The sequence below is a fragment of the Tasmannia lanceolata genome, unplaced genomic scaffold (genome assembly GCF_043159265.1).
Source record: "Tasmannia lanceolata isolate RefF3 unplaced genomic scaffold, GAP_Taslan_0.1 ptg000012l, whole genome shotgun sequence".
Classification (NCBI taxonomy): Eukaryota; Viridiplantae; Streptophyta; class Magnoliopsida; order Canellales; family Winteraceae; genus Tasmannia; species Tasmannia lanceolata.
The window spans coordinates 19,649,688-19,721,776 of record NW_027518689.1 but is presented as its reverse complement, the minus strand read 5'-3'; the positions used below and the strand labels follow the sequence as shown (position 1 = coordinate 19,721,776).

The 72,089-nt window shown below is 40.4% G+C and overlaps 1 long non-coding RNA gene and 1 pseudogene across 2 annotated transcripts; both read left to right on the top strand.

Moving 5' to 3' along the window:
• Positions 1-28,859: 28,859 nt before the first annotated feature.
• LOC143887098 (uncharacterized) lies at positions 28,860-67,091 on the top strand. 2 transcript variants are annotated; one of them, XR_013254034.1, is made up of 2 exons: positions 28,860-29,355; positions 66,796-67,091. It is a non-coding gene; the product is annotated as an uncharacterized LOC143887098 (long non-coding RNA). The 2 variants fall into 2 exon arrangements; XR_013254033.1 differs by having other exon boundaries at positions 66,792-67,091.
• LOC143887885 (putative E3 ubiquitin-protein ligase RF298) lies at positions 30,801-32,355 on the top strand (annotated as a pseudogene).
• Positions 67,092-72,089: the final 4,998 nt, after the last annotated feature.

Sequence of the window (72,089 nt, the reverse complement as noted above, 5' to 3'; positions counted from 1 at the left end):
AGATTCCTCTACTTCTTTCAGAAGTCCCTCTCTTACTTTCATCCATCTCTTTCTTCGTTCTCTCCCCTTACATGCCACAATTGGCCCGATCGCATCCCCCACTGTAGGCACAATTGCCCCAATCGAATCCCCCACTGAATCCTCTACAACACCAACAAAGTCGTCCTCAACCTGGGCGAGCAGTAGGGCTTCCTTTCTCACCATAGTTTGAACCATCAGAACCACCTGAAATAAATGTCATATTTTTTTATTACAAATACGAATGTAAGAAAACAACACGCAAGACATACATACAACGACCAATTAACATTAATCTCTCACCTCTGTTGGTTTTACCATCCCATCACCAACACAGTCAATCAACTTTCTATGCTCCGTCTTCTTTGTATCCTCACCGATCCACTTAAATAGACGTGGATAAGCATCAGGGTAATCAGGTACCCAGAACGTGGTATGCTCAAATAGCCATACCTGAAATCACGCTACATTATTTACGCACTCCTATAATTTAGAAACAAGTAACTATAAGGCATGAATGGAAAATTACCTGTAAAATGATAGAGCAACCCAATATATGCCCCTTCCCACCAACTCCAGCATGTGAATTTAAGGACAGGACCAAGAATTCATGAACGAGATAAGCCCACGCAACATCTCCTATAGTCCCCAAATCAATATAAGGGAAAAGGCAAGAACATGCCTTGTGATCCCTCTGTGCGAACAAGACAGTACTGCAGAATAACAAGATCATATGTTTCACTGTCGACTTTATCGACTCTTCTTCATTTGAATCCATTTCCGCATGAATAACATTTACGACCTCTTCGAAGGTGGCCGTTGGAAGCCCAAACCTCCAACCATCCACCGTTGTGATGCTATCCCAATCTAGTTGCACCCTCTCCCCTCTCATAGTTAAGCCTAATATTTTCGCTACATCACTAACTAGAAAAGGAACTACAATGCTCCCCAATCTAAATGCTTTCCGCTTCGAATTCCACTTTCTCACCAATGTCGTCAAAATCCTCTTGCGCAACTCGACATCCTCGAGGTTCCTGTGTAGTAGCAAATCTCTGAATGGGGTCTCATTTATCAAATTCTTATGCGCATCATGTAACCGAAACGTTTTGAAGGACTCCTGGAAGCGGGAAGGACAACATCTAGATAAGACATATTTGGCCTGCAAAAAAAGCTATTAGGAAATAGTTGAGGTAGAAACTTAAGGAGATGCAAATGGAAATGTAGAAGTTAATCACCATGACGAAGCCGCAACGAAGGAAATGGGAACCTTTGTATCCTTAAGTTAAACACAATCTGCAGAAAGCACCGACAACCACTTGAAACACAGTGTTAGTCCCATGCACAGGTAAAGAGAATCAAAATTATCCATAAAGGCCTCACAAATATCCCCAACTCACTTTAGAGTTGTACCAGTCATTGGATTAGTAGGACCATTGCTATTCATAACAACCATGAAAACATACCATCCATCCAAGACAGAGAAATAGAACAACCATAATAACATATCATCCATCCATCCATCCATAATAACATATCAAACCCAAATATAACATACCATCCATCCATCCATAATATCAACCATAGTAACATATCACTTCATAACAACCATAATAATATACCATCCATATACATGCCAGAAACACTAAACCAAAAAGTAAATAACTGCATAGGGATCATGTACAGCTCTCATCGGCAGCAACAACCTAATGATCTGGGGGCAGCAGGCGGCGGACGAACTCGCTCAGTGAGGGAGGTGAATGACGTCCCATACTCCTGTCGAAGGGTGGAGACCTCGATGCTTTGGGCGCTCACAGCCTGCTGTGTCGCGACATGGTCCTTATGATGAGATGCAAGGAGCTGAGAAAGTGCAGTAAACTTCTTGTCAAAGTACTGACGATGTGCAACGAGCTCCTCTGCCGATACACGCTGAGCCTACGGACGAGGTGGTGGAGCGGGCCTCTGCTCATCAAGTCGCATTGCCTTTATAGTTGTACGATTCATTGGATTAGAAGGACGAACGCATTCTTCACTACCTTGGATGAGCTTCTCATGTTGGAAGATACGTGTCAGAAGCATCCCAAATGGTAGACTAGCCAAGGCCTTTGTCCTCGTGTCCTCCATGAAGCTAAGTATGATATAGCCAAGGTGAAGGGGCTGGCCCTTTAGAAGTCGATACATAATAAATGCCTCAAAAGGCCGGACCATGTCACTATTACCTCCGCGAGGCGTGATATTGTTGATCAGAATCTTGTGTAGGACTTTGCACCTACGGCTAAGGGAATTGTAGGACACGTTGGTTGACCCGTCATTAGGTGGGGGTCTGCAACCAAGGTCCCCATAAGCAGTGACAGGATCAACCATATAACGATCAAAGTCATTCATGGTACCAGGCCAGAAGAATCTCGTCGCCTGTGGTGGGAAGAGAGGCGACTTCACAAAACTTCTCCATGGTCATGCGAAAGGTTATTGATTGTGGAGTGGAAGAACTTATAATCTTCGTCGACTCTATAATTGGCATAGAATTGTTTGACAAGAGTCGGGTATGAATCACAGTATACTCCGAGAAAATTGACCCATCCAAAGGCCACAAAAAGGGATCGAACATCATATGCGGCAAGATCTTCAAAGACGATTTTCCTACCTCGCAATATGCCCTTCCTTTCTATACGACGGACGGAGGATGCCGCCTTTACGGAGCCGACCTCGACATCCTCCTGTCCTTCGCCCATATACTCGGAGGGAGGTGTGGGAGGGGAGGGCTCACGGATAGCCTTCCCATTCCGTTTGCGGTTGGAAGACCCTTCGGGCACAGTGGCAGTCTTCTTCGCGTTCTTCTTGCGCGGCATGATCTCTATATGGGGTTTTGGCTTAGGTTTTTAGGGGGTTGCAAATACGAAAAAGGGAACCACTTCCGCTTCTTCTCTGCAGAAACCAGGACAAAATACTTGAGCGAAAAGAAACTTCAAACACACTATTATTCCATTCACAAAACTACGATGCAGTATAACATACTTTAAACCACATTTAATTACTATTAGACACATGGAACACTAAATAGATACTTGAATTTAAAAACATTTACAGACTTCAAACAAAACCACTCTTTACAGACTCCGAACCACTTCAAACCACTGTCACAGGATCCTCGGAACCACTAAAACAACATTTGGAATCACATATTACGAAATTGGAATTAGTATTTACTGCAGAGAGGATCCATTCATACCATTGAAACCACTCAAAACCATTGAAACCCCAAGTGAAAGCCTTCAACGCATTGAATGAAACCCTTTCACACCGAAAATGAAAAATGCTGAAATACCAAGTCAAATGAAACCCTTTGGAACAACAATTTCGACAGTTGGAACCACATATTAGACTGTTGGAACAGATTACTGATTAGAGAATCCAGGGAACCTTAAATTACACAGTTGGAACCAATATTACTAGATAGAGGATCCATCGAATACTGGTTCCAACTTTCTAATATTTGGTTCCATGGATCCAACTTCCATGGAATACTGGTTCCAATTTTCTAAGCCCTAAATAAAATCCTTTCAAACCCTAACAAACCAATGCAACCATTGAAACCCTAAATGAATCCTTGAAACCATTAAATCCATTCAAACCCTATATGAAACACTAAATGAAACCATAAATGCAACCATAAACCATTGAAACCTTTTGAAACCTTAAATGAAACCCTATGAACTAGAGTGAAATCCAACATGAAATATGCCGAAACCATTGAAATCCTAACTGAAACCCCTTAAACCATTGCAACCATTGAAACCCTAAATGAAAGAATTGCATGTTTTGTATGTATTTGGAATATATTATTAGAAAATACCATTTTCTAATCCAAAAAAAAAAAAACGTGGGCTGCTTGTGAAAGGAAACGTGGAACCCACTAGTATGGCAAAAATTAGAAACTATAATATATGGAATTGGCAAGATGCCGAAATAGTTGGTGGTCAATAGGTCGGTTCCCAAATTTCTTCCTTGCTTCACAGTTTCCACTTCACTCCACCATCATTCCAGGCTGCTGTTTTGCATGTATACTAAAATCCCACACGTCGACCCCACATTGCATGCATATGCATGAGCATAAATTAGAAACTATGAGGTTTCTCCATGGTAAAAACGTGTAAACTGGAATAGAAAGAATTGTTGTTGTACGTTTTTTCTTTTCTCTTGGCAAGTTTCCATATCCCACTTTCCATTTTTTCTAACGAAGTAACCTAGAAATTAGGGCTGCAACTCGAGCCGGGTTTTACCCGACCCGCATCGACCCGACCCGAAAATAGCCTGGGTTGGGTTCAGGTTTCATGGGTTTCAGGTCGAGCTGGGTTGAGCATTCAAAATCCCGCATGAATCTCGGGTCGAGCCGGGTTTGAAGGGGCTCGACCCGACCCGACCCGACCCGAGTTACATAAGTTATAGTATGTACATTTTTTTCTGTTAGTTAAAAGTTAAAAGTGAAAACCCACGCACCCACTGTTACTGTATGTGAGTGTAATTTCTGCTTCTATGAGTTGAGTTGATTCAAGTGTTTGATTCAGCATTGTTTGATTGTAATTACAACATTATTTGATTACAGCATTGTTTGATTCAAGTGTAATGTGAGTGTAATTACATCATTGTTTGATTCAAGTGTAATGTGAGCGTAATTTCTGCTTCTATGAGTTGAGTTACCTTGCCAAACAAGAATTTTCCTTAAAAAATTGCGTCAACGTGAAAAAACCCGACCCGACCCGAACCGACCCGAGATTTATCATGGGTAGGGCCGGGTTTGGGAATCGTGGGTTTTCCGGAAAAAAAACCCGACCCGACCCGAGATATTTCTCGGGTAGGGTTGGCTTCTCCAAAACCCGACCCGCCTGACCCGAGTTGCAGCCGTACTAGAAATTGCTCTCTTTTTTTTTTACTTCCAAACCCAAAACGTGGCTGCTTGCCAAAAGTGGTGAAAATTTCCACAACAGTGCTCTTTACTCCTCAAGTAAACGATTTTTATTGTGGCCCCCTAATAGCAACCGAACTACATATTGGGCTGATCCAAATCGTCCATTAAATGGGCCAATATGTGAAGTACTCATGGGCCCAAAAATCAACCCCATAAGACGATCCTAACTGTCCAATTGATTGATCTAATCCGCTCATTTTGTTGGGACATAATGATAATTAACCACGCCCTCTAAATTGTTTCCATAAGATGATCCGAGCCATCCAATTGACAACCAAATTATTTCCATGGATTGATTCAAACCGTACCATTGATGGGCAAAATTGTGAATTGGTCATAGCCCCTAAATCATTTTCATGGGCTGATCTTAACCATCAGTTAGATTGGGCCACAATATAAATGATCCACCCCAAACTATTTCTATGTGGTGATCTAAACCGTTCAAATGGTGGGCTACAATGTAAATTGGATTGTCCCTCTAATCTATTCCCCATAAACTTATCTGAGCCGTACAAATGATGAGCCACAATTGTAGTTGACTCAAAGTTGTTCTCACACTTGAATTTTTCTTTGAAATTTCATCTTTTTAGCTCCATTTTCCGTGAAAATATGAAAGTAGCCCTGAAACACCAAAAACAAATAAAATACCTTAGTAGCACCGCTTTAAAATGAGAAAAATGCATACTTTTCCTACCTACAATTCACACATAAATGTGCTCATCAGAGCTAAAGGACTAGAAGGTTCTGAAGGAGCAGGAATTGAAGGACTAGGTAGTTCCAAGGTTCTTTCTAAACGAGCTTGGGTACGGGCCCAGGCTTTTGACTTCTTTGATGCAATCGTTTCAAGCGTACAAAATTTCTACCTGCAGATGGGAAGATATACTAGTTTTACTTTTTATCCATGCAAGGTGAAAGAGTTGTGCAAACATTTGGGCATGTACAAACAAAGTTTTTATTTATTTATATGTCTGACCAATATTTTTCAACTTTTTGTACAACAAGGCCTATGCTAGCCTGACCTCTAACAAGACTTTTTGCAAAACAAGAAAGATAACTTGTTAGTTTCTATATAAGAGTAGTCCATAGCCTGGTAGTCTTGAGCTGAGTGGATAGTAGCAGGGAGCTAATCGGCTTCTGTAGGCTTTTCATATGGCGGGATTTGTGCAAGGAGTGCAGAGTAGTAATCTGGATGTACCCTCTCTCCACGAGGAATATAAATGTCACACAGGGGGACTACTATACCGTTCTGCCATGCTGAGTAGAGAGTTCTGCCCAGATTTGAACTGATTTCCTTCGGCGGATAGAAACAGGTGAGTGACTCCCAAGGTTGTTGCTTTCCTCCGAACTGACGCATGATCCGGTGAGGAATGTGGAAGGATGTGTATTCTAGGCCAAGGAGACAAATGTACTCGGTTCTGGCAGTCTTCAAAGAGAAAGAGTTAGAACCAGGGGCCCTCCAGGAGATATCATAACTGTCGCGGGTTTCTAACCAGTCACGGCACTCAGGTTCACTACCGAAATGAACTTGTGTTTTTCAAGACCTAAAGTTCGAGATGCAAGGAGTTGTACTGGGACGGAGAATAACTATGTGGAGTTTTAGACAAACCAAATATACAGTGAGGTCGGCCATCCTGAGAAGGGAAGGTGGAGATATTTGGAGACGTGGTCTAAACCTCTGAAGGTTTCAGCAAGTATGGTGGGTATGGGATTACCATCCCATGGCAACTGATCCACCATGCTGAGAAAGGCAAGGGTAACTATGTTATCCTCCTGACACATAAGGAATTTGGCGTATACACAAAGTGTATATGCCTGATAATGACGTTGCTGAAATGTCAGGTCCTCTAAGTCTCCTTCCGGGGCATAGGTGTCAATGACCCTATCTAGGTAAAGGCCATATGAAGACATAAAGTCTTCTGGGTCTTGACCTGGCATACACAGTAGCCCTTGACATGCAATCTTGTTCATTCTGTACCTAATTTCAGGACGAATGATGAGTCTGTTTTGAGGGTACTGCAAAAGAGTGAAAGATTCTTCAAAAGTGGGACACACTTCCTGAAGACCGAAACAGAAAACATGGTACTGGGGGTCCCAAAATGTAGCGGCTGCCCTAAGGAAATCCATATCTACCAAAATGGTGGGTAGGAGGGGGACAAAGTTTTCATTGGGGTCTATCATCCATCCGACATGCTCCAGACTCTCGGGAGAGTAAAATCGCTGCATCTAATCGACCAGATCGTCTGGGTCCATGATCTACTTATATGGAAGACAGAGAACAAAAACATGATAAAACAACTTGGTACAAAATTTGTTTTTGTATTTTTGTAATTTTTACAAATTTAGGACAGATCATGAACAAGCGAGGGATTGAGAGCGAAGTCTGCCCCTGAGATCTGGGAACTGGGAGGATACCCCTAGAAGGATTAACTTTGATGCAGGTTCGGACATCCCTGACTTTAAGATGACAAGAGGTTCAATACTTAGGTTATGACAAAGGTTTGGCTGGATATACCTTCTTATGAGAAGGTATACTCGTTTGAACAGTGTCCTGACGCTTTGGACATAACAAGGTAAACCAAGAAAGGGATATCTTTTCAGAAGAAGATGAAGGTAAATTTGACAAAGTTTTGCCCTTGTTTTGACCAGAACGTGTCGGTCGGAATGAGTCTAACCCTTCGGAAAGACTGACTTAGGTTTGAGCAGAGCTCGGGTACTATGACCATAACAATGGTTATGACAATGTTATCTTCGTACCAGAGATGGGTTTATTCGGGCAGAACTTTGCCACCACTGACTATAACAGGGGTTAGAATGAGTCTAACCTTTCGGAAAGACTGATTTGAATTGAGCAGAGCTCGGGTACTGTGACCATAACAACGGTTATGACAAAGTTATCTTCATACCAGAAGATGGGTTTATTTGGGCAGAGCTTCGCTCCACAGACCATAACAGATGGTTTGGAATGAGTCTAACTTTTCGGAAAGACTAATGGGAATTGAGCATAGCTCGAGTATCGTGACCATAACAATGGTCAGGACAAGATTATCTTCGTATCAGAAGATGGATTAATTTGGGTAGAGCTTTGCCGCCACAGACCATAACAGATGGTTTGGAATGAGTCTAACCTTTCGGAAAGACTGATGGGAATTGAGCGGAGCTCGGGTATTGTGATCATAACAATGGTTAGGACAGGATTATCTTCGTATCAGAAGATGGGTTAATTTGGACAGAGTTTTGCCGCTCTCGACCATAAAGGAGGTCAAGGAAGGTTTATCTCTGTGTGGAGAGATATCCTTTGAAAAGGGAACTTGATCGTAGTGGCCAGAACGGGTCTAGAGGTAGGCTTATTCGAACAGGGCTTCGCCGTCTTGACTATAATGATAGTCAGGATGGATCGAAGCATGAAAATCAGTAGAGCCTGAAGTGGCTGAGACCAAGTCGGTCTAGTAAAGAAGATGATTGGGGGATTGCAGCAATCATTGAATGATGGGACCATAATGAGGGTCTTTTGGTTAAGCATATTAACCACAAGACGAACATCCTTCCAAGGTACCATGGTTACTTATCTAAAGAATATGATGATATGGGTTTGCAAACATGACTCTTGGACAAAACTAAAGGTTAGAAGTAGCCTCTAATCTTGGGTAAAATAAGTTGCGGCCGTTTGCGCATCGGGCTAGAGTAATGACATCCCTAGCAAGAATTGAGGCAACCTGGGGACACCTTTCTAGACTCACTCGACATGCCCTGTGCGGACATGGTAACATCTACATGCATATGTTGGGATTATGCAGGGGATGAAGGCTTGAAGGTTCCTTTCGCCAATGTAATTAAACGATCCCTTGCCAAGTATTTCCGGACGCGGCGGGAAGTTAATACAACATCGTTTTAACGCCACCACAAGGGTGACGTGCAAAGAGGTGGTGCTTTTCACAACAAATGGAGGCGAGACCAGCAGATTCGGGTGATGAAATCCCAAATACCACCGAATCTGTTCCAAGTGCTAGTCACTCCCGGGTAAATAGGTATGCAAGCAGGTGTTGAAATCCCATATGGTGTGTGCGTGAAAATTAAAAAAAAGGGGTAAGCCTAGGTGCCTCCCGGGGCATTTTCGCACAATTTGGCCACAATTTTGAGCATTGGCTCTTAGCAATCCATGCAGAAGAAGTGTGGCAACTGTATGGTACTGGAAAGTAAGTCTAACACTTATTTTATTTCGCTCGTTAGGAGCGTTCACAACTTGTGGAATGTTCGCAACTTGCGAATACCCCTAACGGCTATATCGGGTTAAGGATAACCCTAATAACGGAGAAAAAGTCAAATTATTTTATTTGAATTCTTCAAAAATACCAAGTTAGTTATACAGAATTATAACTTTTTTTATTTTGATAAGCAGATCTGCTGAGAGGATTTATCATGTTTTCAATACAATTCTCCCCAGCAGAGTCGCCAGTCTGTGGGAGCTGGTTTTTTCCTGTGCTGCGTAGGACGGCAGGGGATCACCACATCGGGTTCTTATGGGAGCGTTATTTGGTCTGCGCTACTTACGAACTCGGAATCGTGATCCTGACTTCGCAAGTTAGAGAAACTCAGAGTCACCACTTAGGTTAGGGCCAAGGACCCGTGCTTGTTCTTCCAATGAAATGAGTAATGACTCAAATTTCATTGGAAGAACAGTATCTGAAGAGGTTCTTTTGCTCTGGGCCTTTGACCTTTTAATTTTGCTCTGTTTTTAAGGTGTGGTCCTTACAGATATTTGGGTAAGGGTTACGGTGATAATCGGGGAATGGGTTAGGCACCCCTCTTGCTCGGACGAATCCGGTCTCTTAACTTAAATTGGCATTTTTCGAAGAATTTGAATCAGGATAATTTATCTTTTTATCCTTTATTTTGGTTATGCTTAATTCTAGAATGTAAATAAAGATGAATTTACAAAAAAAATTGAAAATAAGCGATATGGCTCCATCCTGTTTGAAATCATATGTTACAATCCCAAAGGGATCTTGCAACTGGTCCCAAGTAGGCTACCAAATCAAACGGAAAAAGACAGTGCGGAAAGTAAAAGAAAGGTAGAGGCGTTTATATAATAAGTTCTGATGGCAACGTGAGGCATAGAACTTATTTCACCAACTCATACCTTACATTGTAAAGGAAATTACAGAAAGCTGTAAAAGAAAGGCAAAGGGGTTTATATAAGTTATGAGGGCAACGTGCGCCGGAGAACTTATGTCACCACCTCGTACCTTACTTTGTAAAGAAAATTACATTAAGCTTGTAAAGAAATGTAATTTTACCAATGGTGGGTTGGGCAGCGTAACCGCCTTGTATTTGATGATGAGACTTCAAGTTTGCTGAGATTTTGGCAGAACAAGGGCGCTATTTAGACAATAGGGCGTTGGATTCTCCAAAATTCGGCAGCGCAATGGCATTGTGTTGGCGAAAGAGGCTCCAGAGCAGCGGAGAAATTGACGGCGTAACGGCGCTATATGGCTAAAAAAACTCCAAAGTTGTCGAGATTTCGGCAGAACAATGGCACTGCTATCGAAAAGCAACTCGTAGTTCTACAAAATTTGGCAGAACAACGATGTAAAAAGTAAAAGATGATGCTCCAAACCTTCCAAATTTCGGCGGAGTGCCGACGCCCAGTTCGAGCTACCTAGTGTTTCTCTACTTTCTCTCTTCTAAAAAGCAAATAAACTAGGGTTTTTTCTGAATTTCTGCAGGGGTTCGGGTGTCCCGAAAGAGGGGGTGGAAAATACCACAAAAAGGGGGGTGTATAAACCCAAAGAAAGGGGGGAGAGAGAGAAGGTGTAAAAAACCTTTACCCCCCTCTATTTATAAGTAGAGGGGGGTAATTTTTGGTAATTTTGACCAAAATTCGCCCTGGGCGAATTCCAATTTTGCCCAGGATGAATTTTGATGACATCATCTGATCCCCGGTTTGCGCGATGTTTTGTCTCTTCTCCGATTTTTCAAAAAAATGTGATTTTTCGTCTTTTATCGGTTTAGTTTCGAATGTTCGTAACTTTTCCGATTGAATTCTGATTCGCACGCGGTTAGATCCGTTGGATTCCTTGTTCCAGGGGCTTTCCAATTAATCTAATATCGTACGTCTTCGGGAAATGAAGTGTCCTTTGGGTGCAAACAGAAGTTTCTGATCCAATGTTAACTTACTGATTGGAATGCTGTGTGCAAACGGGCTTACCAGTTTATGCCGGAAAAGGCAGGTGCTGTATAAATCAGGCTTTTAGGTTACTGAAAAAGGCGGGCGTTGTGTTAAAACAGGCTTTCCGGTTGTTAAAACGGGTTTTAGAAATCACTTTCTTTCGAAAATACCCTAAAGAGAGATTGAGAGAAACACAATTGGTGCTCTGGGACTCGTCATAAGGTTCTTCCTCGCGACACCTATCATTAGTATTGCCTTGTGTAAGCCCAAGGGTTCATACATTCACCTTTTCCTTGTTGTTTTGATGCTAGCAAACCTAAATTGATTAGTCTTTATGGACTAATGTGTTGTCTTTGAGTGTTGTGTCTTAGACAGGAACTTGACATGTCATATCGCCATTACAACAACACATGGCTTGAGGATCAACATGCACAATGGACCAAAGAGCTTGCACATACATTGGAGACATCATCCGTAGAAAATGTTCAAGTCAAAGGGCTCAAGTCGAAGATCCCACAAGTTGCTTAGCAAAGTGCAAGTAGAAGCTTGGACTTGAACAAGCATTGGTGACACCTCATGTACCACTCAACATGATTTGAAGAATGGAGGATGTCACAAGAGCAAAATCAAGTCAAAGAGTTCACTCACAAGTTCAACATGTCCAAAAAAGTGCGGAGGAGCCAAGAAATCCAAGAAGACTCAAGGTTATATCATTTTTAGATTGTATTTGGAGTCATCTTGTTTTAAATGTATTTGTACTTTCAAAGGTTTTCAAAATGGTTTCTTAAAACAAATTTGATATCTTTAGAAACCATCCACACTCCCCAAAAGGTGTTTGAAAACTTTGGACAAAAGCCCAAAGAACATGGCCCAAGTCCCTGAAATTTTTATTATTAAAACTGAATTTCCAAACAAGGCTGGTCGATCGGGGTTCTCCAGGCTACCGCAGTAAGGTGGATAGAAGTCCAGCACCTATCAAAATTTAGCGGGTCGGTCGACCGGGACCTCTCGGGTGATCGCGGATACGTTTCTGTCAATCAGAAACAAATCCATCATGGTCGGGCCAGTCGACCGCCATAGGGCCAGGCGACCGCGGATAGGGATCTGGACAAAAAATAAAAAGTCCAGATTGCTCTTGAAGGGCGACCGCGACATACCCGATCGACTGCGGCGATAAGAATTTCAAAAATAAAAAGAGAGCGCCCGATAGAGCGGGCGACCGTGACACCTTGGTCGACCGTGACGGTCTCAAAAACTAGCCGTTAGGGCTTGCGGGGCTTGACTTTTTCAACCCAGTTTTTTACGGTTTTACCCCCAAACGGTCATATTTTAGAATGGGCTATTTATACCCTATCCTAGACCAACTGAACAACCTTTTGCAAGATTATTTCACATCTATTTGAGCCAAACTTTCAAAGCCAAGGTTTTTAGTTAATCCTCTTCTATGCTTTGATTTTTGCATCTACATTCAACAAGAGGATCTCCAGAGGGCTTTGATTTGCTTATCTTTTGGAGAGTTTGTGAGAGCTATCATTTTTGTAATCCGCCTATCAAGAGGCTTTGAGTGTTTTTCTTTTTGTTCTTCATTTGTATTGAGGGTCTTCGATTCGGCCTAGTAAGAAAGGTGAATCTTGGAGTTGTGAGAGGAGTTTTCGCTTCGGCCTTAAGGAGAAGCTTGATTGTAAGAGCGTCTCCGATTCGGCCCGTTAAGAAAGGAGAATCCAGAGCGTAGAGAGTTTGTCCCCTCGGAGGCGGAGAAGGTTTGTGTACGGATTGGAGATTTGGCCATTGTGGAGAATCTCATCTTTAGTGGAGTACCCAAGGAGCAAAACTTGGAAGAGTGGAGTAGGTCTTGTTGATAGACTGAACCACTATAAATCTCTTGTCCATTGTGGTGTGGTTCTCTTCTCCCCTTTCTCTTTGGTGATTGGTAACTTCTTTCCCTTTATATTTATTTTTATCTATATTAACAAGGGTTAGATTTAAATTGTTTAAATTGATAAATTGATTTTAATACCTCATTTAATTAAGACAAAAATTTTAATCGACCAATTCACCCCCCTCTTGGGTTGCCTACTCGTAGTTCATTTGGTATCAGAGCAAAGGCTCTTAAAGATATTTTTGATTCAAAAACCTACAAGAGAAAGATCCAAGGCAACCTAATGGCATCTAGACAACCTTGCTTTGATGAAACCGATTATGGATCTTGGTCGATCCGTATGAAGTCCTGTCTTAAATGTCTAGATGGGGATCTCTTGAAAGTAACTGAAAATGGTTTTACACTACCGAAGAGATTAAGTGATTATGACAAGAAAATATTTTCACAAAATTGCAAAGCCATGATTGCATTATCTTGTGCGTTACCTAGTTGTGTGTTTGAAAACTGAAATCCCGATAGGCAATCCAAGAGGGGGGTGAATTGGCCTAATTAAAAATTTAGGGAATTAATCCCAATTTAAAAACTAATTAATTAATTAATCCAATTAATAAGTTAAATCAAACAAATCACCCGCACTTGTTACTTTGCAAATAGATGTGGAATTAAAATAAAATACAAAGTAAAGATCTTACCAACTAAGAGAAGGAGAGAGAAGATGGGAGTGCACAAGATGTAAAGTGGATCGAGCGATCCCCTACTCCACTCTTCCCAAGTTTGGTCTCCTTGGGGAAATCTACTAAGGATGATCCTCCACTCTTAACGGGCCGGATAGTGAGCCCTCTTACAATGGCTTCTCCTTTCTTAACGGGCCGAAGCGTAGACCCTCAATGCTTCACCTTTCTTGGATGGGCCGAAGCGTAGACCCACGTACAATGGATTCTCCTTCTTTAGACGTCCTGAATCAGAAGCGCGTGATCGTTGCGGAAGCTTTGAAGCGCACAATGAATAGCCTCTTGTAGGCTTAATTACAACAATGATAAGCTCTCAAATGATCTCTCAAAAGATGTACTAAGATAAGCCTAGGTCTAATCCCTTTAGATATTCCCAAATTGAGGCACAAGGGTGTTTTCCACTCTCTAATATGTTTACAACAAGTTTAGGAATAAGAGAGATGAGTTCACATGCTTAGGGGAACCCATATATATATAGAGAAAACCCAAAACTAGCCGTTACAAGGGCGTTTCTGTAATTCTGGGCAACTTCCCAACAGATCTATTTCAGGGCATTTTTGGCATTTTCCAGATTTCAGACCTGGTTTTGTAAAATTCATATCTCACTTGTTTCTTGTCGTTCTTATACTTGATTGGAATAGAAACGATGAGATCTTTTTGTTAAAAATATTTTCAAAAATATTTAAAAATTGTTAGGATCAGTTATGATAAGATTTATGCCTTGATCTCAAAATTCAAGTGCTAAGTGTGCTGATTTGAATCTTTTGCAATTCTAAGCTATCTATGGCACTAGGGCTTTGGTCCATGGGTCTTTTTCTTATATTCTAATATTGTTTTGGACCTTATTAGTGACTTGATTATGCCTTAACATGGGATACCTAAGGGGGATTAAATTATACAATCTAACACAAGACTCATTACTCACATCTTCAAATTTAAAGCTCATCTTCAAGTCTTGGTCTCTTGCATGGATAACTCCTTCAAGTTGGTTCAAGCTCCTTGACAAATTGTTGATCCACAAGCTATGGCCTTCATTGATCTTCTTTTGTTTATTCAATGCTTTGAGATGACTAATGTTGAGCTTCTCCTTGGTTAATCCTCTAAGGCATGACCCATAATACAAAATAGATTAGCAAGTTAAAGCTTATATTTTACTTATCATGAAAGAAAACAAGTAAGTTTTAAGTTTAGCATGATAAGCCCTCAATTTTTTGAATTCCTATTAGAATCTTATTATGAGGTGATGTGTAGTTATAGACTCATCATGATAAGCAAGAATAGATATTTTTCAAGTTAAAAATATTCTCTTACATTGTCGTGCATAGAAATGAACATTTGATCCTAATATGGCATGACAGTGAACTCTATCATGGATATATGGATAGCCAAGTGAGAATACAAATGATAAGCACTAAAATTCATAGAAATTAAGATAAGCAAGTTTGATTTATTTCTATGAATGTGTATCTAGAAGGATGTGAAAGTTTTAGCTCTTGTTATAAAATATTAAAAAGATAGATCATTTAAGTTTTGTTTTTTTTTGTTAAGATATGCAACATAAAGCACAGTTGGTGGGAAAATATTATAGTGGACAATGTGAGCATCTCACAATGATCCATATAAACACAGAGATAGTAAGAATTAGCTCTCCCCTTAGTATTTATCATTGGCCTTAGGTAAACGTAAGATTTAAGGCATGGCATGACACAATAGGCCAAAGATGTGAAAGTGAATACATGGCCAATAAAGCTTATCATGGATATATAGAGTGACTCACATTATAAGCACATGATAAGGAGATATTTTCATAGGAAATGGGATAATCATCTATAAGAGAGGTCCTATGAAAGAAATTCTAGAGACTATGCAGCATAGAGCTCTAGAATGAGAATACTTATGCTTGGAATATATGATAACATGTTTGATCATACAAGATAAGTCAAAGGCCTAAAGAGTATAACACTAAGGTCTAGGCTATGTGCTTTTTGTCTATACAAAAAGAAAATGATACCAAAATAAGAACATAAGACAAGCCCAAAACAACACACATGGAGCAACCATGCTCCAAATGAGTGTACTTATCATATGAGGAATGATATACACATTTGGAATCATATGATAAGACATAAAGGACAAGATTAACTTTCAAGCTCCCCCTTTAAAAAAGGATCATGCAATGCATGAATCCAAAGGGTTGTCCTCGCATAGACTCCAAGGGATCTTTAAATGAACAATTTTAGATCAATCCTTGGGCTGCAATGACACTCAACTCTCTATGTGTCGGTTTATCATGAATAAAATTATAGACATAATCTAGCTCTACATGATAAACAAGCATGACAAAAAAAGATTTTCAAAGTTTGGCTCATGCTCCCCCTAAATGTGATATCATATTTTTCAAATTCAAGCTTTACTTCCCTAAATATGTAACATACATAATTAGCTAGGGGGGTCACATATAAATGTATACATATTCATGTTTGAGATGTTGGCACAAGGCCACATGGTTAAGTATTGTAATTATGATGATGGTACCATTCCCTTAAGAGGGTATAAGCACCGATTGAATGGCTTTTAACTTAAGGTTTGACATCTCATAAATATAGATACTATCAAACAGGGAGTGATAACTATAGAATATATATAAACAAATTTGAGCTCAATTCTATAGGACTAAGACATAGTAAGAATGGTCAATAAAGTATCATATCTTAGAGAGACATCCATGGCTCATAAAAGTGAGAGTATACCTCATGAGAAAGATATGATCCATATCAAACATCAATGGATAGTCTACCATGTTTTGACATAAGAACATGACAAATGAAGTACATGGTCCGAACATCTACATCCTACATCTACAACCACTTATGTAATGACAAGGCATTAAGCACAAAGTGCATAATCCCATGGAAACCGAAGTATTTGGGAGACAAGTGTTCCCATCACAAAGTATAGTGTACCAACCACCATAGTGTGTAGATGCCCAAATAAGGTACTAGATTCAAATAAAATTTTTAATTTTTACTCAAGTGAGTTGTACATGTTGAATCTAGACTCATTGTCAACTTTCCCTACATAATATAATCTTATATGACTTTAAGGGAAGAATCCAATGACTCTAAGGATGTACCTATCAAGTGATAACACCTTAGACACATGTATTCCAAAGAGAACTACCATGACTAAATACATATAATATCATCTAGCTTTCAAGGTTCATACTAGTCATGAGAGTATATCCAATTAAAGCTTTCGGGAATACAAACGCTTTAAACCTATCAAAGATTTCATATTGCTTTTAATGATAACTATTAAGCACATAATAAGAAAGACTTGTTTGGGGATTAGAGGGACAACTAGGTGCTAAGCAATAAGTAACTATATTTACTCACCTAGAGCATAAAAGATGTCTAAGAGGTGATCATTTTTCTAGACATAATATTTAATTTCTTAGTTTTGCTAGAAATAATATATAAATCACTTTAAATACCAAATAATCTGGCAAAAACCAATTTTGTCCTAACTAGAGTTCAAATATGAAAGATATATACTTATGGGTTTAACTTGAACTCATGGGCAATGAAAATGTTGATATTCATGTAAGATCAATCATGGTTTTCACATTAAGTGGATGAGTACTAAGTGCAAAGTAATACAAGTCACAATATGTACACTTAGCCAAATACATATAGATACATAATAATCAAGGAAGATAGATCTAGTGTATATATAATTTATTTTTATTTTCAAAAGAGATGTGATCATGAGGCTAGATGCATGAAAATCAATCTATTTTGAGCATACACCATCTAGCATGCAAAACTATAAAAGATATAGCATTAAACTCAACCTAGATATATAAAAAAGAGTTTGTGATGTGCACATGTACCTAGAAATCATAGTTGTCATAAAATTTAACAATTTTAGCACAACTATAGACTGGATATCAAAATGGGATATCTAGGGAACCTTTTCCAATAGATATAACAATTAAGTATAAGGATATAGATCTATGATTGTTAAACAAATAAGTACATGGTATCTATTCCATCAAAATTTCTAAAAGATATTTACATTTTAAGCTCAAAGTATTAAAGTCTTATTGTAAAACAAGTTTAAGCATATAGACTTTGAAATTTCAAAAATATATTTATCAATAAGGCACAAGTGTATATAGATACATAGGAATCAACCTAAGCATATGGTATCTATACAACCAAAATTTCAAAAGATTTAACATTTTAAGCACATCCCCTAAATCTATTAAGTACATGAAATGACTCAAGTAGGGGGTTTAGGAACCCAACCATTTTTTGGTCCAACCAATTTTATTCTATGTCATGTGTCTTTTATTTTTCATACAAATTTGGTTGATTTTACAAATCTAAACATGCATTTAGACTTGTAATGTCCAAGTCTACCAAAATAATCACAACAAATAGAAGCATGTGTAGATGGATTAGATGAACAACAAGAATGTTTACAATCACAAACATGTTTAACACATTTTTCTTGAAGGGTCTTATATTCCAACTCAAGTTTTTATTTTTCTAATTTCATCTCCTCAAGTTTATCTTCCACGCGATCAATTTCATAAGATGAATTGGCTCTTAATTCCTCTTCATCTTCTTTCAAAAAATTAAATTTTTCAATAAGCTCGAAGTTTTCATTTTTCTAAACTTTACATTTTTTAACTAAGTCAACATTTTTGTTTACCAAAATTTGGTTAAGTTGACATAATTTTTCATTTTTGCTCAAACAATCATCAACTTCCATTTTAAAGTTTTCAATTTGATTTTGCAACTCGGAAATTGAAGTTTTGAAATTGTTCTCGTTTGCAAAAAACTTTTGAGAAATTTTCTTTTGTCCAAAGGTAGTATTTTTCCCAATAGAAGCACTAAGACAAATATTTTTCTCATATAAATTTTCAAGAGTGGTCCATATTTCTTTTGCATTTTTACATGAAGAGATTTTCACAAAAATATCACTAGATATTCCACAACACAATGCAATCATAGCTTTTGAGTGTAAAGAAAACATATTCAAAGCAAGCTTGTTGTATTTTTTAGGTACGGTGAAGCCTTTATCAATTATGTCCATTATATCATAATCTATAGATTTTAGAAAGAACCTCATTTTGACTTTCCACGATCCATAGTTCGTTCCATCAAAGAATGGAGGAACAAGATAGGATCGTCATTTCTCAAAATCCATAGGGGTTGCCATTTTAGATCTTTTCTATTATAGAAATTTGAAATAATCAAAGATCTATAGAAGAGCCTTTAGGTCTGATACCAAATGAAATCCCACTAGGCAATCCAAGAGGGGGGTGAATTGGCCTAATTAAAAATTTAGGGAATTAATCCCAATTTAAAAACTAATTAATTAATTAATCCAATTAATAAGTTAAATCAAACAAATCACCCACACTTGTTACTTTGCAAATAGATGTGGAATTAAAATAAAATGCAAAGTAAAGATCTTACCAAGTAAGAGAAGGAGAGAGAAGATGGGAGTGCACAAGTTGTAAAGTGGTTCGGGAGATCCCCTACTCCACTCTTTCCAAGTTTGGTCTCCTTGGGGAAATTCACTAAGGATGATCCTCCACTCTTAACGGGCCGGATTGTGAGCCCTCTTACAATGGCTTCTCCTTTCTTAATGGGCCGAACCGTAGACCCTCAATGCTTCACCTTTCTTGGATGGGCTGAAGCATAGACCCACGTACAATGGATTCTCCTTCTTTAGACGCACCGAATCGGAAGCGCGTGATTGTTTCTAAAGCTTTGAAGTGCACAATGAATAGCCTCTTGTAGGCTTGAGTACAACAATGATAAGCTCTCAAATGATCTCTCAAAATATGTACAAAGATAAGCCTAGTTCTAATCCCTTTAGACATTCCCAAATTGAGGCACAAGGGTGTTTTTCACTCTCTATTATGTTTACAACAAGTTTAGGAATGAGAGAGATGAGTTCACATGCTTAGGGAACCCATATATAGAGAAAACTCAGAACTAGCCATTACAAGGGCATTTCTGTAATTCTGGGCAACTTCCTAACGGATCTATTTAAGGGCATTTTTGGCATTTTCCAAATTTCAGACCCGATTTTGTAAAATTCATATCTCACTCGTTTCTCATCGGATTTCGACGTTCTTATACTTGATTGGAACGTAAACGATGAGATCTTTCTGTTAAAAATATTTTAAAAAATATTTAGAAATGTTTAGGATCAGTTGATAGGATTTATGTCCTGATCTCAAAATTCAAGTACTAAGTGTGCTGATTTGAATCTTTTGCAATTCTAAGCTATCTATGGCACTAAGGCTTTGGTCCATGGGTCTTTTTCTTATATTCTAATATTGTTTGGACCCTTATTAGTGACTTGAATATGCCTTAACATGGGATACCTAAGTGGGATTAAATTATACAATCTAACACAAGACTCATTACTCACATCTTCAACTTTAAAGCTCATTTTCAAGTCTTGGTCTCTTGCATGGATCACTCCTTCAAGTTGGTTCAAGCTCCTTGAAAAATTGTTGATCCACAAGCTTTGGCCTTCATTGATCTTCCTTTGTTTGTTCAATGCTTTGAGATGACTAATGTTGAGCTTCTCCTTGGTTGATCTTCCAAGGTATGATTGATCCAAGTATGCTTTACCTCCTTTGCATTGAGTTTGGTCTATCTTCAAGCATAGGCCATCAATGGTGTGTTGGTGCTATCATGGATTAACCTGTGAATTTCCTGTCCATAGCACAACACTCAAGGCAAACAATTAGTCAATAAACGACTAATCAATTTGGTTTTGTTAATCATCAAAACAAGGTGATTGAATGAACCCATGGGGAACCCTTGGGCTAACAAAAATATTTGTTCTTGTAAAAATGCTAAAGACATTTGGATTTCTATTGAAAAATCTTATAAATCACATTCTTGTCTTTTAGCATCAATTCAAGAGGAAACTTCCTCTAAAAATATAATGTCATATGATGAGCTAAAAATGGGATATAATGACATCTTTAATGAGTTAAAGGATAGAAACAAAAAAGAGTTAGTCATTGTAAAAATATTTGATTCATTGACAAAGAAAATGAAAATCCGCCAACATGAACTCAATGAAGCCTCAAGCAAAGAAAAGATGTTGCTTGAAGAAAATAAAACTTTAGAAACTACAAATATTGAGTTCATGAAAAAATAGAAACTATTATGTAAAGATGAAGAACAATTAAGAGCTAATTCATCTCAACAAATAGATCATCTTGAGGATCAAGAAAAAAGAGATGAAATTAGTAAATGAAAAACTTATTTTGGATTACAAGAACCTACAAGAAGAAAATGATAAACATGTTTGTAAACATTCTTGTAATTCATCTTGTTGTCCATCTACCTATTCATTTGCATCTTGTAAATATTGTGGTAGAAATGGACATTACAAATCTAAGTGTTGGCTTATATTTATAAAAAGTTCCAAGTTTGTTTGAATAAGAAAAGATACACTCCCGAAAATAAACTTGAGTGGAACGAAAGTAATTTGGGTTCCAAAGTCCCCCACTCAAGCTGTTCATTGAATATGTTAGTTTTAGGAGGTTGTGCTTCTTAAATTGTAATATCATTTGAATATTAAGATATAAGATACATGCATTTAAAATTGATCATCACCTTGTATCTCATATGCACTTGATTGTCATATTTATTGGAAAAGGTTCCCTAGATGTCCCATGTTGATATTTAGTTTATATTTGTGCTTCAATGTCTAGATCATCTCAAAATATGATTGCTAGATACCTTGCACTTAGTTTTTGAATAAAACTACTATATCTAGCTGCTTGTGCTTAAATGTTACATCATTTTATCTCCCATTCTAGATACTATATGTATCTAGTCGGAATGTGCCCAAAATGTCATATCATTTTAAAATAAACTATAGATACACATATACTTATTTTGCTTCATCTATATGTATCTATATTTAGTTGTTCATACCATTAATAACATGATATATTGTGCTGATATCTATAAACTCATGTTATTGTGCACAATAGATTACACACTCTATAATGGTATGATCATTTAGTATGGTCTAAGTGTTTGACATATCACTTGAAATTTGTTCATTCACTTAGTACCCCCATTGACCCATAGGAATAGCTTAGGTTAGTTCAAGCAAAATTCCTAAATATTCTTTGCTATTGCTAGAGTTTAGTTCTTTAGAATTGTTGATCATGTCATTGTAGCAACCATTAAACAAATAGAACAAAAATTGAAAATAAAAGAAATGATAGAAAATTAAGAAAAATACATGAATAGTAGGTCTAAGCATCATTAGACTTCTTTAAACAAACAAGGTTGGGTCAAAATACGAAACTTAGTGAACTTCCAAAACTAGTTAATATCATGAGAAGTTCATAAGTCAACTCATTAGGCCAAGGTGTATCACTCTTTAGATACCCTTGAGGATCCTTGGCTTTTGAAAATTATTCCCTTGGAACTCAAAATCTTAGAATATTTAAGGGAAATTGAAACTTGGTTGAATGAGAGAAATCCATATGAGTTATATGAACCTATCATTGAACTAATCATGTCTTTGAGCTCAATATGATCATCTATTTATGACATGTATATCACTTGTTTTGAAATAAGTCTAAGATTAACACATAAGTCTAAAATAATCAAACAAGTGAAATTTGATTTGAATGAGTGAAGTGTTAATAAACCTTGTTTAGCTTAATCCTTTCACACCAAACTTATGTGCACTAGAAAAATGAGAATCTAGTTAAAATCTACATAAGTATGCACATTGGAACACATAGTCATCATGGAGTGATTTGAGTCTAAGCATCATCCATATGATATTGATAAGTTCACAAAGTGATTAAAACTTGAAACAATCTAAATATGTGAACTTCAAACTAAAGCGGAACCTTTAAATGAAATGATCATCAAAATCCACTAAATTAGAGGCATGTGATTTAAAGTGATAAATACACACACATTTGCCCATTATATCTATGTATAACATAGTGAAAGATTCCAAAGATAGATCACTATAGAGTTTGAGTGAGTTGATGGTATGGGAAATCCAAAAAATACTCAAACTTATATCTCATGAGTTCATCGATTATTAACATCTTAAAAAATATGAGATTATACCTATAAAGTCAAAGTGTTAAAAATTGTGATATGTATAATTGTCTATTTGTATAACACTATATATGTGATATTTCCTTGTATGGTATTAGCTGCATTGTAAAGATGTGAAACCTTGAAGTTAAAAGCTAATCAATTGGTACTTTTAGCCTTCTTACTTGTTAAGAACGAGACTGTACCCTCACTTTTAATTAAAACATCTAACTTCTTTGGTTTCTAGCCAGCATCTTAACCATGATAAGTCATATGTGCCTTGAATTGTTATTTATATATGTATTATATGCACATAGTTAGGGGGAGCATGTGTTGTTAGGATTTCTCACTACCTCACTTGATATCAATTGAGTATCCTTAGCAAACATGTAAATGTAGCCCAAGGGTTGTTTTTCAACTATTCACTTAACAAACCCTTTGTGACTATATTGGACAGCCATTTGGATTCATACTGTGTATGAGTCTCTAACAAGGGGGGAGCAATATACGTAAATATATGTCCTTCTCTATCTTATCATATGTTGTTTGATATAGATATTACATTACATATGATAAGTGCAGTCATTTGGAGCCCCATTGCTCCATTTGTGTTGCAGTCGGATCTTGTCTTATGCTTTCATTTTGAGACTGTTTCTCACTTATGACAAGTTCCCTTAGCCTGAGCCTCAATGTCACATCATTTCAAGCTTTAGACTTATCTTGGATGAACTCATATAATATCATCTCTTCTAATGATAAGTATTTTGTTCTAAAGTTCAAACTATGAAAACTCTCTAGAACTCTCCTTCATAGGTGAGTGCTCCATTTGATAATCTCATTTCCTATGAAGTCATACACTTATCATATGGGTTATAAGTCATTTGCACTCAATTTTCATGATAAGTTTATTTGGCTATGCTCTTACTGTCATATCTATAGCCATTTTGTATTGTCATGCCTTGCCTTATAGGTTTTACCAAAGGCCAATGACAAATACTTAAGGGGAGAGCTTAATTGTCTTACTCTCATCTTTATATGGACTATTGTGATGTGCTCACAATGTTCATTGCTCCATCAGATGTGGTAAAATGTAAATCTTATAGATTAGAAATATAAAAAAATCTGCTTATCATGCACTGTCCTCAATATTTCTTGAAAAATCTCTATGATAAGCATTAGTGGAGCTTAAATGTTATATCCTTATTAGTTTCATGGATCATAGAGGTAGTTTGTAGTATACACCATTTACCTATGCCCATTCAAATACTAAACATAGGACTGTTTCATACTATCACATTGTATCTCTATGTTTGAGTATTCTTATCATGTATGTTTCACTTTTGTCATCTCATATCCATGGTAAGTAGATAGAGGGAGTAATTTTAGCACTATAGTTTGTACCTTCATTGTTAAAATCCTTCATTTTTGCTGCTGCCAAAAGGGAGAGAATTTTAGAATTGATTAGGCAGTCCATAACTTATATAGATCACTTGCTCTACATTTATATATTACACTTGTGCATATAGTGAGGGGGAGCTATGCTCTATTATTATATCAATTGATGTTTATTTGTCTATCTTTTGATATCTCCTACCTCCCTAATCAATTTGGTTTGCCATCATAAAAAAGAAGGAGAATGAAAGCCCAAGGGATCATACATTCACCTTTTCCTTGTTGTTTTGATGCTAGCAAACCTAAATTGATTAGTCTTTATGGACTAATGTGTTGTCTTTGAGTGTTGTGTCTTAGACAGGAACTTGACATGTCAAATCGCCATTACACAACTCAACACAACGCATGGTTTGAGGATCAACATGCACAATGGACCAAAGAGCTTGCACATACATTGGAGACATCATCCGTAGAAGATGTTCAAGTCAAAGAGCTCAAGTCAAAGATCCCACCAGTTGCCTAGTAAAGTGTCAGTAGAAGCCTGGAGTTGAATAAGCATTGGTGACACCTCATGCACCACTCAACATGATTTGAAGAATGAAGGATGTCACAAGAGCAAAATCAAGTCTAAGAGTTCACTCGCAAATTCAAGATGTCCAAGAAAGTACGGAGGAGCCAAGCAATCCAAGAAGACTCAAAGTTATATCATTTTTAGATTGTATTTGGAGTCCTCTTATTTTAAATGTATTTACACTCTCAAAGGTTATTAAAAAGGTTTCTTAAAACAAATTTGATATCTTTAGAAACCATCCACACTCCCCAAAAGGTGTTTGAAAATCTTAAACAAAAGCCCAAAGACCATGGCCCAAGTTCCTGAAATTTTTATAATTAAAACTGAATTTTCAAACAGGGTCGATCGACTGGGGTTCCCCGGGCGACCGTGGTAAGGTGGCTGGAAGTCCAGCACCTACCGAAATTTAGCGGGTCGGTCGACTGCGACCTCCCGGGCGACCGCGGATATGTTTCTGTCGATTAGAAACAAATCCAACATGGTCGGGCCTGTCGACCGCCATAGGGCCGGGCGACCGCGGATAGGGATCTGGACAAAAAATAAAAATTTCAGATTGCTCTCGGAGGGCGATCGCGACATACCCGGTCGACCGCGGCGATAAGAATTTCAAAAATAAAAAGAGAGCGCCCGATAGGGCAGGCGACGGCGATACGTCGGTCAACCGCGACGGTCTCAAAAACTTGTCGTTGGGGCTTGCGGGGCTTGACTTTTTCAACCAAGTTTTTTATGGTTTTACGCTTAAACAGTCATATTTTCAAATGGGCTATTTATACCCTATCCAAGCCCAACTAAAGAACCTTTTGCAAGATTATTTCACATCTATTTAAGCCAAACTTTCAAATCCAAGGTTTTAAGTTAATCCTTTTCTATGCTTTAAGTTTTGCATCTACATTCAACAAGAGGATCTCCGTAGGGCTTTGATTTGCTTATCTTTTGGAGAGTTTGTGGGAGCTATCATTTTTGTAATCCGCCTATCAAGAGGCTTTGAGTGCTTTCTTTTTGTTCTTCATTTGTATTGAGGGTCTCCGATTCAGCCCGGTAAGAAAGGTGAATCTTGGAGTTTTGAGAGGGGTTTTCGCTTCGGCCTTAAGGAGAAGCTTGATTGTAAGAGGGTCTTCGATTCGGCCGGTTAAGAAAGGAGAATCCGGAGCGTAGACGGTTTGTCCCCTCGGAGGAGGAGAAGGTTTGTGTACAGCTTGGAGATTCGGCCATTGTGGAGAATCTCATCTTTAGTGAAGTACCCAAGGAGCAAAACTTGAAAGAGTGGAGTAGGTCTTGTTGATAGACCAAACCACTATAAATCTCTTGTCCATTGTGGTGTGCTTCTCTTCTCCCCTTTCTCTTTGGTGATTGGTAACTTCTTTCCCTTTGTATTTATTTTTAATCTATATTAACAAAGGTTAGATTTGAATTGCTTAAATTGATAAATTAATTTTAATACCTCATTTAATTAAGACAAGATTATTAATTGACCAATTCACCCCCCCTCTTGGGTTGCCTACTTGTATTTTACCTTGACAAAATTGGGTGTCTACAGGTACCTATCGTACTCGTGGACAATGCATCTGTCTTGAACATCTGTCCGCTGAGCACGGCCACAGCTGTCGGTTTTGGTCCCAGTGACTTCACCCCGTCTGATCAAGGCATCATGGCCTACGATAACTCCCGACGAGATGTAGTCGGAACTCTTTCTACTGCCATCTTCATGGCAGGTGAAGCTTTTGATGTTAAATTCCAAGTGCTTGACATCAAGTCCTCCTTCATTCTGTTGTTAGAATGACCCTGACTTCACAAAGTGGGAGCTGTATCCTCTTCTTTACATCAGAAGCTCAAATTCATATTAGGTAACATAGTTATCACAGTCCGAGGTGACGAAGACTTAGAAGTTGGTGCCATTCTGTCAAATCCTCATGGGAAATCAGTAGCAGACAGTGTCTACCTCAATGGTTTCCAGCTCGATGTCACCAATGTCAGTTGGGAACAAGCCAAGAAGTAGGGGTGTCAATGGATCCAGACGGTCCGATGGATCGTCCGAATCCGGACGTTAATGAACAGGATCTAAACATATGAATAGGATCCATGGGCATAATTCGGATCATCAAATCTGGGATCTGAAAATTTTTGGATTGTGTATGGCACGCCACAGATGCCCATTGGATAGTCACGATCTGAAATAGTTTACAAAAATACCCTACAGATTTTGTTAATGCTAACCGTTCTATGAAGGGTATGTTGGTCAAAACCTCTCTTATCACTTATGCTCTATTTGGTTGCCGAAATTTTTTTGGTTCTTGGGATTTCTGTGGAACAAAAAACTCCCTGGGAGATTGGTGGAAAAAAACTCCCTGGAAGTATCCCGGTAAAAATAAAAATCCCATGTTTGGTTGACCAGACTGTGGTGGGAAAAATGCTTTGTTTGGTTGTTTGAACTGTTGGGAAGAAAAAAAAAGTTCTGCAAGCTTATTTTTGGTTCTTGGGATTATTTTGGTTCCTGGGATTATTTTGGTTCCTGAGAGTATTATTTTTCTCAGGTAGGGTTTCGTGCAAGGTTATTTTGGTTCCTGGGATTATTTTGGGCCCAGCAACCAAACGTGGGTTTCCTGCGAAAATTCCACAAAAGTCCCAAGAACCAAAAATATTTCAGCAACCAAACAGAGCAATGAATCGGATGGGAATGTGATTTCACTCATTTTAGTTGTATCAATTCATACATTCACAAAGGCAGAGAGGCGTTTTGTTCTTTATGGATCATATTCTTTTATAATAGTTATACATTATATTTGTGTATGTAATTTTGATTAGTTTTATTATTTACGAGCATTATTATACACATAAACATAGATAAATTTTTAATTTAGTTGAAGAAAATGCCTAATAGCGGACTGCCATTCTATCTCTTTTTTTAAGAAAATAATTGTTTACTTAGCTTGGTGGCACATAATAGGACACTCCATGGACGGTCTGAATTAAAATGGACCGTGATCATGATGTGGAAAGTAGGATACGAAGAACAATCCGACTCCGACCCGACCGATAAGGAATTTGAATGGATCGTGACCATGACATAGGTGGATCCGACCCGAAGTGGATCCGTTGACACCCCCTCTGGCAGTTTGTATGATCAGGGAATCCGTTCCAATGTTCTCCTCTCATAATATGATTACCAATGCTGGCAACTCAGCACTTTCCAACTGGACAGATACTTTTGTCCCTCTCCTTACTGCAGTTATCCCTTCGGATAGAGACTTCTCGTTCTCTGAGTCAGACTCCCTTTTCGATTCTGACTCATCTTCTGAAATTATATCAAATGTAACTGAGCTTGAAGAAGGCGTGTTAGTCAGTTCTTCCAATGTATCTTGCGAATCAATCAAAGAACTTTCTCTGTATTCGCCTTTGTCTCTCGATGCTTTTGAAACTAATGCTTTAAATAACACCGAACAAACCTCCTCGGATGAGGATACAGACAAAACTCCCCTCTAGATTAAAAACTTAATCGAATGACGGGAGCAGCGTCGAGCAAAACCATTAGAATATGAGTTTGAAACTATTAACATAGGCACTGAATCCCTACTTCAGGAGATAAAGATTAGCAAAACCTTATCCCCTGAAGAGCGTGCGGAATTAATCAAATTGTTAAAAGAATTCAAAGAAGTTTTTGCCTAGTCATTGGAGACACCCCATTTTGACTGGGCCCTATACCCCTTTGTTCGAGTACAAACCTCATCAAATTATTGAATCGGAACCCCAAATTCCACCATAGGCTAGCTTAGGGTCCCACCAAGGTCCCTGCAAAATTTTGTCAAAATCCGAACACGTTTGCATAACGAGCGAGCTGAGACAATGTGCGCAGTGCAAATGCAGCAGGGGGTGAATTATCCTGGAGAGGGCTGTGTCATGCGCCCATCACAATTTGCACAACCGCGCGCCTAATCAAAGGTGGTAGTGCCAACATCACTCCGTAAAATTCCCATAAAAAGGCATTTAAGCTCATTTTGAGGGGGGCTTTCATTTTCTCAAAATCTCAGAGAACGAGAGAGGGTTTTAGGGAGAGCAAGTAGAACAGAGGGGTTTCTTCACTATTTTTCACCGCCAAGGCCGCCGGAACTCCGTTCATTCCACCATTATTTCCGGTCATCTTTCTCAGCCAATATCCCTCTCCTCTAATTTCTTCCCAGAGATACACCCATAGATCTCACTATCTTTTTGTTTATTTATTATCTTTACCTCTCAAACCCTAGCTTCGGCCAAACCCCTTAGATCAGACCATTTTCTCTTGACCGATCATGGATATCTTCATGATCTTGTCATTTCTTCCCTTGCCAATATCTCCTCTGTTATGGATCTAGATCCATCATAAATTCCTAATTCGATTGAAAATGAAGAAAAGCTAGCTTGAAGAAGAAGAAGAAGGGATCCAATTTAAATTTCAGCACGTTCAACTCCGATTCCAGCAAAGAAAATAATTCCACGGCTGTGGCGATTCTAAAATCTCAGTGAAGGAGTCGCAATTAAGGTAATCTTCATTTCCTCTTTTTCATCTTCATCCCATGATTCAACCTCCTATTTGACTGGCATGGTCTGTAGATTGGAAATTTCTTTCTGGCATATAATCTTTGATTTTGCTTTCATTTGATTGTGAGTTTTTCATGCTTTTGTCTCGGAGACAATGTTTTGTTCTGGACTTTAATTTCACTCCAGTTTTCCTCTTTGACATCTATGTCCGAATGGCATTGGTATTGGATTTGATTCCAGCTTCATCTCTATCATGATTTTTAATTCAGAAAGCTTACAAATAGAAGAAAACGAGGGAAGTTATGTCACTGTAGGGCATGTGTTGCATCTTGTTTCCTGTAATTGATGTAACTTTGCCCTTGATTTGAAGAACAAAGGACAGCATAGTTGTTGGTTTTAGAATTTTCATATTTCTCTTTGTTTAGATTTCAAGGAAGCGATTATGAGGTTTACTTTAGTATCTAGTTTTTCTTGTCTCAATTTTGGATCCTAGAGCTGGAACCTTGGAGAATTTAGACCATCGATAATGAGAAGAGCATAAGAATGAGGTCTAGGACCCTAAGTCCATTTTTTTTTAGGTTAAACCTCTGATTATGGATGTATGTGTTTAAGGAAGGAAATCAAAGTGCTATCTATTATATACCTTGATACATGACCATTGTTATGTATTTCCTAAGGGTGAAGGACGTGCTCTCAGTTAGTAAATTTTGTTTCATCTCAGCCTTGACTAATAGTGCTGTCTTTTGAAGACGATGGAAAGGCGTCATGACCACCCAATCTGACTCCCTCTTTTCTTTGGCCTAAAGTTTACTATCCATAGCAGCCCCATCAATATCAAGCCAAATGGATGGGGTTGGATGGTCATTGACAAACTTTAAGTTAGAGGGAAGGCTAATGGAATTAGCGATTTTGATTTGCAAAATGAATAGAACTGTGGCCCTCGAACCAGCAGTCTCAAAAATATTGGGGTATTGGGAAATGTTGCAGTTTCATCTCTGGGAGCTGAGGGCAATGGTAATAGTAACAGCTCTGCTACTATAATCAGGAGGGATCAGTACAACCTTCCAGATTTCCCAACCAAGTATGATAATGCGTTGTTTTATGTAATAAAGTCATACAGTGAGGACGACATTCACAAAAGTATCAAGTATAGTATTTGGGCTAGCACTCCGAATGGGAATAAAAGGCTTGACAGTGCTTTTGAAGATGCCCAAGAGAGAGAGAGAGAGAGAGAGAGAGAGAGAGAGAGAGAGAGAGAGAGAGGGTTTTGCAATGCATGAATCGATTTTCACCATTTTTTGTGGCGATTTAGATTGATTTTTTGACTGATTGAATCAATAAGAACTCAAATCTGAATTGGAATTTTGGTAATGCATTGAAGATTTGTTGATAAATAAGGATTTCTGAAAAGCGTGTACAATATCGGTCAATCAACATTAAAGAATGATGACAAAAGTGGCTAGGGGTACTAGACAAATGTCATCTTCAAATTCAGTTCAAGAAAAGGGAAGTAGGAATGAAAGAAATTTCCGCCCACCACAGATTGAATGCTCGAGCTATGAATTTACTGCTGAAAAGTCTCAAAACAATCTGTGTGTGGAACAAGATGGTGTTTGTGACTTGTGTAGTTTTAGTCAAGATCGGCTCAATGTGTTCAAATCCGATATTGGGTCTTCAGTTACAACTGGAGGGACATCGGATTTAGGGTGTGAGCGGTCTAGAGAAGAACTAGAAGTAGACGAATTCCAAGATGCGGATTGGGGCAATCTTTTGGAAACTCAGCTAAAAGAACTCATTTTGAGCAATCTGGATACAATGTTTAAGAGCGTGATTAAAAAGATCACTTCTTTTGGGTATAGTGAGGAGGTTGCTACAACGGCCATGTTGAGGTCAGGGCTTTGCCATGGGTGTAAAGACACAGTTTTGAATATTGTTGATAATACATTAGCATTTCTTAGTAATGTTCGAGAGATAGATTCTTCTAGAAATCACTTTTTTGAGGATTTAGCACAGTGGAAGAAGTACATTTTGGCGGAGATGGTTTGTGTGCTTAGAGGTTAGGCCATTTTTCAGCATCAGCGATGCAATGTGGTGTCTTTTGAACTGCGATATGAACTTGTCTAATGCTTGTGCAATGGACGGTGATTCCTTGAGTAGTTTTAGAAATAATGAGACAACAGTAAGTTCTTCTGTTACTGTTCCGCAAGTTAAATCAGAGGCTAGCAGTTCTGTTACAAGCACGCCCCCGCTCAATAGTCCAAAACCTAATAGGCCAAACCCTTTGTTACCTTTTCCTCAGAGTTCTCAATCTGACATACTCAATGTGGCTGGAATCACCAACTTACTGCCATTGAAGTTATCAACATTATGGTGAATCCAGTTGTTATTGAAGGGCAACCTCCAGAGAAAGTGACTCCAGTTTCTTCAGCTAATCTTGCGGAGGAGCTCTCAGCTGTTGGTAGGGAATGTGTTCAAACCATGTCTCAATCATCTGCACCAGAAGGGAAACCAAGTGGTAGCAAAAAGGGCCATACAAATAGTTATAAGAGAGAATCTATTCTTCGGCAAAAAACCAATTATTGTACAAAAAAACTACCGAGCGTATGGAGCTAAAGGGTCTTTGAGAGTGAGTAAAACCTGTAGCTTGGGTGGTTTGATCTTGGAAAAGAAATGCAAGTCTGTATCAGACTCCCATGCCACAAATTTGAAGAATGCTTCCTTAAAGCTTAGTCGTGCAGTTGGGGTGGGTTCATCTCAAGCAGATGGAAGTACTAATCTTTCTATTAATGCGGGACCTCCTGCTGATTTGGCAACCATCACCTTTAATACTTCTTCCAGAAAAATATCGATCCCCAATCCAATTGAGAACCTTGCCAAATTAGATACTCGTGCCGTGGAAAGTTCTCATGAAAAGATTTCAGAAACTAGTATTAAACCCTTTGAAACAGTAAAAGAGAAAATAGTCAATGGAGTTAGCAGAGACGCTCTTGGAGAAGCTTGAAGCAGGATGCAAGGAGAGGTCAGCCGCGAGGTTGCAGCCATCATGGCAGCTGGAACATTATTGGCAGGTGAGATAGCAACTCTTGCTACCAGGAGAGTGATGGAACGTCATGGACGCTTGGATGTTACAATGCCACAGGGTTAGAAAATCATAGGGTGATTTATTATGATGATTCATAATCATTTTTAGGGCGATGAAGGTGTTAGCCCAAGCCCGTCTTTAGAGGGACTCATTAGGTCGTAGTAGTACCCTCTCCCCTCTTCTTTCCTCTTCTTAAAGTAGGGATTTCTTAGCCTTTTAGGTACCTTTGGATATTAGTAGCCTTACTCATTACAATAGTGATGAAGGCGATAGCCCAAACCCATCCTTTAGAAGGACTTACTTAGTTTCGGTAGTACCTCCTTCTTTCTTCTTCTCTCTATAGAGATTTGCCTAGTCTTTTAAACATTCTTTTAGACACCCTTAAACCATAGATCCTTTATTGCAGGGGCGATGAAGGCGTTAGCCCAAGCCCATCCTTAGGGGACTTGCTTGGTCCTAGTAGCATTCCCCTCTTGTATATAGATGATCCTCTTACTCTTTTTAGATACCTTTAAACCTTAGGCCCTTTTCTTCATTGCAGAGGCGATGAAGGAGTTATCCCAAGCCCATCATTTAAGGGACTTGTTTAGTCCATATAGCATTTTCCTCTTTTCCCCTTCTCTTCTAGAAGACTTTCCTAGTCTTTTCAATATATACCTTTAGATAGAATCCTTCCCTCATTGAAGAGGACGATGAAGGCGATAGCCCAAGCCCATCATTGGGGGACTTGCTTAGTCCGAGCAGCACTCCCCTCTTTATTTAGTAGACTAGCTCAGTCTTTAGACACCTTTTAGATATTAAAATCCATTCATTGCAAGGGCAATGAAAGAGTCATCTAGAGCCCATCCTTTTAAGAGACAAGCTATGTCTCGTGCAGAAAAGTTGTACTCTTTGGAGACAAGCTTTGTCTCATTAGTGAGTCAACCCATAGGAGACTACCTCAAGTCTCATAAGCTACCTTATTAGTTGAAGACCAACTTGGTCTGGTAGTTGCCCTAACCCTATTTATCATTGCAGGGGCAATGATAAAGTTACTTGGAGCCCTCCATAGAAGACATTCAGTGTCTCACTAGAGTTAGTTGTTTCCCCATAGGAGACATGCTTTGTCTCATTTGTCCTAGTTGTTCCCTTATCATCTAGGAGACTAGCCCAGTCTCATTAGCACTTCCCTCTTAGAGTTATGCACTAGGAGTCAGTCTTTTAGTATATGAGTCTGTCCTTAGCTAGAGACTCAATTTTTAGCATAGGAGTCGGTCTTTCAGGAGTCTGTCCTATCGTCATAGGGAGCTTAGATTTTGTCCAACCTTTCATCAAGTCATGAGATTCTGTCCAACCCTTGCGATGTATAGGATTCTGTCCAGCATTTGCAAATCTTCTGAGTTTGTCCTGCCCTTATAGATGTTTAGGAGTCTGTCCATTCCTTTTGTGTGTCTGTCATTAGATAGGAGTTCCCTTTTAGCTCTAGGGATTCAGCCCTTAGCACTGACACTCTTCCCTGTTGTGGATCAAGGGGTGTAGACATATGGGTTGCCTTTGGCTGAAAGAGTGAAAACACTTTAAAAATTCAAAAATATTAGAAAACTTTAAAGAACAAAAATATTGAAACATTTCAAAAACAACAAAAACACTTGAAAACAAGAAAATTCAAAAACAACAGAAATAAAAAACATATAAAAACATTCTCAAAAGTCATTGAGTCATTAAGAGAATGGTAGGAAAGTCTGTTTCCGAACTACGTTGGCTTGATCCCCTCTCACGGGGTACGTAGGCAGCTTGGGATCCTTATCCCAAGTCCAGTCAAACCTTCAAAAATAAACATTTCAAACCTTCCAAAAATCCTTAAAAATTATTAATAAATTCAAAACCCTAAAAAATAAAAAATTCTTCAAAACCTTTTTAGAAAGATCTTCCTCTAGAGTTAGGAGTCTGTCCTAGATGTTTGGGGTGTCTTAGAGTTAGGAGTCTGTCCTAGATAAGTTGATGTTTTGTGTGTCTTGTCGTGTGAGTGTCCCTAGAGTTAGGAGTCTGTCCTAGATGTTTGGGGTGTCTTAGAGTTAGGAGTCTATCCTAGATAAGTTGATGTTTTGTGTGTCTTGTCGTGTGAGTGTCCCTAGAGTTAGGAGGCCTCGAGTCGTGGTCGGTTAGACACTTAGTCGAGCCGATTGCTACATTAGGATGCACTTAGTTAGCCCATTATTTTCCTTAAAACATACAGCCTAGCTACACATATGATGTAGGGCCCACCTGTATTAGTTTAGGGATAACTTGCATTAGTTAAGGCATATAGGAAGTCCTAAAAGTTACAATTCACTTGAACTTAAGCAATCGCCCAAGAAGCTTTAAAAACTAGTCGAGTCTAGTTGATCGAGTATAGGATAACAGTTCTAGATAGTTAGGCATCGTAGTTTAGAATAGATCACCGAACTACGTTGACTCTGATTCTTCCTAAGGCCGGGATACGTAGAGCACCCGGGATGGCCATCCTGGTCCAAGTCAAACTTCACATTAGAGTCTAGGGTTTGTCGTGTTGTGTTGTATGTGGTGTCGGGTTGTATTATGTGTTTTGTTGTGTTTTCTTGCTTTCATGTACAGACTTTATACCTTTAGCTGTAGCATGCATGTGTTTGTCCACCAGAACTTAGACACCAACTAGGCGTGACACTTATAACTTAGCCATGCTTATGTGACACCTCTTTCACTTAATTTTGTGTGTGTTTATTATTTTCATCCCCGGGACATGCATGCTTAGGTAGATGTTATCTCGGGATATTCGTTCCCATTTCACATGATTTTCGCCCAAAACTCTTCAAGGTTAATAATAAATGGCATAAGAGACCGGGTGTTTACACTCGGGCGAATTGGGGGCGCCTAACACCTTCCCCATTCATTATCAGGCACGGACTTTTGTATCTCTGTTTATCCATTGCGACAGAGTATAATATGGGATCCAGGGCCGACTTCCTTGGATGACGACTCTAAGTTATTTTAGGTACGTCTCGATTCCGGGCTAGTCCCCAAATCAAGAGGTATCTCATTTTACATCGCCACTCATGCTGTGAGTGCACTATTTTGAGAGTTCCTTGGTAGAGCTCTCCTCCACGTGTGGAGATCTCAGAGGATCGACGTGGATCTTGTATCCTCGCCACCGTCCTCGGGATCGGGGTCCACAGTCATACAAAGACAAGCCCTATCCAGAAGCTAAGCCTAAGAAGCAGAAGCTCAGAAAAATGAAGCTTAAGTGGCTCCTCAAGATCGCGGATAAAGTGATGAACCAACTGAAAGCAGGATTTTTAGAGGTTATCACATATCTCGAGTGGTTGGCGAACATCATTCCAGTGCCTAAGAAGGATGGAAGAGTACGGTACTGTGTCGATTTCAAAGATCTGAATAAAGTCAGTCAAAAGGATGACTTTCCTTTGCCTCACATCGACTTCCTCATCGATAACACGGCAGGTCATGCCTTGCTCTCATTCATGGATGACTTTTTCGGATATAATCAGATAAAGATGGCTCCAGACGACAAGACAAAGACAATATTTACTACACAGTGGGGAACCTACTGCTACAGGGTGATGTCGTTCGGTCTCAAGAATGCTGGTGCAACTTATCAAAGGGCTGCAACTACGCTCTTACATGACCTGATTCACAAGGAAATAGAGGTGTACGTTGATGACATGATTGTCAAAGCCAAAGATCGAACATATCAAATCCAAACTCTGAGAAGATTCTTCGAAAGAATAGCAAAGTACAAGCTCCGGCTTAATCCAAACAAATGCATTTTTGGAGTTGTCTCCGGAAAGTTGCTGGGTTTCCTTATCAGCCACAGAGGAATTGAGGTAGACCCTGCCAAAGTCACGGCGATTCATGAGATGCCGTCTCCGCTAACAGAAAGAGAAATCAGAAGATTCTTAGAAAAAGTTTAGTACTTAAGCCGTTTCATAACTCAACTTACCAGTACATGCGAACCGATCTTCAAGCTTATGAAGAAAAATGCTTCCAAGTAGTGGAACCCCGAATGTCAGCTAGCTTTTGAGAAAATCAAAGAATGTCTGTCATCACCACTAGTATTATCACCAGCAGTCGCCGAACCACTATTCCTTCTTTATCTTTCAACCACGGACACGTCTCTCGGATGTATGTTGGCAGTAGAAGATCCATAAACAAGAAAAGAAATGCCAGTTTACTATCTCAGCAAGATGTTGGAATATAAACTGAATTACACTCAGCTGGAGAAAACCTGTCTAGCATTAGTGTGGGCCACCCAAAGGCTCATGTACTATTTGCTATCACAGAGGATCTTCCTCATATGTCGTATGGATCCATTAAAGTATCTGTTAGAAACCAGCCCTGATTGGCAGAACCACTCGTTAGTGTAGACACCCCCATTTTGCTACGCTTTAAAAAGCGAAAGGTTTGGTTGGTTTGTTAAATCCCAAGTCAGTCTTCTGCAATAGGTTAACCATTATTGTATTTTTAGGAGAATTTCATCTCATTTTAGGTGTTTTAATGTTGGTTCGCAATCCCGGACGTCTCTAGGGGGTTCCATTAATCTCCAGTTGATGGTATCTTATGTTTCCAATCAAGTGTGAAAACCTGCTATTTTTGAAATTTCTCAGGTTTTTCCCGGTTTTGTCATTATCTGCATCTTAGGGGTATTTTGGTCATTTCCTATGTGTCCCAGATTATTCCGAAAGTTTGTCTGAATTGATTTCAAGTATTTTGGGAAACCTGCTATTTTTAGAATTTCTCATGGTATCTTTCTTGGAAATTTTGTGTTCTAAAGGCATTTTGGGCATTTTCAGGGAATTCCAAATGGTCCTGTTTGATGTCATCCATCATCTTAAGTGAACTTTATTACTTTCTATTTTTGAAGTTTTCCTCGCATACTTGCTATTTTTTACTTCGCCCTTAAAGGGGTATTCTGGTTCGAGGGCATTTTGGTCACTTTTTTATATGTGTTGATCAAACGAGGTTATTTTGGCAAAAATGATTTTTTCAATGGGTGAATGAGATTAGGCTATGTGTGTAGTACCCATCATGTGTATCACATGGTGTGGGCCCACCATTATAAATTTTGAATTATTCTTTGAAATTGGTTGGATTTCATAAAAGATGAGAAAGAGAAAGGGCTAATATGATCAGATCACTAAAACGACCATAACTTTTTAACCGCTTGTCCAAAAAATTCTTAATTGTACTTGTTAGAAATATCTCGAGAAGGGCTATAATTTTCTAGTTTACAACTTTTCGTGATTCTTCCACGAAATAAGTAAAAAACGAGCTTTAAAAACAGGCAGTGCCATTTGGACGGGAATTTCAGCTCATTAAAATTGCCATAACTCTTTAACCGATTGGCCAAATTTAAAGTGTAAATATGGTTTGGAAAGATCTTTCAAAGGGCTACAACTTTAGAGTTTACAACGTTTCGTGATTCTTCCGATAAATAAGTAAAAAATGAGTGTTAAAGTTGAGCAGTGCTTTTTGGACGAGAATCACTATAATATCTTGCATTGTTTTTTATTTATTTTGGAAACTACAATATAGAAATCCAAAATAGAATGCCTTAGTCATTAAGATAGCCTTTTTTATGAAATTTGAGAACAATTACAATCAGGAAACAAAAGGAAAAGCAAGCCAATAGAGAAAATTAGAAAGAAAGCTAGAATGACAACTCTCACATGGAAAATTGTCATTCTTGTTTTTTGCCTTAACTTTCGTTACAAAAGAAGATCAAACCAACCTTTTCGGGACTCTTGGATTTTCGTCCAGACTTTCTCCCCTAAAAAAAATTCGTTCCTCTTTGTGTCGAGGAGTTCACCATACTTCTTTGAATTCAAGTGGAGCAAGCACATCTCTTTCATCTCTTTTCAATTATTATTCGGAGCGGCTCATCTCTTCGTCAAATTTGGATTTTCTTTTGCATATCAAAAGGCTTGTCAAAGCGTATATCTCGGATTACAAGCCTTAGAGACCTCGGATTTGCAATCAAATGTTAGTTCTTCAACCCTTTTTAGAGTAGAACTAGTAACATGTTTAGGGGCGTCTTTTTCTTATTTTTTCATGGTTTTTTATAGAGAATTCATGAGATATTGACTTCCATAATCATAATATGATTTATAATGAGCCAATTCATATTATTACTGATTTTGATGGAAGAAAAACTATTTTACATGTAGAAAATAGGATGTTCAACGAATTAGGGTTTCAATTGGTCTTTGAGTTGATTTTCAAAGCAACTAGTTGCAATCAAATGTTTCAATTGGTTTTTTTTGTTTTAATTGAGTTAAAAGAATATTATAAATCTAAAAATTTCAGTAGAATTCTTTCATCTTGATGATTTAAAATTTTCTTTAAAAAATACCTAGAGAAAGGATATTTGTCGAATAAAAATTCGTTTACATGTCAAAATAATTCAAAATTTGACAACATTTTATTTACAGTAGCCTTTTGATATTTTAATATCATACAAAAATTTTGAAAGGATTTTGTGTCTATTTATTATTTTTACTGGATTGTTTAGTGAAAATCAATTATTATTTACATGTGTAAAAGAGATGTTATCAAATGAACTCCTCGGAAGCTGAAATTCTATAATAACATGGATTGGCCCAGAAAAATCATATTATGAATTTTTAGGAATTTTTGTGCATGATATAATATTTTTAGTGATTTGTATTTGAATCGGCCAAAACATAAATAAATATATTAAAAATAGTAGATTCTAGAAATAATGTGTGCAATTTCTACTGTAATTTTATATTATTATGACCATATTCCAGTAATAATTTGGATCCATTTGGATGATTTTTTCTATAGGTTGCTTTAAAACTACAATAAATTGCTTAAATTTGTAAAAATCATTAAAAATCACATAAAATTCGTAAAATCATGAAAAGTTTCAGAACATCATAAAATTCTAGAAACATCATAATCCTCATGTTGCTTAGATACAAATTGTTAAAACTCCCTAAAAATCTCCCCAACTTGTTAAATTGGTCAAAATCATAGTCTAGCTGAAGTTACCCTTAGAGCCATAGAATACCTTGATTTCTAGGTGATAGGAACCCTTTAAAAGATAAAAAGCACCAACTTAATAACTTGGGTTGGGCAAACCCAAATTCAGATCAACTTTGGAACCGTTGGATCACGGTCCTATCTCGTAGGAGCCTTTAGAACCCCCTTTAGGAACACTTACGTCACGTTAAGTTCTAGGTCTTATGGAGTCCTAGAGTTAGGAGTCCAGTTAGCCTCATCATGGCCGGTTGCTATTATTAGCAACTGAGCCATAGATTAGGATTCACTAGTTAACCCTTTCTCCTATAGGACATGCTTAGTTAACCTAGGATGTAGGGCCCACTTGCATTAGTCTAGGGAGTATCTTGCATTTAGATAGGATTATATAGCATCTTAGATGGAGTTCTAGGTTAATAAAAAGTAATCAACTTGAACTAATTAATCTCTCTCATATACTTTCGAAATAGTCTGTCCAGTCTAGATTGGTGTCCTAAATGAGTTAGGCATGTAGCTTAGTTTAGGCTACCGAACTACGTCGACTTTGATCCAAGTGAGGCTTGGTTACGTAGGCAACTTGGATGACATTCCGAGCTCAAGTCGACCCTACACACACTCCAGTGGGGTTTTATGATTTTATTTTGTTTATTTCTTTATTATTTTTTGAACCCTTAATTAAATTGATTAAAACACTTGGGATTTTTTCAAAATTAGATTTTAGGAGAACTCTCACATAGATTGAACCAAACTTAATCAAGAGGATCAAAAGATGCATCTAGGAATCACATTGAAATTAGATCATCTAGGATGTATGTCCCGTAGCTTGCAAATCAAAAGAGTTTAAATGAGCCTTTTAAAAGAAATTCAAGAGAGTTAACTTTTGGAATTGAAGATCGGATTACCAGGCGAGAATAGTGCATATGGTGGTAATCCATCATACCTTCCATTCATGTAATCAGGTAACAGATCTAGACTTCTGGGATCGCAGATCATTACAGTGTCATTTATGGGTCCTAGGTCCCTTACCTAGGTGGCGACTCTGATCATTCTCTTTTGCGTGAAATTCGGATTGCTTTAGTGATCCCAAGTTCACGAAAAAGATGATTCATATCAATAATCAAAAGCACACACCATTCGCATGGGTATGAAAGACCGAGAGAGGCGGGTCGCGCCCCTCTCTCGGGATTGGTCCCACAGTTGGTTATTGTTGTTATCAGAGTTTGACATCACGTATGTCACCCAGAAGTTTGTGAAAGGCAGAATCATCGCAGAACAGTTAGCTGACCCACCTACTAAAGATATAGAGCTGAGCCATGAATTTCCAAATGAAGGGATCATGACGATCAGAGATGCACCCAGTGACACTACATGGACTATGTAGTTTGACGGAGCGTCAAACTCAAGAGACAGAGGAGTTGGTATTTTCCTCGTATCACCTCGATATGAGCACATACCAATCTCCATCAAATTAGAATTCGACTGCACCAACAATATGGCTGAGTACTAAGCTTGCATAACCGGTCTGGAAGCAGCCCTGTCGTTAGAGGTACAAGACCTCGATGTGTACGGAGATTCCCTATTAATCATTTGCCAACCAAACAGGAGATGGCTCACCAAAGACGATAGGTTGATCTCGTATCACACATACCTTACGAGCCTGACAAAGAGTTTCTGCAATATCAGTTTCACTTACATCTCCAGATTGAGAAACAGATTCGCTGATACCTTGGCAACTCTTATATCCATGGTCAATATCCCAATAAGGGTCAAGGTCCGTCATTTGGCAATAAAACGAAACGTCATCCCAGCACATGTACACATGGTTCAAATAGCAACTAGATGTCTAGATGGGAAACCTTGGTATTTCGATATCAAAAATCTTTTCTCCTGCAGGGTACACCCCCAGAGGCCACTTTAAAGGAGAAAAGAGCATTGTAGAAACTGACATCCAGGTATGTCATTTGTGGATGGGACATTTACCTAGATCATTTAACGGAGTCCAGCTCCTTTGTGTCGATGAAGATAGATCCACAGAAATCTTAGAAAGAGGTTCACTCCGGTGTCTGTGGTCCTCACATGAACGGGAAAATGTTAGCACGGAAGATCCTTCGTCTTGGTTACATCTGGACTACCTTCGAAGCAGACTGCTTCTCTTTTGTCAAGACATGCCACTTATGTCAGATTCATGCTAACCTGATACATGTGCCACCATCAGAGCTTCACTCACTCACATCTCCGTGGCCTTTCTTAGTCTTGGGTATTGACATCATTGGCAAGATCTCCCCTAAGTCCCCCAGTGGACACGAGTATATACTGGTTGCGATCGATTACTTCACCAAGTGGATCGAAGCACAATCGTACGCTTCGATATCATTGGCATCAGTTGCCAAGTTTATCAGGGCCAACATCATCTGTAGATATGGAGTCCCTCACAAGTTGATATCAGACAATGGTTCCCACTTCAAGAAAGAAGTAACCTCAATTTTCTCTTGAAGAAAATTGAGAAATCAAAATTCTATGTAAGAGCCTAGTGCTTTGATACCAAATGAGATTAGATTAGGCAAACCAAGAGGGGGGGGGGGGGTGAATTGGGCCTAATTCAAAATTTGAGTTTGCAATGTGTTAAACCCTAGAAATTGAAAGTGCAACTAGCCCTTGTTAATTTATAAGAGAATAAGAAAATATATTACCAACAATATTTCACAAAGGAGAGAAGAGTGAAAGAGACAATGAACACAAGGAAATATATTACCAACAATATTTGAAGCAAGTCCTGCGTCCACACTCCACGTCCGTGCGCGGGTTCCACTATCTCGATCCTCCTTCAAATGGGCCAATTACAATCAACAAGCTTCTCGTTTCTTGGGCCGAAGCGTAAGACCCTCTTACAAGCAAGTTTCTCCTTTCTCAAGGGCCGAAGCGTAAAACGCTCTTACAAGTGTCTTCTCCTTTCTTAAGGGCCGAAGAGTAAAACCCTCTCTACAAACGTCTTCTCCTTTCTCAAGGGCCGAAGAGTAAAACCCTCTCTACAAACAAGCTTCTTCTTCTTTAGGGTTGAAGCGTAAAATCCTCTTTACAATGAATTGTGAAGAACAAGGAACAACACTTAGCATTTTTGAAGGTCTAAAATGACCTATATGTAGACACAAACAAGATATGACTATTAAGGGCAAAACTGTAATGTTTGGGCAAGAAAAATAACTAGCCGTTACACACAACGGCTATATTTTTTCCAGACCAGATGTCTGGTCCATCGTCTGGTTGCATCCAGGGAGCAACCAGATGATAGACCAAAAGTCTGGTCCACGATTTGGTTTGGCTTTTTCTTATGCTATTGAATGAGTTTTCTTCTCAAATTTTGTGTGTATGATTATAGAGAAGTTTGCATACCAAATTGGAGCTCATTTGGAAATCATTTGACCCCCCGTCGAAGGGATATACTAGTCTTAGCTAGAAGGTAGGCCAGAAGGTCTGGTTGGCCAAAACACCAACCTCCTGGATGAGTTTTCTTTCCAAATTTTGTATGAATATCATTTGATATTAGGGGAATGTTCATACAAAATTTCAGCTCATTTGGAGTTCATTTGGGTATTCAACTGATAGGCAGGCCTTTGAAACACATTAGGAAAAAGACTTTGAAATTTAGTTTTGAAATTTGATATAACTTTTTGGCTTCACAAAAAATGTTTGTATGATCATTTAAAACTTGTTTGTGCTAAGAAATTCAAGGTTTAAGTTCGTTTTATAAATCACTTTGAATACCCCTTGAAAATACTTTGAAAATGTGCAAAACTAACTTGAATGATCTCCAATACAATCTAAGCATAATACTCATCATCTTGGGATTGTATGGCTTCAACATATTCAAATACTTGTCTTGGATTGGCTTTGGATGGTCCATATGGCACCTTCACTAAAATTAGCTACTTTGCATGTGCTTTGAAGGGATCACCACCATTGGTTCTTTTCTAAGCTTGTGGCCAATCCGCATGTGCAAGTGAACTCTTGAGTTTGCTTTGGTCCATGTGATTTGTATAAATATTGATTAACCAACAATTTGAGTCCAGGAGTGAGTCACCATGTGTAATTCACCTCCAAGCCTCCATTTAGCTCCTAGTGTTGATTTTGATAAAACATGTCTAAACAACAACACTAGCAAAATCATTAGCATCATATAATCAATTTGAGTTTGTAAATCATCAAAACATGGATAGGGTTGAACCCTTAGGCGCAAAATCATTAGCATCATATAATCAATTTGGGTTTGTAAATCATCAAAACATGGATAGGGTTGAACCCTTATGCTTACAATCTCCCCATTTTTTATGATGACAGACCATATTGATTATGAGGTGGAAGCTCCCTCATAGGGATTGAAAAATGTAAATCTAGCTCCCCCTCAATCTATGCTTGTAATAAACATTTCAAATGATGATATTAGCATAATTACCAAGTTTATAACATTGAAGCACAATAAGCATAGAATATGCATGCTATGTGATCACAAATGGACATATGAGCATGATATGAGAAATATGAACAAAAGAAGTTCAAATATCATGAGCAATATGTAAAACATAATCAATTTACTCTTAACAATGGTTCCCACTTCAAGAAAGAAGTAACCTCGTTGTGTGAAGAATTCAGAATCACGCACCATAAGTCATCTCTGTACCGGCCTCAGACTAATGGCGTTGTTGAAGCAGCTAACAAGAATATCAAGACTTTTCTTCGAAAAATGACTCGATCCTACAGGGATTGGTCGAGTAAGCTTACATTCGCAATTTGGGCATACAGAATGTCTGTCCGTACATCCACAGGAGCCACTCCGTACTCACTCACATATGGTATGGAGGATGTCCTACCCATTGAGTTGAAGATTCTGTCACTCAGAATCCTGATGGAAAGCAATCTGCCAGAATCTGAATGGCCCCGCATTCATCATCAAGAGTTATGCATGACGGATGAGAAAAAGTTGAAAGCAGCGTACCATGTACAAGGTTATCAGCGCAGAATAGAAAGAGCTTTCAACAAGAATGTTCGAATCCGAGAACCCAGAGAGGAGGATATGGTGCTTAGAGAATGCTGAGCTTCTATCTTCGATCGATGGGGAAAGTTTAGACCTAATTGGTTTGGCCCCTATATCATTGATGAAATCCTGTCTGGAAAAGCCATCAGACTTCTTGACCAAAATGGAAATAGAATTTCTGAACCTACCAACCTCGATCAGTTAAAATGATATTACTCCTAAATATCGAAGGTCACCTTGTACCGACCAGAGCCTAAAATGACTCACCTATAAAATTCAAAAACCTTTTGAAGATGTCTTCAAGCCTCGAACTATGCAGACCTGATCCCAACCTCTTTGGGGTACGTAGGCAGCATGATCATTTCAGGTTCGGTCACCTTTTGGCGAAGCCAACAAAACCTTTCAGGTTACCTCTTTAGATCATTTTCCCCACAGAAAAGCCTCGAACTACGCAGATCTGATCCCAACCCTTCTTTAGGGTACATAGGCAACCTAATCACTTCAGGTGCAGTCCCACTTGGATAAGCCAAACTACCCAATTAGTTCTCCTCAGCAGAAAGCCTCGAACTATGCGAACCTGATCCTAATCCTTCTTTGGGGTACGTAGGCAACCTGATCATCTCAGGCTTTGTCACCGTTGGTAAAGCCAACAAACCTTATTCAGAATCCCTACAAGTCTTCCTAATGTCCAGAACAAGAAGATCTGAAGATCCGCTAAGTCGAAAACCTGAAAAGGCGACTTAGGCAAAATTTAGGGTCACCATGCCTGTAGAAATAAGAAAAACATGAAACTTGTTTCTAGTAAAAATTAAGGTACAAGCGGTCCGTTAAGTTGAAAATCAGCAATGGACGACTTAATTGTTGACAAAGCATACATTTGAAAACACCAGACGAAGAATTCTTTGGTCCCCAAACAAAATGCATTAATACTTCAAACAATCTAAAGGGTATTTGGACCATGATTGAAAAATCAGGGGTAGGGAACACTGCTCGTGAACAAATACCTTTAAACTCATCTCTCTAGGTTTGACTTACCTTAATCAAATCAAAAGCATTGGTTTCAGTAAAATCGAGTCTCTTTCCTTCCTTTCCTCCCTATATAGGAAAATTCAGAAAAGAAAAAGCTTCTTTCTCCAGCTAAATCATTACCCGGCAAAGGTAATCATACGTTGAAGGAAAAACACAGTGGGTTTCTCTCCTGACTCAAAAGGTCAAAATCCAGCTCAGTACCGCGTACAGAACAAGAATGTTCAGATGAATGTAACTTCACAGTCAAGGACGCTCAGAATGTGCCTCCCTTTCCTTTGCAATAAAATTGTTGCCTTTGTTTCTTACCTTGTATTAACTTTCTCTTGTCTATGGGAATAAATACACTAAGGGCATTTTGTATTATTAGTCACAGAAGTATGACTAATAATACAAAAAAGATGATCAAATCATTAAGAAAACCATGCAAGGGGCATTTAGCATTATTAGCCTTCGTTAATAATGCAAAATGCTCAAAATCAAAGATTAGCCCTCGCTAAGAATGCAAAAATGCTCAAAAATCCAAGTTGTTCGAACAACTAAACTATGGGCATTTTTATATAAATATTCACCTAGAATGGGTGTCTATTTATACAAAATTGCACTTTCAAAACAACAACCCAAGAATTGCATATAAAAGCAAACAAAATGATCTATATATATATATATATATATATATATATATATATATATATATATGTCTGATCAATAAAATACATGTCATCCCCAACTGGGGGAACCAGAAAACTACTCAGGCGGCGGATCTGTCGGACCTTGCTCCGGAGGACCCCGGACTACCAGCGGGGTGGGCGAAGCTCCTACTCTAGGCTGGGAGGCTGAAGACTCCCCTGGCTCTCGAAATCCCTCATCATAAACATCGTCCAGTAGGTGCTCTAACGAGCCAGATGTCATCATCATCGCAGTAACGAGCAGCCCTCGGACCGAGTCGGGCTCTACTATAGGAGGTGCAGCAGCCCCGTCAATAGAGCCGGCATACAGCTCAAAGGATGAGGAGCGAACATGCCTCTGATACCTATCCCGATCCTCACTGTCTTCGCGCTCTCTCTCATCAGCCTCTTACCCCGCCAGGCAGGCATCATAAACATCTAGGTCCTCAGCCGTAGCATCATAGTCCTCGTCGGATGTGTCATCTCTGTCATCAGTGCTGCCTAGACCCTCTGGTTCCGGCATCGTCGGCTGGTACACCTCCTCCACCTGCACTCAAAAGTATGTTAAAATATCAAAGATATATCGAAACATATGAGCATAATTTCAATTCAAATCAAAGGACAGAAATGAACTTTCATACCTGTCTGGCTGGCGGACCCTCCTGTGTCTCCCACCTCCGCCTCACGACATCGATCTCCTCCTGAAGCCCAAGAATGGTCTGGCCATCCTCATATCAAGCCTCCTCTAGCTCTCTGATATGGTCTATCTGCTGCGAGACTAGGAGCTTCAGGCTTCCCACCAGAAGTAACAGATTATTCGCCTGGTGGTAAGGAATCTGCAGCACCAAAAGAGAATCAAATCATTTGTGCAAACAATTTCAAAGTGCTGAAATAAATGCATAAATAAACTCACTTACCCCGGGGAAAGACTCCGGAATCGGATACCCTCACGCCCCTGATGGTGGGGTCAGATCAATATCCTCCCCTCGTCGTGTCGAGATGGTCCAGCCTGGTGCTGGATAGTACTCCGGAAGAGAAGGACCAGCCTCTGACGAAGTCGGAGGAGGAGCTCGTCTGCTGGCTCCTCGAGCTGGGGCTCGCGGTGCGACAGGTGGGCAACGAGCCGGTCTAGTCAGAGAGGTAGAAGACCTCGAAGAAGACGCCTCCACTGGTGCCTTTCCCCGGCTACGCATAAGGGGTCTCTCCCTCTTTGCTCTGCTAGCTTGGGAAGGCTCCCTGATCACTGGACCGCGCCTCACCTCGGTGGTCGTGGCCCTGATGGCCTCATCAAAAGCTCCGCCCTCATCGTAAGGCTCCCTTACGAAAGCAGGAGCCTTAGGGACGACAACATCTTTCTCGGGGTTCTCTTGTAGAAGATGGGATGATTCATGCTAATTGTATTTCAGTAACGATCAAATCCAAAACTCAAATGAAAGGGAATAGGGAAAGAAGAGTACTTGTCCCAAGGTCAGAGGACCCATCAACTCTATGGTGGCCCATGCCCCATAATCTCCAGGCCGGAGGTGGCCCTTAGGGATCTGGAATCCCTCTATCCGCTGGATCTCAAGTCTATCCAAAGCTACCCTATCTAGAATCCTCAAGCTGCCGAGGGGAGGAGGAGGAATCCCCTGGATCTCATGCCCAAAAGACTGGCGGGCAATCCTATCAGGCAAGTAAACTGCCGGCCCCAAGTGGCAGATAAACGCCACCATCCTCCTAGTAACGCGCCAGCCATGCACATACTCTTCTCTCACGACCTCCTGGTGATCATCCAGGGGTCTCCACCAAACATGTCAAGGCACAGGCCATGTGTCAAAGGCATGAATAAAATTCAAAAGAAAAAGATTGCAGTACTGAAAATGGAAGCAATTTAAAAGTACTCACAGCGTCTAGCTGAATCCGGTCGATGGCACGATGGACCTGGTCCGCAGTGTAAATAGGGCGTGATCCTGACTGCCCTACTATCCAGCGTCTCTGTGCTGGAAAGTGAACAATCTCTGGCTCCCTCGGCACAGGGGTGAGAAGGCCAAAGCACTCATAGGCCCATGCCTATACAAGAGTCTTCAATCAATTCAAAATTTCATATCATAAGTAATGAATTAAAAGAGCAAGCAAAAAAAATTCATAATTGAAGAGAGAGGGTAAGAAGCGTACCGCCCAGATCTACCAAAGCCCGCACAAGGACTTCGTCCCATCTCCTGACAAGATGTCCATCTCTCTGATTAGGAAGGCGTAAGCTGCTCCTCCCCAATCATTGTCCGCCAGTCTGTCAATGTTGCGGACAATGTTCAAAAAATCCCTATCAATGGTGTTCCCTGTACTGCTGAACAGAGTGCGTCCCAGAAGGGACATCACAAAACTCATTGCCTACTGGCGATAGTATCTGTCATCTGGCTCCGCTGGTCTCACTGGACAGTGATCTAATCGAGACATCCGTAGCCTCGGCGAGGAAGCATGTGGAGGCCTCCCAGGCAAGTCCAGTGGATCATGCTTTGGCACTCCCAGAGTCTCTCTGACCTCTACCTCTGTAACCGAAGTCAGTTCGATCGGAATCCCTCCCATCCGAAGTCCTATAAGCGCTGAGAAAGTCACAGGAGTCATCCCGACCTCCCCGAACGGGAAGTGAAAAGAATGGGTCGTGTCCCACCATCGCTCTGCCAGAGCCAGCACAAAGGCGGCCCCTACGCCCTCTAAATCTGTGTTGACGACTCTGTCTAAACCTGTCTGCTGAACGTAAATCCGAGCTCAGACGTGCAAGTTCTCCCATCTCGTCCCGGCATCTCTTACTGACCCTCTCGAGGTCATAATAGGAAGAGCCCTTGCAAAGGACAAGAGGACAATAAAGAGTTATGCTACCTTGTAAGCCCAAGGGTCTACTCTCCAATCTTGTTTTGATGATTCTAAACATAATTGATTGTGTTTTTGAATACTAATCAATTTGCTTTGAAGTGTTGTGTTTAAGATAGGATTGATCATTGAAGAAACCAACACACAACATGGTCATGCTTGAAGATGTACCCAACAAGAGTCAAAGGAGCTAAGTGGAGCTCACATCATCACTCAAGCAAGCATACAAAGATGGAAGATCAATTGAAGACCAAAGCTAAAGAGGAATTGAAGGTTGCATAGGTATCATTGTACATCCCTTCTCTTTAGATTTTCAAGTCAAGGCAAAACGTTTTCAAAGTGTTTTTCAAAATTGTTTTCACACAACACTTAAAGAACTTCAACGGTTTAGTGAATGATTATGTGGTGGACCAACATGTTGGGACCCTCATAAACATTCCATAATTATCATATGAGTTGAGTTCCAAAAACCAAAAATCAAACAAGAAATAAAATCTCAAAATATACAGATTTTTAGGCTTCTCGGAACTCCGAGATTTTTCTCGGAGCTCCGAGCTCGGAACTCCGAGAGTTCTCTCGGAACTTCGAGAAATGGTCCAGTAGCTTCTGGCCATTTTCTCGAAACTCCGAGAAATGATCCAGTAGAATATTTTATTCTTCTGGCCGTTTTCTCGGAACTCCGAGAACCTCGCGACAAGTAAGAATATAGCCGTTGGGATTTGAATTAATTTGTGAAATTTGATATTTCCACCCCCAAACGGTCATATTCTCTTGAGAGATTATAAATACAGCATCTAGAGGATTTTTTCCTCTCTCTTGATCATTTTTAAAACATACTTGAGCATCAAACAAAACTTGCAATGTATTTGTGCTTGATATTTTGTTTTCTTCCCAAACTTGCCTTGCACTTGCAAATTTCTTGAGTTGGGATACTTAGAGCTTTCACTTGCAACTACCATCATTGAAGAGCAATCAAGGATCTACAAAGAGCATCAAGCTTTCAAGAAGAAGCCAAGCTATTCAATCTTCACTTCTTGTATAGGTGGCTAGGGCATTCCTTTTTTAATCCCCTAGAGAGCAACCGCTTAGAACTCGGCGGAGAAGGGGAGTCTTTGTAAAGGTGTAAGGGCATCCTCATTTAATATCCCTTGGAAGTGTAACCGCCTCGGAGCCGGGCATCGTGGAGGTCTCCAATAGTGGAAATCCTTAAGGACGATATTAAGAAGAGTGTAGTAGGGCTTTGCCCGAACCACTATACGTCGTTGTGTTCTTTCTTGTCTTGCACTTTCATTATTGTTTTTGGTTTGGCATTTCATTTTGCTTTCAATTATATTTGCACTAACCAAATATTTAATTAAGTGAAGAAAAATTTCAATTAGGGTTCATAGGTAATTTTTCAAAAGGGCTAATTTAGTGTTAAAATCAATTCACCCCCCCTCTTGATTATTTCAATTGGTATCAGAGCCTCGTCTCTAATTTTTAGAAAACCCTAACCGGTCTAGAGTAAAGATTCTAAAATGGCAAACTACCCTCAACACCATGAAGGCTATTCAAACACTAGGCCACCCTATTTTGATGGAACAAACTATGGTTTTTGGAAAACTAAAATGAAAATCTTTTTAACCCAAGATTATCAAATGTGGAGAGCCATTAATAATGAATACACATTACCCACAAGAAACCTAAATGATTGGACCGAAGCCGAACAACAAGCTTCAAATTATAATGCCAACGCTATGAATTCCCTTATTTGTGCTCTATCTCCCGGAGAATTCAATAGAGTATCAAATTTGAATTTAGCTAAGGAAATTTGGGATACCTTAGAAGTCACCCATGAAGGAACCAATCAAGTCAAAGAATCTAAAATGAACCATCTTTTTCGGCAATATGAACTCTTTCAAATGACACCCGATGAAACAATTGCCGACATGTACACTAGATTCACCAATCTTGTAAATGGACTAAGGGGTCTTGGAAAATAATTTTCCAATAGAGATTTAGTGACTAAAATCCTTAGGTCCCTACCTTTGTCTTGGGAATCCAAAACCTTCGCAATCACCGAAGCCAAGGATATGAACACATTGAACCTAGATGAACTAATAGGGTCCTTGATCACCTATGAAATGATTTTCAAAACAAAAGCACCCGAAATTGAAACTAAAATTGAAAAAGGAAAAAGAATTGCTTTTGCATGTAATATAGGTGAAAATGAAGATGCAAAGGAAGACATGGAAGATGAGGTTGCCCTCCTAACAAGAAGGATCAAATTCTTGCAAAGGAACATGGGAGGCATGAGAAATAGAAGGACAAATCCCCCATTCAAGAAGAAAGAAGAACTTGGTGATGGATCTTCTCAACCCCGATGCTACGGTTGCAAGAAGCTTTGACACATTCGCCCGGATTCTCCACTCAACAATGAACCTACTTCAAACAACCGCTTCAAGAGAAGAGAAGGCAAGAAAGGAATGACCGCCACGTGGGATGAGGAAATTGAAAGCGAAGGCGAACAAAATGATGGCGAAGATTGCTTGATGGCAAGGAATGTGTGCTTCATGGCCTCAACAAACGACAATAACGAGGTAAACACTTTAAATGATGTCATTGTTTTAAAAGAAGTTCTTGATTCCTTACAAAATGCAAATGATGAACTTGAAATTCAATTTGATAAAATTGCATCACTTGAAAATTCTCTTGCTAACATGACAAAAGAATTTGGTTGGTTAAAGAAAGATCATGAATTTTTAGATGATAAAAATGAAAAATACAAAGTAGAAATTCATGAGTTAAATGCTTCTATCAAAATCTTAAATGAAAACCGACAAGAACTTTCTAATGAAAACAACAAGCTAAAGCATGAAAATGGTAGACTATCCTTTGAATATGATGAACTAAAGAAACTTTTTGAAAATTTTGAAAATAGTTTATTGAAATTGGATAAGCTTGTTAATCTTCAAAGAATGTCAAGTGACAAAAGTGGACTTGGACATAAATGGAATACCACAATATCTAACTGTAAAACAAACTTGAAAAGGTTTCTTCTAGCGGTACCAAAATTTGCTTTTATTGTGGTCTAGAAGGTCATTATAAGGTAGCTTGCTTGCATGCTAAACAAGATAAGTTCAAGTTGAACTCTAAAGTGAAAATAAATGAACATAGCAAGATTATGAAGATTTGGGTACCTAAGGGATCTTACTTGCCTATTCATATGTAGGTATGCCTTAAAAGCGACAATAAGAGGAACACATGGTACCTTGATAGTGGATGCTCTAGACATATGATTGGAGACCTTACTCAATTCGCATCGCTATCACTCAAGGATGGTGGAGAAGTTACCTTTGGAGATGATAAGAAAGGAAAAGTCAAAGGTGAAGGCACCAGAGGTAACTCTACCTCTCCCATACATGATGTACTCTTTGTTCATGGCTTGTCCCATAATCTTATTAGCATTAGTCAATTATGTGATAATGGTTTTGAAATTGTCTTCAATCCCGATAAATGCATTGTTAAAAATAAGATAGATGGAGAAGTAAAATTCATAGGTTCTAGAGACAATAACATTTACACAATTGGACTAGATGATCTTAGACTCCAAAATGTGACTTGTCTTAATGCCATTAGTGAGGATTCTTAGCTATGGCATAGGAGGTTGGGTCATGCCGGAATGGATCTCATTTCGACCCTCTCCTCAAAAGAAATTGTTAGAGGATTGCCTAAGTTCCAATACACTAAAGATCACATTTGTAGAACTTGTCAATTAGGAAAACAATTAAAGAGCTCATTTGCACCTAAAAATATGATTTCAACTTCCTACCCCTTGGAGCTACTTCATATGGATCTTTTTGGACCAATGAAGACTAGTAGCCTAGGTGGAAAGAGGTACGTGTTTGTAGTTGTGGATGACTACTCATGATTTACTTGGGTCATATTTCTAGCACACAAAGATGAAACTTATGAAAACTTCCTTATATTGTGCAATCAAATACAAAATGAAAGAGGTATTGCTATCTCTTACATTAGAACTGATCATGGAACGGAATTTGAAAATGTACATTTTGACACTTATTGTAATGAACATGGCATAAAACATAATTTTTCTGCACCTAGAACACCTCAACAAAATGGAGTAGTAGAAAGAAAGAATCGAACTCTCCAAGAAATGGCTAGAACAATGTTGCATGAAAATGATCTCCCTAGATATTTTTGGGCGGAAGCGGTTAGCACCGCTTGCTATATCATAAACAGGGTTTATTTAAGGCCAATTTCTAAGAAAACACCATATGAGCTTTGGAAAAACTTGAAACCAAATATAAGCTATTTTAGAGTGTTTGGGTGTAAATGCTTCATTTTAAACATCAAAGATAATCTACACAAATTTGATAGAAAGTCGAATGATGGAATATTCTTAGGGTATTCTTCTCATAGCAAGGCATATAGAGTATTTAATAGGAGAACCCTAGTGGTAGAAGAATCCATGCATGTGACATTTGATGAAAGAGAGCCAACACCTCAAGAAATGCCACATGATGAGGATAAACTCATTGAACATCTTTTTCCAAAATTGAGTACTCCTCCTCATGCATCTACAAGTCATACACTACCTAGTGAGGAAGTAGAAAATGAAAATGACAACTCATTACCTAGGGATAGGAGAACATTGGTAGATCATCTTGAATCCCAAATTTTAAGTGATGCCACATCGCCAGTGAGAACTAGATCATACTACCGTAGTGTGAGCAACAACTTGGCGTTCCTATCCGAATTAGAACCAAAATCCATCAAGGAAGCTGAAAAGGATGAATATTGGTTGATGGCCATGCAAGAAGAGTTAAGTCAATTCGAAAGGAACAAGTTGTGGAGGCTAGTGCCTAGACCTAGTGATCATCCAGTCATTGGCACGAGATGGGTGTATAGAAATAAATTGGATGAAAATGGAATTATCACTAGAAATAAAGCTAGGTTGGTAGCCCAAGGGTACAATCAGGAGGAGGGAATAGACTATGATGAGACATTTGCTCCTGTTGCCCGTATGGAGACTATTATGATACTCTTGGCATATGCATCTCATAAAGGATTTAAACTATATCAAATGGATGTCAAAAGTGCCTTCCTAAATGGCTATATCCAAGAGGAAGTGTATGTTGAGCAACCTCCAGGTTTTGAAGACTTCAAACATCCAAATCATGTCTTCAGGCTTGATAAAGCTTTATATGGATTAAAGCAAGCTCCTAGAGCTTGGTATGAGAGGCTTTGCACTTTCTTGGTTGAAAAAGGATTTGAGATGGGAAAGGTGGATAAAACATTGTTTATCAAAAGAGAAAATCAAGATATCCTCCTTGTTCAGATCTATGTGGATGATATCATCTGTGGCTCAACTAATCAAAAATTGTGTGATGAATTTGCAACCTTAATGAAAAATGAATTTGAAATGAGCATGATGGGTGAGTTAACCTATTTCTTAGGACTCCAAATTAAACAATACAAAAATGGAATATTTTTAAATCAAGAAAAATGTACAAAGGAGTTATTAAAGAAGTATGGCATGGATAGCAGTAAGACATTAAGAATTCCCATGAGTACTACTGCTAAGCTAGAAAATGATGAATTTGGCAAATCTGTGGATCAGAAATTGTATAGGGGTATGATAGGTAGTTTGCTCTATTTGACAGCCAGCAGACCAGACATTATGTTTACTGTCTGTCTCTGTGCTCGATTTCAATCGGATCCTAAAGAGTCTCACCTATCAGCAGTTAAGAAGATCTTCAAGTACTTAAGAGGAACCCAAAGTCTAGGACTGTGGTATGAAAGATCATCTTCCTTCACTCTCATCGGATATTCAGATGCAGACTTTGCTGGATGTAGAGTAGATAGGAAAAGCACTAGTGGGACTTGCCAATTCTTGGGTAAATCACTTGTTTCATGGTTTAGCAAGAAGCAAAATTCAGTAGCTCTGTCCACAACAAAAGCAGAATATGTGGCAGCTGGAGCTTGCTGTGCTCAAGTCCTATGGATGAAAAGCACATTGATGGACTATGCAATCAAAATGGAAAATATTCTCATCCAATGTGACAATACTAGTGCTATAAGCTTAACAAAGAACCCCAAACAACACTCAAGAACAAAACACATTGAGATTAGGCACCACTTCATCAGAGATCACTCACAAAAAGGGGATATTTGCTTAAAATATATCAATACTGAAGATCAATTAGCGGATATCTTTACAAAACCCCTTAGTGATGATAGAATTTGCTATATCCGAAGTGCCTTAAACATATGGAGTGCGGATCAAGTTAAAGAAATTGCCAAATAAATACTTTGTGCCTTTCACCAGCTGATCTATATAGCATTTATATATATCATCCTTGTTTGGTAGTATCTGCGTGAATGAGATGTCAAATTTTTAATCTTAAAAATCACTCAATTGGTACTCTTAGCCTTCTTAGTTCTCTAAGTTGGAGATGTACCTTCACTTTAATTAAAATACCTAACATTTTGACGTATGTCAACATCTCGATCATGAACAGGTATATGTGCATTACTTGATTATATATTTTTATACCATAAGCATTGATTTAGGGGGAGTTATCTACTCCTAAATTTTTTTTACACCCTTTCTGTCGATGACAAAAGGGGGAGAAGGTTTGAAATTGATTATCTATTCAATCTATTCAATTGACTATATGCACCACATGCTTATAACTTGTATCATTTATCTGTGTGCATATATTGAGGGGGAGTTCTAGTATTCACTTGCCTACTATGTCAACTCCACACACACCTCATAATCAATTTTGTTTGTCATCATCAAAAATGGAGAGATTGTAAGCCCAAGGGTCTACTCTCCAATCTTGTTTTGATGATTCTAAACATAATTGATTGTGTTTTTGAATACTAATCAATTTGCTTTGAAGTGTTGTGTTTAAGATGTGATTGATCATTGAAGAAACCAACACACAACATGGTCATGCTTGAAGATGTACCCAACAAGAGTCAAAGGAGCTAAGTGGAGCTCACATCATCACTCAAGCAAGCATACAAAGATGGAAGATCAATTGAAGACCAAAGCTAAAGAGGAATTGAAGGTTGCATAGGTATCATTGTACATCCCTTCTCTTTAGATTTTCAAGTCAAGGCAAAACGTTTTCAAAGTGTTTTTCAAAATTGTTTTCACACAACACTTAAAGAACTTCAACGGTGTGTTCTTTCTTGTCTTGCACTTTCATTATTGTTTTTGTTTTGGCATTTCATTTTGCTTTCAATTATATTTGCACTAACCAAATATTTAATTAAGTGAAGAAAAATTCCAATTAGGGTTCATAGGTAATTTTTCAAAAGGGCTAATTTAGTGTTAAAATCAATTCACCCCCCTCTTGATTATTTCATACCTAAATGGGAGTAAACATCAAAGCTAAATGCATTCCTAAAAACCTAGGAATCAAAGAAGCAGAGTCCAAAGGACATACCTGTCTAACGCGATAGAGTCATGAAAGATGACCGGCCGTACGCGTCAAAAGTGTACCTTGGTACCACGGAGCGCGATCCCGCTCCTCATCCACGGAGGACTCTCTCCCTATGTCTCTCCTCGCTCAAAAGTGGGGCTGGCATGCCATAGCAGCTGAAAATTGAAGAAAACACAGAGACCCAAATAGGCGCGAAAAAGAACCAAAAATCTCAGAGCAAAAGTAAACTCAAACGAGTTGAAAATGAGAAAATGAACATCATACGGATATTTATATTCGTATGACGAAGGTGACTGGAAAGCCAAATTCGTCCCCCATGAATTCCAATTTCGCTGGGGGGCGAATTTCCAATTCGCCAGGGGCGAAATTGGGGAATATTCCCCAGTTTCGTCTCTTTCCCCTCAGTTTCGTCTCTTTTGCAGTCCTGTTTCTGCCTATTTCATCGTGATTCGTCCGCGGATTTCTGGAATCTTTCAATGGTGAATCAATCAACTCTATGGGCACTCCCCCTAGCCTTTCAAAGCACATTCATTTGGTATCCTCCCGGCAGAATTAAGCTGCATATACTCCCGAATAACCAGGGATTCGCATATCCCTTCCCGCAGAGTATGCATAAGGCATTCTCAAGGCAGTCAATGCCCTTCAAAAATCGTTTCTACTAGGATCCTTGGAGGTGATCCAATACCTCCTACATCATCCCCGGCAAAGCCCAATCACTCCGAAGGAGTCTCCCATTGTGTCAAAGTTAATCAGAGGCACGAAATCGTCCCGATCTCTCCATAGCTGAGTGACCGACGTTCAATCGCTGTTGGAAATATTCCAAGGCAATAATCTGCCATGTGAAGCCTCTCCGACAGAGCAGTCCTTCTCCCCAGTAGAGTTAGGGCATATCTTCCAATCCCAAAATGAGAGCCCTTGCATTGGACAATCCGGTTGTCGACGAATTCGTCAAAACTCGGTCGAGCATGACCAATTCTGACACTATTTGCAGATGTTTTACATCCCCTTCAGAGTCAATCCTTCATTTTGTCGGTATAACATCGACTCCCCGATATATTCGGACCCCCCTTAGATCAGAATCAATTCTGATTGACTCTCAGCCGATTTAAGACACTCAAAGAGCCTCGCTACCTTCGCTAGCTCTTATGTTTTTTTCCACCGAGGTCAAGACAACCCATTATCAGTTCACCTCAGATCCCTAGAGAGTCCTGCAACTCATATCCCCAGAGAGTCGTTCGAACCCAGACTCTAACAAGAGTACGTACGTTCCCAGATTCTCCAACATAATTCCCAGCGGAGTTTATCACCAAACCCCCAATGGAATCTACAACCAAATCCCCAGGAAATTCATTCCAACCAAAGTCTCCTTGAGCGCATGTGCCTGAGCTTTCAAACCATGAAACCTCATCAAGGCAATCCAAATTAGAGCAAACCCGTTATGACTTGTTAAATCTTCAGGGTAAGTCTGTTTCTACGTGGTAACCCTCCAAATTTGGGTAAGTCCGTTTCTACACGGTAACCCTCCAAACCAGTGTAAACCCATTATCACACGGTATCAAATCAGAGCAAACCTGTTACGACGCGTTAGCTCTTTAGGGTAAGTCTGTTTCTACACGGTAACCCTCCAAATCGGGGTAAGTCCGTTTCTACGCGGTAACCTCCCAAACCAGTGTAAACCCGTTATCACGCGGTATCAAATCAGAGCAAACCCGTTACAACGCATTAACTCTTCAGGGTAAGTCCGTTTCTACGTGATAACCCTCCAAATCAGGGTAAGTTCGTTTCTACACGGTAACCTTCCAAACCAGTGTAAACCCGTTATCACGCGTATCAAATCAGAGCAAACCCGTTACGATGCGTTAACTCTTCAGGGTAAGTCTTTCCGTGGTAGCCCTCCAAGCCGGTATAAACCCGTTCTCACACGGTATCCAATCTGAGCAAACCCGTTAGCCCGTGGTAGCTCTTCAGGGTAAGTCCGTTTCTACACGGTAACCCTCCAAATCGGGATAAATCTGTTTCTACGCAGTGATCCTGCAAATCAAATCAAAGTCTGAGTAAGTCCATTTGTACACGGTAACTCGTCAAAATCAAATACTGTCGAAACACAGTCTCATATCGAAACCATGCGTACGATCTGTCATATCAATTTTCAGGTGCCAATTTGGCATTTCTATTGTCAATGAAGAGAGCAAGATCATCATCTTGTGTGTCTTCTTCACTTTCTTCCTCTTCACTCTCAACTCTTGCTTTAAAAGCTATTCCTTTCCTTTTTGTATCTTTCTTTTGTTTGTTAAAGGTTTCTCTTCCTTTTAAAACCATTTCAAAAGTTATTAAGGAACCTATTAAGTCTTCTAAGCTCATTTTTTATACATCTTTTGCTTCTTCAATGGCGGTGACCTTGGGATTCCAATCTTTAGGTAATGACCTAAGTATTTTGGTAACTAAGTCCTTGCTGGACAATTGTTTACCTAATGATCTCCATCCATTGGTTATGTTTGTGAACCTAGTATGCATTTCGGCAATGGTTTCATTAGGGTCCATCATGAATAGTTCATACTCTCTAAAGAGAAGATTCATCTTGGACTCTTTCACTTGATTTGTCCCTTCATAAGCTATCTCTAACATATCCCAAATCTCTTTAGCGGTTTCAAGAGTAGAAACTCGATTGAACTCTTCGGGAGATAAGGCACAAATCAAGGCATTCATTGCTTTTGCATTGATAGTGGACTTTTTTCTTTCATTATCATCCCATAGTTCCATATCAACACTAGGTTCTTTATATCCATTTTGGATACTTCTCCAAACATCAAAATCTAAAGATTTCAAAAACACTTTCATTCTAGCTTTCCAATATGTATAGTTTGAGCCATTGAAGAAGGGAGGTCTAGTAGTGGATTGCCCCTCATTGCTATGGAAAAGGTTGCCATTTTGATCTTTTCCTTGTAGGTTTTCAAAGAGAACTCCTATGTAAGAGCCTATGCTTTGATACCAAGTGAAATTCCACTTAGCAACCCAAGAGGGCGTGAATTGGGTGTCTTTTCAACTTTTAAAGATTTTGAAAACTTAGATTGCACTAGTTTTAGATTGAATAGGAAATCAAAAATAGTATTTAAAGCAATAGTAAAATGCTTACCACAAGAGAAGAGGTGAAGAGACAAAGAAGCTTTGACACAAGGATTTTTATAGTGGTTCGGTCTTAGATCAAAATCTACTCCACTCTTCTCAAGTTGTTCTCCTTGAGGATTCCACTATCTTCTCCAAGGAACTTAAATACGGCGTTCCTTCCGCCTTGTACAAACCGAGCTTCAAGCTCCAAGGATCTTCTACGGCGCCCTTTGTGCCAAATACAAAGAAGATGAAAGGTTTTAGCTTGTTTGCCTCTAGATAGGCTAATTACAAGTAAAGCTCACCCACTCTCACAAGAAAAAGATCAACAAATGAAAACCCAAAAGTCTCTCAAGAATAATCTAAGGTAAAGGCACAAGAGAGAGATGGAGAGTGAAAATCTGGAGGAAAAGGAGAATCAATGTCTTTTAGTGCTCTTAGAATATTTTTTGAACTCCTTGGTTAGTTCCCCAAAAGTCCCAAGGTTCATATTTATAGAGGAGAGAAAATACACATTTTTAAGCTCCTCAACGGTCTTCTCGGACTCCGGGCTCGTTGAACCATTGGGCTAACACAAATCAAATCAAAGTTTGAGTAAGGCCTCAAACCTGATTGGATGTCAATGTCTGCACTGGATGTCATAATGACATCCCCCGAGGTCCCTCCCCAACTCAGGCCCCAAACCTGACTTCCGATGACCCCCGGGCTATTAGCAGTGACGTCCACCGAAGACTCGTTCTAACGGTCGTATTTTCAAAACCCCAAAAAATCGTCGGTGAGAGGTTTCCACTTGATGACCTGACTGCAAGATTCCTCAGTGAAGTTTGCACGCCTTAGGATCCGATGTGAGTCTTACAAGCCTATCATTAGTCTCCAGTGATAAAATTTTGTTGCCTCCTTACTTTGGCATATCATTAGTCTCCAGTGACAAAATTTTGTTGCCTCCTTACTTTGGCATTCAGGTGCCTTGCACCCTCTACCAAAGAGGCGCATCTGTAGACACCCAATTTTGTCAAGGCGGTACTAATGATAGGTGTTGCAAGGAAGAACCTTATGACGAGTCCCAGAGCACCAGTTCAGTTTCTCTCAATCTCTCTTTAGGGTGTTTTTAGAAGGAAATGATTTTCGAAAGTCGTTTTAACAACCGGAAAGCCTATTTTTACACAGCACTTGCCTTTTCGGCAAACCGAAAACCTGTTTTACACAGCACCCGCCCTTTACGGCATAAACTGGTAAGCCCGTTTGCACACGGCATTTTAATCGGTAAGTTAACTTTGGGTCGGAAACTTCTATTTTCACCCAAATGACACTTCTTTTTTCCAAAAGCGTGCGATATTAGGTTCATTGGAAAGCCCCCAGAATGAGGAATCCAATGGACCTGACCGCGCGTGAATCAGAATTCAATTGGAGAAGTTACAAACGTTCAAAACTCACCAATAAAAGATGAAAAATCACATTTTACGAGACAGGAATGAGACAAATTGTCCCGCCTTTTGAAATGTGTTGTCATCTGGATGATGTCATCCAGATGACATCACAATTTTTGCCAGGGTGAATTTTGCCCCTACCGTAATTTGGTTGAAATGGCCAAACTTCCCCCCCCCCCAAACCTATAAATAGGAGGGGTAAGAGTAAGTCAAGCCTTTCCCTCTCTCTCTCCCCCTTGTTTTTGGTTAAAACACCCCCCTCTTTTTTATATTTTCACCCCCTTCTTCTTGAATACACCGAACCCCTGCAGAAATCCAAAAAACCCTATTCTATTTGTTTCTAGAAGAGAGAAACTCTAAGTAGCTCACACCGGGCTCGGCACTTCGCTGAAATTCCGAAGGTTCGGAGTGACATCCTTCTTTTTAAGTTGTTGTTCTGCCGAATTTCGTAGAACTACGAGCTACTTTTCAATAGTAGAGACGTTGTTCGGCCAAAATTTTGACAAACTCGAAGTCCCTTCAGCCACTTAACGCCGTTACGCCGCCAAAATCTCGACGATTTCGAACAGCGCCATTATGCTGCCTACTTCTCCGCAGATTCTAGTAAATTACATCTATTTCCTAGTATTCTGTACTGTCTGTTCCGTTTGATTTCATTTCTAGCTTTCTGTCTACAAAGCTAAAGATAGGAAGAGATGTTACCCTGATTGTGGTCAGCTCAGAGATCTCTGCGAGTCTCGTTTACAGCATACGATCAGAATCAGGGTAGGGATCGCCTCTTGTAATCTTTCTTTGCATCTTCTGTAATTTCCTTTACAAAGTAAGGTATGAGGTGGTGACATCATAAGATCTCCGGCTCACATTGCCCCCAGAACTTAGGATATAAATCCCTCTACCTTTCTTTCACTTTCTGCAATTTCCTTTACCAAGTAAGGTATGAAGTGGCGACATCATAAGATCTCTGAATCACGTTGCCCCTAGAATTTATGATATAAATCCCTCTACCTTTCTTTTACTTTTTGTAATTTACTTTACAAAGTAAGGTACGAGGTGGTGACATCATAAGATCTCAGGCTCACGTTGCCCCCAGAACTTATGATATAAATCCCTCTGCCTTTCTTTCTGCACTGTACTTTTTCGTTTGTTTTAAGTTAACCTGATCGTGAGTAGTTGTGAGATCTTCCGAGATCCGTTTACAACTTACGACGTCGATCAGAAAATCTACTGCTTATTTTCCATCTTTTTGTAAATTCACTTTTATTTACATCCTGGAATTAAGCATAACCTAAGTAAAGGATGAAAAGATAAGTTATCCTGGTTTAAATTCTTCGAAAAATGCCAATCTAAGTTAAGAGACTAGATTCGTCTGGGCAAGAGGGGTGCCTAACACCTTCTCCGAATGTAACCATAACCCTTATCCAAATATCTGTAAGGACCATGCCTTAAACAAACAGAGCAAAATATAAGGTTCTAGGCCCAGAGCAAAAGAAACTCTTTGGTTACTATTCTTCCAACGAAATTCGAGTATCGTTACTCATTTCATTGGAAGAACAGGCACAGGTCCTAGGCCCTGACCTAGGTGGTGACTCTGAGTTTCTCATTCTCACAAAGTTAGGATTTCGATCCCGAGTTCCCAAGTAACGCAGATCAAATAAACACTCCCCTGAGAACTCGATATGGTGATCCCTTGCCGTCCTACGCGTAAGGGAAAAACCTGGCTCCTACAAAAACCAACTCATGAATGTTTTTTTTTGGAAAGGTAACAATTTATTCCATAAAAGAGAAGCATACAAGAGAACGGGGACAAGTAGTCCCACAAGCTTCAAAATTACAAAAGTGATTAAATAACAACACAAATATCAAATATTTCCCATTAAGGGGTCATCAACATTGACAATCATATTCGCTCATCGTACCCCTTTCTTAGCAAGCGTATCCATCGCAGAATTTGCAGATCTACGCATATGAACCAGTTGTGGATGGATCAATCTGACTAGATCCCTTATCTCATCCAAAATATTGGCATGTTTCCATGGTCCGGCGCATCTGCTACCCGTGCATGCAACCACGTTGCTCGAGTCACCTTCCACAATGAGTGGTCTCAAATTGTGGGACTTGTACCATCTCAAGCCAAATAGTAGCGCCCTTGGCTTCAACCTCATTTGCATCACAGAAACCCACCAGGCCGGAAAAGGACATGACTGTGTCTCCCTGCCCCCGGATTCCCCAATGAGCTCCCATCAAAGTTTAGTTTGAAGTAACCTTCCGACGGCGGCTTCCATATTGAAGTTATTTTTTTCACTCGTTTATATTCCCCATGATAGTATTTCTCCTACAGAGTAAGGGATACCACTCTTTGATTTGCTCCATACAATTATCGTCATCTTGATGTCATTCAGAACATGATTCCAACCCTTCCGCACATCGTTGAAACTCCTATCATTGCTCTCCATCCAGATGTACCATATAACGACAAAAGTCATCGCAATTCATATAGAGCTACCATTCCTGCCGTGAAACATATCACCCCAATTTATGAGTAACTTCGATATGCTATTATGAAGCACCCATGACATATTGAAGAACCAAAACATAGACATCCATATTGCGAAGGATTAAGGGCATAAAATAAACAGGTGATCGAGGGTCTCCTCTGCAATACAACATAAAACACATCAACTTGCCATCCGAAAACATCTCCTTTTCAGACGATCTGATGGGGTATAAAAACAGCAGCCTATTAGCTATCGACACGTGGCCCAAGGATGGCTCACCGCAGATCCCGCGTCAGCAGGGGTAGTTTGGTAATTACAGCAGAGTAGGTGAGCTCAAACCTATCACTGGCCGACACCTGTCCTGGAGTAATAACTCCTCAACTACCCCTGTTTTCCCTCTATAAAAGGGCTTCCAAAGCTCATAAACAGGGTACTCATCAAATTGGAAACCCATTCACTAAAACTAGGGTACTCGACGCTTAGTTCGCAACGGCTCGTCTCCGCAAAAACCGGGAGCGCCCTCCTGGTCCGAAACCAGTCCAGATGCAAAAACCAAAGCTCCTCGGAAACCCAGTTCTCTAAAACTTGGGTACTCATCAAATTGTAAACCCAATTCACTAAAACTAGGGTACTCGACACTTGGTTCGCCACGGCTCGTCTCCGCAAAGACCGGGAGCGCACTCCTGGTCCGGAACCAGTCCGGATACAAAAACCAAAGCTCCTCGGAAACCCAGTTCGCTAAAACTTGGGTACTCATCAAATTGGAAACTCAGTTCACTAAAACTAGGGTACTCGCTGCTTGGTTCGCCACGGCTCGTCTCCGCAAAGACCGTGAGCGCACTCCTGGTCCGGAACCAGTCCGGATGCAAAAACCAAAGCTCCTCAGAAACCCAGTTCGCTAAAACTTGGGTACTCATCAAATTGGAAACCGAGTTCACTAAAACTAGGGTACTCGATGCTTGGTTCGCCACGGCTCGTCTCCGCAAAGACCGGGAGCGCACTCCTAGTCCGGAACCAGTCCGGATGCAAAAACCAAAGCTCCTCGGAAACCCAGTTCGCTAAAACTTGGGAACTCGCCGCTTGGAAACCCAGTTCGCTAAAACTCGTGTACTTGCTGCTTGGTTCGCCACGGCTCGTCTCCACGAAGACCGGGAGCGCACTCCTAGTCAAGAAAGGGCCCAGGCAGAAAACCAAACCCTTGCAAAAACCCAAGTTCAATAAAACTTGGTCATCCTAAGCCGTTCAGAACATCTCCAGCCGGACTGGATATGACGCGTCTCGCTAGACGATAAAAATCAGTCCGGCCCAAGCCGGACTGACTCCCAGGCCGGATTGACAAATTCCGGACTGATTCTCAAGCCGGACTGACAAATTCCGGACTGACTCTCAGGCCGGACTGACAAATTCCGGACTGATTCCCAGGCCGGACTGACAAATTCCGGACTGATTCCCAGGCCGGACTGACAAATTCCGGACTGCCTCCCAGGTCGGACTGACAAATTCCGGACTGCCTCCCAGGCCGGACTGACAAATTTCCGGACTGATTCCCAGGCCGGACTGACAAATTTCCGGACTGATTCTCAAGCCGGACTGACAAATTTCCGGACTGATTCCCAGGCCGGACTGACAAATTTCTGGACTGATTCCCAGGCCGGACAGACTCCCACCGATCAGAGATATAACTCACGACACTTCCCCAAGTCATCATAATGACTTGGAGAACTGGGGGGCAACTGATGGGGTATAAAAACAGCAGCCTATTAGCTGTCGACACGTGGCCCAAGGATGGCCTACCGCAGATCCCGCGTCAGCAGGGGTAGTTTGGTAATTACAGCAGAGTAGGTGAGCTCGAACCTATCGCTGGCCGACACCTGTCCTGGAGTAATAACTCCTCAACTACCCCCGTTTTCCCTCTATAAAAGGGCTTCCAAAGCTCATAAACAGGGTAATAACTTCTTACCCACCACTCTAAAAACTAGCTCTGCACTCCTGCTCATACTGACTTGAGTGTCGAAGGGCCTATCCGGAGTAACACTCCGGGTTGGTCTTCTGACCTCGTTTGCTATTTATGCAGGGCTCAGCTACTCAGCTCCCTCACCTCGGTCTCTCGGGTCCTCCAGCTCGGCTCTTACATCACTGTCATATCTGTTACTGATTTTAGGCCTAACACGATCAGACGTACTAAGGCATTGGTAAGAAATCGTCCACGCAAAACCCGTGATATGAGGTGGTATTCCTGGCCGCCATATCCGTATCCTGCGAGATGTAGTTCTGCATCCCATGTCCAGCTTTAGGAAATAAGATTTTACAGAAAACCCACATTTTGTGTTCGGAGTCCATATCATACGGTCATGTACGTGGGTAGATAAGTAGCAAGATGGTAATAATGACAGTAATGAAGATAAGCTGTCGATTTCCGATTCCTTTAGGTTCCTATAGAGCCGTATATCCCAAATTGTTTCCTCCAGATCACTTCTCCTAACAGCATACTCAGAAATGGTAGCAATAGGATTTACAGCTAGTCGATACAGGGAGGGAAATAAGGAGCATAATTGAGTCTCACCAATCCATAGATCAGACCAAAACCACACTTCATCTCCACGTCCTGCACAAAATCTGATCAGAGGTAAAAAAGGAGTCCCGGACAAAACATATAGAACACCACACTCCAGAGTCCTTCCTGGTCGGAGGATCCCTGCATTCCCAATCGCCCCTCCCCTCCCGTACTTATAACCGATTATGTTTTGCCAGAGAGCCTGTTTCTCGACCCCGACTCTCCATAACCACTTCCCTAGCAGTGCTTTATTGTAAAGTCAGATTTTTCCAATGCCGAGTCCGCCCCGGCGCTTTGCTTTTCATACTTTATTTTATTTCAATAGGTGGCTTAGTTTCTTTTGGCCCCCTCCATTCCTTCCCACAAGAAATTTCTTTGTAGCTTTTCAATATACATGGCAACCTTTGCCCGTATCTTGAACACATACATGATGTATACCGGCATGTTTGATAGTGCCGCTTTTATGAGAGTAATGCGTCCCCCAAATGATAGATACTTCTTCTTCAACTCATGAATGTTCAAGTCAGCCTAGTATTGTGTTGGACTACTCGTTTTTATACTTTAGATAAATCATGAAAGAATTAGGACCTTGTTTGGCAGTGGTGAGCCAATAAAATGTACTTTAAATTGTGGTATATATACATGGCAAAATTTGTATTAACTTTGCCACTTTTTAACTCTTGATTGTCTGTTTTTTAAGTGCAAAACTCATATATGAATTTCTACCTTCAAGACAGTTGCAACCAAGATAATGAGATTCATCACTTGACATGCATTTAAGAATCAATCCATAGAAGAAGTGGCGTGAACCTTCTTGGAGACTGTTACTGCCTTCAACCAGTAACATAAAGGGTGAAAAGCTCCAACAGATAATAGCTCTTGCATGTTTATGCTTTTTATCAAACACCTAGTATGCATTTTTAGTGGATTCTCTTCCTTGGCTACTTCATATCCAATCTCAATTTGCATCTTTGAATATAAGGAGTTCCAAAAACTTTCCAAATTAATGAAAAGTATTGACAATTGTAGACAATTGGCTTTCAAAAGTGAGGAAGAGTAAACTGTTTGAAAGGTGGGAAAAGCCTTCGGTTTTTTGAGTTTCCACTCCAAACTTTAACATATAGGCAAATAAGCAACCAGATCCAAGCATAACTATGATTTAGGTCAGTAATCAATGACTCAAAATTTAACAGTGGAGCACAAGAGCTAACACTATCATGCAATTGTGCTTTCAAATTAGTTTGCACTGATTTCACCTCCAAAACTAGCTAGATTGAGATGTCTTGCCCACTAAGAACTTGCGTTGATCAAAATTAAAAAAAAAAAAAAAAAGGATTTGTATGCAGCATAAATAATATGCATGAAGCAATGGACATGACCTCCATTGCCCTTTGCACGTCGATCCTTACAAAAAAGGGAATTTTCCTGTTGTTCGAGATTTTATAATTCCAAACATAACACAAGTCCAGGTGTAGGGGATAAAATTGGACGGCTAACCGCATGTCGACACATGGCATCCATGTGATAACAGGTTAGAACCACATGGCCAACCGCTCGTCGAGTGCCACTAGCCACTCCCTCCAACGGAGCTACAAGTTGGGTTGCCGACTAGACAAGGGATCCTCGGGGCATAAGGTCTTCGCCCAAGTGACATCTCCCGGCTCTCTTCCTCAGATGGATGGAAAGCCTCTCGGAGCCCTTCATGACGTCACCGTTTGCTGGCTCGTTCCTATTAACCTGGGAAATTGCATGATATCCCATCACGCTGCTTTTGGCGAAAAACTGTACAAGATTCAAATGCTCTCCAAAAGATCCAAGTGCTTTCCATTCCCTGCAGTACGAGATCCCAGAATCCTCCTGCCGCCATTGGGGACAACACCTCTCACCTGGCACAACACGTCGTCAACTTAGTTACTTTTCGGCTCATTGTACCACGCCAGTGCCGTTGTCTACACTATCAATTATCACGGTGTCACGTCGTCGTCACATCGCGCTTAGGATGACGGAACTCCACTTATAAAAGGCTCCACTCCATGGCCAAGGCTTTTGGGGGCTTCTAGCCAATGAAACTCTCCCAGATACGTACCATCACAATCAGAGCACAACGCACAAATGCCCAAAGGTTCGCATATCCACCCGGCCCACCTAGCGGCCATTCACCTAGTCTCTCCTCCTTCGTGTTCAACTCTCATTTTGGTACTTCCTGTCTGATTTGAGTGTCGAAGGGTTCCCCCAGTGTTCCTACTATGAGTGGTCCTTAGCCTTTTGTCTGTGAGTGCAGGTCGCAGGTGACGGCAACCTCTCTCCCTTAGAAACCGGATATAACGCGGGACCCGGCACGTCAGGACCATTCGCATACCCTTCCGGATTTGAGCAATGATGGGGTGTGAAAACACCAGCCTTTCACAGGCTGCCACCTGTCCCAGGGTAGGTGAGACCCAGCCTCTCACAGGCTGCCACCTGTCCCAGAGTAGGTGAGACCCAGCCTCTCACAGGCTGCCACCTGTCCCAGAGTAGGTGAGACTCAGCCTCTCACAGGCTGCCACCTGTTCAGAGTAGGTGAGATCCAGCCTCTCACAGGCCGCCACCTGTCCTGGACACCTGTCCAGGACACCTCAACAGATTTTCCTTATAAATAAGGGACTAAAGCTCAGACTAATGGGTAATGCTAAAAACCCTCTTCTCCCTAAAAACTGACATTTCCCTTCACTCTTGCTCATACTGACTTGAGTGTCGAAGGACCTGTCCGGACTAAAATCCGGTCTGGTCTTCTGACCTCGTTTGCCTTGTGCAGGACTAAGCACTCACCACAGGACTCATACTCAACCTCCCTCGTCACTCGCTCTCAGTTCTTACGCCACTGCTGTACCTGTTACCGATTTTTGGTCTAACAGATTGGCGCCATCCGTGGGACACAAGAACTAAAAGCTGTTCTTACATATCTCACTTACAAAAATGGCAGGGCGCAAGAGTGCGCGGTTAGCTTCTGCGCAGAACGACCAAGCCGCGCTACCTCGCAGGACCCGGAGCGGTCGAATCGCCTCGATGGTAGTGGCAGCATCTGCCGACCAAAGCCTTTCTCGCTCGGAGCATCACAATCCCGTGCCCACCTCGGAGCAAGTCCAAGCCCTCTTCCAGCAGATGACGGCCCTTGTTGGTCAGTACCAACAACTACTTCAAGCACCCCCTCCACCTCCTCCAGAGGCCCCGCGATCTGCCCAAGGAGTCCACAGGGGAGAGTCATCACGTCATGGGGAGGGCAGAACTCATCACTCCGCAAGACAAGTTTATCGCCCCATAGTGAGGCACGCCCAGACAGAACCTCATCACCGCGAAAGATCGCGGTCTCGCTCCACGCAGAGGCGCCGGCCTCACGAAGATCGTTTGCCACCGGCAAAATCTCGGCCTCGTCGTAGGAGTCCGGAAAGTCAGTCCGGTTCTGCGGCAAGCCCATTTGTGGGAAGAATCAGGTCCCCAGACCGCAGAACGGATCCGCTGCTACAGAGAATGGAGGAGATGAACCACCGAATAGAGGAATTGGCGAAGGATCAGAGCCGGCCCGCCTCCAGAGCGTTCTCAAGCAGAACGCCGTTCACTAGTGATGTCCTGAGTGCTCCAGCACCCAGAGGATTTAAAATGCCTGCCGTCCCTCAGTACGACGGCACTACCGATCCCGTGGATCATTTGGAGACATTTAGAACAATGATGCTCCTCCACGGCGCCTCCGACGGCTTCATCTGCAGAGCCTTCCCAACGACGCTCACTGGCGCGGCAAGAGACTGGTACTCCAGGATCAAACCAAACTCCGTCAACAATTTCGATGATTTTGGAGAGGATCTGGTCCGCCATTTCATGAGTAGCCGTAGGCCGAAGAAAACGACTGCATCCCTGATGGCCTTGCGACAGGATGATAATGAACCCCTGAAGGTGTTCGTCCGCCGCTTCAACAGGGAGGCACTACAGGTGCCCAATTTAGATCCCTCAGCGGCTATGAACGCACTCCTCACCGGTGCAAGATCTGATGATTTTCGTCGAGCGGTGGCTCGGCAAAATCCGCACTCACTGGCGGATCTCATGGCCGGGGCAGAAGAGTACATAACAGTGGAAGAAACACTGGCAGCTCTTAATTCAAACCGGAGGATAACCTCTGAAGAGAAGAACCTGCCTAAACAGCGTAGGGAGGATAAACCTCCCAGGAAAGAGAAGTCTCCACCCCCTCAGAGAAGAGAAGAGAACTTCACACCTCTCAATACCTCTAGAAAGCACATACTGGCGGCGATCAGTGAGGAGGAGTTTGTGAAGTGGCCGCCTAGAATGATCTCCAAGGGAAACAGAAGAGATCCTTCAAAGTACTGTCGGTTTCACAAGGACCACGGCCATGACACAGAGGATTGCTGGCAGCTCAAGGGAGAAATTGAGCAGCTGATCAGCCGGGGTTATTTGAAAAAATACATCCAGAATGACGGCCGTACCCAAGGGCGCAAAGGAAAGAGTCCCCAGGGCCGTAGCCCTCGAAGATCACAGCAGCCCCCTCCTCAGGATAAGACTTCTCAGGTCACCGACGCGCAGCCTGAGGCACCCCGATCTCAACCAAGGGGGGTTATCAATACAATCATGGGCGGACCAGCTGCTGGGGGCACCTCCTCTGCTGCTCGAAAAGCATATGCACGGCAAGTTAACGCCGTTCACACAACCAGCAAAAAGTCAAGAACGGAGAATGAGATCTCCTTCTCAGACGCAGATCTGGACAGCCTTATTTTGCCCCACGACGATGCATTGGTGTTAACCATGCTCGTTGCTAACTGGGAGGTAAAGAAAATTCTTGTGGACAACGGGAGCTCAGCGGATATTCTATACTACCATGCCTTCGAGAAAATGATGATAGGCGACGACCGTCTAAGGCCGGCGAACTCAGATTTGTTCGGCTTCTCCGGAGAGGTCGTAAAAGTGGTAGGACAGATCGAGCTCCCTGTTCTTGTCGGAGATTCACCATGTCAAGCGTTCGCCATGGTTAACTTCCTGGTAGTGAAGGCCACCTCGGTCTATAATGCTATCTTGGGACGGCCTGGCCAGAATCTGATCCGAGCAGTCGCCTCAGCCTACCACCAAAAAATGAAATTCATAACCCCTAATGGCGTGGGGGAAGTTCGCGGAGATCAGCCTCAATCAAGGGAGTGCTATGCAATGGCACTGAAAGGAAAAAACGCAGTGGAATCACTGCCAATCGAACTGCTTGATGTAAGGGACGAACTCAGGGGTACTCAACCCGCTGAGGACCTACTCTCCATCCCACTGTGCCCGGAGGACGGTGAGAAAGTCGCTCTGATCGGTTCCTCCCTTAGTAGTAGCATTCAACATCAACTCACCGAGTTTCTCCAGGGCAATGCAGATGTCTTTGCATGGGTTCCTGCCGATATGCCCGGCATCGATCCAGAGATCAGCACTCATAGGCTTGGTGTCGATTCAACCTGCAGACCGATGAAACAGAAAAGGAGACACTTTGCTTTTGAAAGGCGACAGGCAATAAAAGAAGAAGTGGAGAGGCTTCTGAAGGCTGACTTCATTCGCGAGATTCGATATCCGGACTGGCTAGCAAATGTAGTCCTAGTCAAGAAGACTAATGGAAAGTGGAGAACCTGCGTCGATTTTACTGATCTGAATAAGGCTTGTCCCAAGGACAGTTATCCGCTCCCGAAGATCGATCAGCTCATCGACGCCACAGCGGGTCATGAACTGTTGAGCTTCATGGACGCCTTCTCCGGATATAACCAGATCAGGATGTACGAATCGGATATACCAAAGACCTCATTCGTCACAGATCAAGGGACTTATTGCTACCGAGTCATGCCCTTCGGCCTCAAAAACGCCGGAGCTACTTACCAAAGGCTGGTGAACAGACTTTTTCAGAACCAGATCGGCCGAAATATGGAAGTGTATGTGGATGATATGCTGGTCAAAAGTCGAAGCGCACAGGACCACGTGTCTGATCTCAGAGAAACATTTCAGGTCCTCAAGAAGCACAACATGAAAC